Genomic DNA, 72,089 nt, shown 5'->3' on the forward strand with positions numbered 1-72,089 from the left:
ATCTGAACCATCTCAAACTGCTGGAAACTAGAGCTCATTGGTAATTCTCCAGTGAAACTTGCTTGCTGAAAATTCTGGTTCATCAAAATCTATATCATTTCCCCAAAGTCTCTATTTCAGCCAACATCTGACAAAGTCCTGTCTTTCAGGCAGGTCTTGGCATGTCTGGCTTCCTGCCAGCTTGTCTGCTGAGCTGTTGGGAAGCCTGGTTTCCCGGACTGCTGTATATCCTTCTACTGAAGTTCTCAGAAATGGATTCTAATCTGTCCAGAAGCCTTGCCAACCTCAGTCAAACCAGAGCTTTTTGGATCAAGGACCATTGGTACATGCCTTGAGTATGGCTTTCGGGGTCTGTAGCTTGTCGGTGTCTGCAGGATGACATCTGTCATCACACCGAATCCCAAAGCTTTCAGATTCCCAGTTCTGATATCTAGGCAGGCTGAGAGTCAATTAGTCTAGGAATCTTGGGTCCTTGCTCTCATAACAGACCATACAGTCTGTGGACTGTGGGCCCTGGAAACTGGCACCAACAGAATTTCTTCCACTTTGACTCTTCTCTGCAACTCACAGCACTAAAACTGACCAAAATTATGTCAGACGCCATCAGTCAGCTCAGCGTTCCCTGCAGCACAGCACATTTCCAATACACCATGTTTCCTGTGGTTTTGGCTTTTGTCAAAAATGGGGGGTAATTCTTCCCTCTTCCTTCCTCCAGCCTCAAAGAAAATACTAAAATCTATGGCAGAACAGAAACTCTGTTTCCCAGCCAGCTCTACCTACACTGTCAGAAGCGACACGTTTGGCTATTTCATGACAGTATCCAGAGATCTCTGTAATGAAGACATTGGTATTTCAAGGTCTGTTTTCTACAGCTCTTCTCTGTTAGGAAGAGATTTATTTTCCTTTCACCAGGCAGAGGAGAATGCACCTTGCCCTGCAGAAGCATTTTTAAGTTTCGAAATAGGCCCTTCCATTCCCAGCATTTTCTTTGCGATTGCTTCAGTCGGTGCTTGATAAAGTAACCTGCACTCTATCAAAGTGTTGACGCACAAGCCCCAGGAAATCATCATTTTCCAAACCCTTTATGCTAAGTCTCTCAGCTTCTGCTACAGTAGCTAATACAGTATGAACAGCACTCATCCTCTTAAACCTTTGGTCTCCTGTGTCTAAAAATTAATTCCTTCAGGGTTTGTTTGTTTCTAGCTATCAGAGGCTCCATCCAGGATACATAACGCGTTGTCAAGAATATGAAGAAAAAAGCAAAAGTATCTTCAGGAAGTGTAACAGAAAGACTCACAGAACGTCAATGTGGTATGCAACATGCCCAGGCTTGTCTTGCTTTCCAGTTAACTGAATGTTAGGCATCATTTAGAGCCTGATTCAGTACAAAATACATCAACAGTTTCCCTACAGTAAAAGCGTGCACAAGGCTTCTGTAATGCCGATCCTGAATGAGTTCTTTGCTACATCAAGCCCTCAGGATTCCCAGTATGCATATGTAAGCAGGGCTGGAAACAGGGAAAGAAAAGGGGGCATATTCCCTTTTCCTACACTGCAGTGCAGGCCTGATCTGTGTATCAGACCAGAAGGTCACAGTGAAAGGTGGGAGGGAACACTGTTCTGCTCCATCCAGGCAGAAGAATTTTATGTTTGTTCAGAAGCATAAGAAACTTTGAAACACCATATAAGGGCTGAGACTCAGGCCCTGCTGGAAAAACCTGCTGGAGCTGAGCTCTGTGCATAACTCATGTGAACACTAATGAGAGTTAAATGCATGCAATGAAAGAAGAATAGACCCCTTAGTGATTTGTCAAGATAAAATTCAAAATAACTTTGAATGGTCAGGGGTAAATATTAGGTTTAGGAATTAAAAACAGCAGAAGTAGTGGAACAATTGCCTATAATGAGATCCAGGAACAATCTACTCACTGTACCAGGTTTTCATTAGAGTTATGGCCTGCAGCCATACCACCTTGTGCTGTGATCTTAAAAGCTAAGACGAGTTGGGCTGGTTAGTATTTGGAAGAGAGACCTCCAAGTAAGCTTACTGCTACAGGAACAACTTAGTGATGCCATAGATAATGTTCTTCCTACTGCTTCAGTACTGGATCCAGGTGTTAGGAGATCTGAAGGTCTTTTGTCCAAGATCTAATTCTAAGTGTCTGATGATTCGTGATCATTGAAGTGTGCCTGTCATTTCTCACATGTGCACAATGTCACTTCAAAATGGCTACTGCACTTCACTGTTGAGGTGGTTGCATGTCAGTAATAAACAAGTGCTGCCAATACAATGAAATGATCAACTTCACAGGGAGGTCAAAAAACTAAATTTGCCAATGTGAGGTAAGTGGTTCATGGTAAGTAGTTTAAGTCCCAAAAGCTCCAGAGAGGTGCTAAGATATGTTCACTGTGTTTTTTAAGGGTCCATATCTACCCTGGAAACATAGTTCCATTTCACAGCTCTGCAAGGGGTGAAGCATTTTTAACACTGGGGTTACCACATGCATGCTTATGTGCTCTAACCCCTACACATGCAGCTGGGGTGTCTCTGCAGCAGCACCTGAAACATCAGAGTCCACAAAATTGGCTCCAAGCTCTTAACAATGGTGGTGGAAGAGTAACTCCTGAGGAAGTTCAGCTGTCTAGCAGATGGGAGAACATGAGACAGCTTGTCAGCTGTCCCACTCCAGCTCTTAAATCTGCTGGGATTAAAGCCCTGGGGCATTAGCCCTGCAAGGAATTTGGCACATATTCAGGTATAGACACTGAATAGTTCCCTATATCTAAATCAATGGCATGATCTTAAAGATGCATCTGTCTCCAAAGAATGAAGGCATAAATGAGCAGTGCAGCTATAAAATTCTTAATTGATGCTCTTGATTTATTAACCTCCCTGGTTGTCATCCAGGACACTGCACTAACATTGTTTTGTTTGTCCATGTAGGACATGATCCTGAATACTGCTGAGAGCCCTTGAGTCTGCAGTGCTCAGAGGGCTCACTTCATCAGGAATTCACTGAAATACATCAATTGGAGTTCATTGAATTCAATGTGATTTGAGAGCATTTGGCATCCCTTAGGAGGCAATTAGCACCTTCCAGAAAACAGGCCTTAGACAATCAAGTCTAGGAAGTTCAGACAGGTTTTCCTCTGAGGTTTGGGGCAGTTACTATTTGTATATAATAAATAACCGTTTTAATTATTTGCTTTCATTTTAAAGTGTAATTTTGAACAGAGCTTGAGCTGTCTATTTACATTTGATATCATGCTAGGACTGGACAGAGCAACAAGTCTCTGATAGTGGTGAGTAACCTGCTGGTGATTTGCCAGAACTGATTTGCTAAATTGATTTAATATGGAAATACATTATGTCATGATCCAAATAAAAGATATCTCCCCTTTATCACGATGCTTTTATTTGCATCATGTGGCTGAATAAAATGATCTGAGATACCCATACAACTTCCAATGTGACTTCTTGCAGTGACAAGGAGGAAGCCATGAGTACATTGGCTTTAAGTAGCTTCCAGGCTATGACATGATGTGTTTGTACATGGGCCATACTTGTTTAATATCCCAGTTTTACCATTGACTTCATGGGAACAGGCAAGGTCACATAAACCAGCTGGTGATACATATTTGTGAGGAGGAGGGAAACTATCAGCACACACTCTCTGCTGTCTTATATCAAAAACGCATCCAACTTACTGTAAACAAGGTGGAAGCTAGAGCTGTAAGAAAAGCCCTCCCTGAATTTTGATGTTTTTCTTTTCACTAAATAAACTTATCCCTAGGCCCTCACTTCTATTGCCACAGGCATTCACAGGCATTCCTCTTGAATGAGGATGTTTTTTATCTGTGTTTGTTATCGTAATGCTGAGAAAATACTGTGGATGTTCGGAAGACTTCACTACACAAAAGGCTGGATAGGCTCCTCGTGGACTGACAAACTGCATATGAAATCTGTTATTCAGGACATCTCAGTGATCCACTTGAAGGATAAGACCTTGGCAGATTTCCTACAGACAAAATGGTGGTCAGGGAAGAGAAGTTACCAATTGAAAATATCTGTTATAGCTACTGATAACGTTAAGGCAAGCACCTCAAGCCTGTTCAGAGAGACCTTTCAACGCTGCCCTGTGTTTGCAATAGCTCCAACTTTGGATAAATGAGACTTCCTTCCTTGAGGAATGATCCAAAGACCACTGAAGCCCACAGGAGTTTTAAAATCAAATCAAATTGGTTTGAGATTAGTCCCTTAAAAAAGATAGTTTTGATGGAAATTTAAGCATAGTTAATACATTTTGACAACTAAATATTTCATACTCATAAATAACAGAATGCCTTAATGTCTGTACACTGTTCCTTCTTTGGTTTGCTGTTTATAACATTTTCTAATAACAGCAAATTATAATGCAAAGAATCATGTAAATGTCCAGTGCTCAATACAATCAGAAGAACTGAAGGAAGCATCTCTCCATTTAGTTTCCAAATGCTGCTCTAATCCCTCTCAAATCCTAACAGCTTCTCCAGCATTGCATGGGAATCCTTATGCTTTAGAAATACATTCTATTTATCCACGCAGTAGGCAGCTCAAGGCAACAGGAAAAATCCACATTAGAAAGAAGAAGAGTGTAATGCTTTTATAGCATCCTATATCAGCCTTCACACCAGAAAGATGTAAACCACCAAATGTCGAAAGAGTGTATTATCCAGGATAAACTGAGCACTGTTGCCACTTTCAACTGCTTTAATATATACACACTTGAAACACTGACAGCAATAAGTGAAATGCCTGTTTTCATATATATCTATATATATATTTTAAGAAATATAATTTTTTTTTGTTAATCCAGGGAATGCTGTAAAGTTTTACCAAGAGGTTACACAAAACAACTGCAAAGAAAGTGCATGTACATAAATAACTTTGTCTGACTTTTTGTTTAATGTTCACCATCATTGGAACAGATTGTATCATGAACTACTTTCCCTTTGGCTAATTAAATAGCCGCCCCACTTACAATAAAGCATATTCTTATTAAAACAAGTATCTATATTCACTCTGTTGGATAAATTACTTCCAAGTAAGTGCCATAAAGCCCATTACATTCCTGCTTTAGAAGTGGATCAGGTCCAAACAGACAATCAAAGGATTTCAGTGGGATTATTTTAGATTAGAAAAACTACAGAAGACATGAGGCACTGACAAGATCGTAATGACAGAGGATAAATTAGCAGCTACATACCAAACACAGTACTCCAGCAGTTCCTAGCATATTGAAAAAGGAAAAGAGAAAAAAAAAAAGGGGGGAAAAAGAGAAAACAAAAAACCCCTATTGTACTAATCTAAACCCAGATGGAAATCTGTTTATGCAGAAATAAAATGTCATGACTAAACGTTATCTCCTATACAAATCAAATAGCTATTTCAAAGTTTAAAAATCAACAATATGCAAAAATAACCAAGTTCAGCAACTAGCTGAACTAGCAACTAGCTGAGTAGGAACTTATTTCTTTCCACAAGTTCCTTTTCAAATTGAATAGAAAAGACCATGTTATGATTTACCATATTAATGAGCCATTATTGCATAACTGTATTTTTATTGCAGATGTATTACCTGCTAAATGATGCTGTTTTTCCAGAAAAAAAGTTCACAGTACAGATTCTATGGGAATGTTTCCTGTTGACAGCTCCTAAATCTTTCAGAAGCTGTCAGCAACCTCAGAAATCAAGTTTGCAGTACTCTAGCAAGCAGAAGCACATTGCACAGGCTTTCTATTTTTAAATTGCAATCCAAATCATTAAAGAAACGCCTTAAACATAAAAGATTATTGAAAAGATGATGATCCTATCTCACTTGTCAATCTAAAGGACACTGTCAATTACATGCAATCTAAGCTGCAATTTCTATAAATATAACTTGACATTTAAAATCTACTCCCTCCCTCAACTTCTGCCCAAAATGATTATCCTCAGAACCACATTAACAAATCCTTAATACTAAAATAAGTAACATTAAGTAAAATAAACATTTCCACAGAGAACACTGATCCATGGGAAACACCCTGTCTTTTCTGTTTACCTGTACCCAGCCTGCCTGTCACACATTCTCCACCCATGGAGGTCACGAAGGGACTGCAAGCTTACAGAACATTACACAAAAAAAGGCTATAATTGCAATCAGTTACTCAGGATCATCTGCCAGAATTTGGAAATTTCTTCATTCTTTGCTTTGCTGTGATGCTTTTGCTCTGCTTTTTACGTTTTATTTGAGTGAAGACACAGAGGAACCAGACCCGACTGAGTAACTCTTTGCTAGAAGCAGGACTGTACCAAGGCCACAGTGCCCTATTATAGACTGAACATGAACACAAACATTCCTTACCAAAGCTTACTGGAAAAACTGATTACCAGTGCTTCCACTCAATCTGATTCCTCCCTTTTTATTATAGTGGCTATTTTCACTAGAGTTCACAGGCACAGACTCCATTGTTGGTAAATTGGATTTTTATGACTAATTTCCCCACTTGCTGTTTGTTATGAAGATTTCTGCACATAAACCTTGTGCAGAATTTCGTGACTGTATTTTAGCATGTCCCTTTGGTTTGGATCTCAGCTAGAAGATCACTTTCTCAAGAGCATGATGTCCTCTAACATACAACATTCCACTCTGCTTTTCAGCTGGCTTGAGCAACACTGAGTAGCTAGAAAACTGCAATGGTAAGAAAGGGAAATTGCCTCACCACAGCCAAGAGTTTGAAGGTTTTATTATCTATAAACTGACTTCTCTTACATTCTTCAGGGCTGTGAATTAGGGCAAGGGTTGTATTCCAGAAATCACTGGCTGGCAGAACATTTTCTGTAAAGACCATTTTACCAGCTGATTTTAGCTTAGTAAGTGACAATTCAAACAGATGTGAATCAACTTCGAGAGAGGCAAAAAAAAGGCAACTTAGAGCAGTCATTTCCACCTATCTTGCATATGCTGTCTTGAACTAGTTTAGTAGTCCAGCCCATCATCTATACACATGCATGAAAGCTAATGGCTACTCACAAACGAGTAAAATAAGTCATTAGTCCTGGATGGGATCTCATCAGAACAAACTGCAACTGTTCTGAAAGGCAGACAAAATCTGCATTGCTTCTTTTCTTATCACCACAGATGCTGCAAGTTCAACAGTTCCTTACTCATCACACTTAAATAAGAAGTGATAGTAAGAAATATATCTGAAAAGTACTGAAATTCTTTTTCCTAATCTCAATAATTCTTTTCAAATAACCACTTCACTGCAATTGACATCCTAGAAAACGCTGTGAAAGCAAATCCCATGGTCACAAATGTTGCTCTGAAACTGAAGCCTAAGAAAAGAAGGGGAGAATATGGATTATGATTTGCTACAAGGAAAAAGGACAGGATGAATCATAAAATATAAAGTATGTGCATGGAGGCATGTGTGTTTTATGCACACAATTGCATCTCTATATGCATACATATATGCACTTTTGGTCTATATGTGTATAGGCAACATACTGATGTTTCAGCAAGTAAGGAAACTACAGGGCAGGGTTTTCATTTTGCATAAGTTCTACAAAGAGTCTGGAATCTAAAAAAAATATTTGCAATCCGCCTCTCCTCTGCTCTAGACTGATATAAAACATCTTCACATGAAAAACAGGAGTTTGCCTTCCAACTCTAACCAGTTAAAAAACCTCCAACTGAACTTCAACAAAATAATCTCAGTCCAGCTAACATTTCATAGGTCTGTTCCTACATAGATAGGAGCTTTCTGGGGTAAGAGAATAATGTAACAAAGTTTTGGAGAGACCAGAGCACAAACACTCAGAGGATATGGTTTGTCATATGCTGTCAAAAGCTTTTCAGAAAACCACCACTTAGTGTTGAGAGCTACTTTTAGGTCTTCAGCAAATCTACAAAGCCCTCCTTAGTTTCAGTTCCTCACCTGCAAGTAGAGACAATGAACATATTTAAACTCCTTCATAAAAACCTTTGATATCTATTGAATAAAAACACCTTGTAAGAAACTTGCACATATAGAGCTGGTTTCATGTAGAAGTGAATTATACCTATGGGTACAGCTGCATGTATAGAACAGATTGGCAAGTTAATGTTCCTACAAAAACAGAACTATAAAACTATCATAACATTTATGGTCAAACTTTATTTGTTTTGTAAATTGTGTGGAGCCTTAAGCCAAGCTTGAGCATTTTGCTATACACTGTATATTCTGAATGGGCAGAATTTTTACAGAACTACCTACTACAAACCTAAGTTTCTCAACCCAGAGGTTAGTCTTCAGTCTCAAATGAGCACTCTAAAGAAGCCTTCTTATGAAACTCTTCCAGCATTGTTACAGCTAAATTTCTCATATATATCATACATCACTCACATAATTGTACAGACTTATGGTTGGAAATCAGTTAAATAATTTATAGTGTTTTTCAAACTTGAAATCTTCAGAATTGCTTTCATTTGCATATACAGAAATGCAACTGCTTTTCCTCCAAAATTTTGCCAGTTTCCCCTGTGAATATATTAAAGGACTTCCCAAAACCATTACTCAGATACTTTTATAAATATACACTGAGTTGCAACAAAACAGTGTAACATTTTGCTCTAAGTGCATTAAGTCTTCTGAAGGGGATTGATTGTATATGATACACACAAGCTCACTTACTTGAATTGTTCATTTTTCTGAGGTGAATGTTCAGCTCTATGCCTCAGGGCACAATTATTGGGCTGAATCACTTTTTGAGGTAATATATTTTGGTGAGTGTGTGGTGGTTACACATATGCAAACACAGACTAGCAGGAGAGGCAGCAAGATGAATGCTAATATTTATAAAGTTAAAGTTTAGCAGGCTTAGAAACAGAAACATTTTGTTTACCCAGATTCCAGCTCAAATTTGGAGGTTGCCAATGCAAACTTCTAACAACCATGCAAAAAAATGACAAAAACCAGTAAGAACCAGCTCAGTTTAACAGTCTGCCTGTTCACAATCTTAACTGTTACATAGCAGATTTTAAATACGCTTTTAATCTGATTTTCTCCATACTTTTAATCTCAGCAGGCATCTACTATTAGCTAGACTGAATGCCCATGTCCTCTAGCCAGCCCTTGCAGGCATCAGCATGTCCTTCAGACTTTCATCCTCCCAGAGCAACTGGCTCATAGATATCACAGAATCTCTCTTGTTTCTACGTGGTCCTTGTCAACTGAGACCTAGTATCTGTAAAACCCTTTAGATTCTCCTCTCCAAGGATCTCTAATTCCCATCTTCCTCTCACACTTGTTTCTTTCAGCTGGCAACAAGCTGTGCTAGAGGCCAACTATTTTTGTCAAGTTTTAACAAGCCTTGTAAAATGTGTAACCTCAAATCTCCTGATTTTTATCATGAAGTGAACGAACTGCTACTAAACACTTGGGAACTGCTAAAATGGGAAGAAAGGGATTCCCTTCTGCTGTGGCTGCTAGGTCATGTTTAGTGATGTATTTTGGTTATTTCAGCTTTTCCCAGCAGCAAATCCTTCTCCCTCTTTTCTACAACACTCTTTCTTTACAGCCCAGATTACAGCCATTTGCTAGTTTCCTGTGAGCTTGCCTCTCTAATATCTGTCCTTCTCTGGACCTACAAGCATGAGAAGAATCTATAGCTGCAGGTCATTGGAGATATCTTCTGTCTTAAGTGGATGGGGACTCACGTCTCCTTTGGGCCACTTCGTCTAATTTGAGAAGCGCACCTATCTGAGATGGTGCTCTTTTGATTTGTTACCACCACTGTTGTACAACTGTCTTTAGGACACGCTTTGAGCAGCAGAGGATTAACCCATTTCTTCTTTCCCTCTGAGGGGTTTACAGTGGGTGCCTCCTTAGGAAAACATTGTGCCTGGAAGGGATTGAGATGGAGTTAAACCATCAGTTCCTTAGATGTGAACAAATGGCTCTGTCATTAGATAACCACAATGACCACCCTCTGCTTAGTTTTAACAGAAAATGCTATCCGCTGTCTAATAATAGAGCTCTAATAGCTCTCTGGCTTATAGTTGCTATTGAAATAAAGCAATATATCTATTCATAATAGCAAAACCTTCTTTCTTAAGGCCTGAGTACAATTTATCAGTTCCAAAAGTCACATTTCTAATGCAGTCATCAGTTAGATTTTCCAAGAGCCCTGCAGATAGACATAATCTAGCAGATAGGAGAGTCTCTTGTCAGCATTGTGGCATTGAGGACAAGAATAAACATTCATAGAATCATAGAATAATAGGGGTTGGAAGGGACCTTTAGAGGTCCATCTCATCAAGTATCCTGACTCTGACAATGTCCAGCAGACACTGAAAAACACACAAATAGTGGTAGAGGCAAGCAAGTGGTGACCATTCTACAGAATATTTTCCAAGCAGAGACATCAGCACTAGAGTCATACACACTAAATCTCGATGACTTCCTCCCCCCCAACCCATCTCTCATCTTCTCCTATGGTTTTTGAACTTGTGTAAAATTTTACCATCATATAATAAGGATGTCCACAGTGACTGCCTGCCCTGCTCTAAGGAGTCACCTTCAGTCAGGAAGCATCATGCAGAATTCCAGGCCCTTTTGAAAGCACACATCTTTTACACAAGCTTGAGAAAAAATAAGATTTTATTTTCCTTTATCAAACGCTTGCCCTTAAAACACTAAATGTATGTAATAGCATAAAAGTCCCCAAATAAGGCTCAATAAAAGCAAATAAGAAATGGAAAAGCAACTAAGCGATATTTGTTACAAAACCCAAAAAAACCTACCCTAGCCCAAACAACCCAGGTCAGAGAGTTATGGACCTTTTTTTTATCCCTGATTTCATTTTCTGTGATAGAAGCTACACTGTTAGGTGCCATGAAACATGCTCAGCCACAGCATGGGCCACGATGGTGATGCTGAGGCATCCTCATTGCCAGCACTACTGCTCAGGCTCCTTCACAACTGCAGAAAGATATTATCAAGAGCCCTTTGTGCCTGCTGGCTTCAGAGCTACGCCAAGCAAAAGCAAAGACAGCACATCCCATAAACAGATCTGTCTGGCTCAGATAAACTTTCTACCACGTTTCCAGACAGAGCAGAACGCAGCTCCTACCAACACACACTAAGTTATTTTAAAATCTTTACCACACAGGCAGCATAGTAAGGCAGAGTGTTGAACATGAGAGCTTTCAAGAGATACTAGAAGATGTAAAGTACAGGCATTGACAAGTGCCTTCTAAAGGTAAGTACCCCCCTCTACTGACCTTAAGATGATATCTTCCCAACAGAGCAGAGGTATAGCATGTACACACGTGTGCACTGATATATTCACAGAAATGCAGAAGAAGAATGCCAACCATTAACATGGCAATATTTTCTCTCTAGAGATGTATCAATATTGTTTTATTTCTAAGGTCTACAGCTAATTCCAACTCTGGGTCATATAAGCTTCATTTAATAGTTCATTCATTTATCAAATATGTCATACTACATCACCAAGAAAAAGTGTTGAGCTGCTTTCTAAATCAGTTCCTTTTGCCAAGCGTATTTTGGACAATGCCAGCTACTCCAGGAATTATTTCTGCTAAGCTGTGTCTTAAAGCACTGTTGAATGTAGGTTTGCTTCCACTCTTCAGTAAAATCAATGGATACCCTTGACTTCAGTGACAACAGGGTAAAGTTTCATGCTATAAAAATATAATTCCCACAATATTTGTCAAAGCAACTTCATTCTGAGATTCTCTGTCACCAGGAGGAAAACCCAATTACTGTCTCACTTTAAAACAAAACTGTGGTTTAAGACAAAGTACTAAATCAAATTCAGTCATTCACAGCCTAGGATTTAAATGTATATTTTAAAGGGACATTTAAAGAGCAGTTTAGGCACCACATCTACAAGCTAATTCATGGTAAGTCTGATGCAATCTAAAGTATGTAGAACACAGGGAAAAACTTCTTCACTGTGAGGGTGATGGAGCACTGGAACAGGCTCTCCAGGTGGGTGACATTCAAAACCTATCTAGACAAGTTCCTGTGTGACCTACTCCAGGTGGCCCTGGCTCTGGCAGGGGGGTTGGAATAGAGGATTTTTCAAGGTCCTTCCAACCTTATGATTCTGTGATTCTGAATGCAATGTTTGCTGGGGATACATGAGGTTGTTCAGTATCAGAAATACATAGCCCAAGAGTGTCCAGCACTCAGCAGCTCAAATATGCTCAGAGAGGCTTGTTTAAAGCTCAAATAGCTTTTCATAGCCTGGAACTGGGTGCTATGGAAATACACATCATATTAAGGTCAGCTAGTTAAAATACATCTGTTCATATCTGATGGGATGGAGTTGAAAGTCATCTGTCCTAATTCAGACAAAGCCTCAGAATTGATGTATGAAGGACAGTTAGACTAAAATGAATGACACACATGTAAGATAGTCCAGGATGGTGAAGAGATAGAACACACCAAAGAAGAAAAGTGAATTCTCCAGAAGCTGCATTAGTTTGAGCTCACTTTATATGCCCTTAAAGTGCTCCTGTATTAGTGAGCTGTTTCCTGAGATGCCAACTGCTCATTTCAAATTTTAATTGCATAACTTTTTGAACTTCTACAATTATTAAATAATTAGAAAATAAAATTTTGGAGAACACAAGACAAGGCATGAAAATGAGTATAATCACCATAAAGTTGTTTTATAACAAAAACATTATTTTATACACATTTAGATATAAGTAATAATGAGAAGCATTATTTTCATCACTGTTAGATTGCTAAAAAGATATGAAATACATCTTCATCAGCAATAGCATTGTGAAGTCATCATCATCTCTCCTCGTACAGGCCAAATCTAAGTGATTCCCATGGTTTCTGTCACTTCCTTCAGCCATTGACTTTTCTCACACCTTATATTTGTGAAAGCTTTTTTTGTTGAAAAGAAATCCAGGTTCTGAGGTCAGTCCTTCAACACTAAAATGTATGACTAGTAGGTAGGATTAATCTAAAACTATCCTGTAGTTTTCTTAACTCCTAAAGCAATAGCTTCATTCCCACTAGCAGTACCTTTGTACACAAGTATGGCAAGTGTTAAGCCTCACAAGCCATGAAAACTCAAGATAACAGTGGCTGTACATCAAGGTCCATCAGGTGGTGGATATCAAACTGCTGTTCTCAGTGCTGTAGGCTCCATATATTAGCACCTAGAATAGTTGAATCAGCACACAAGTCCATTTCTTGAAAGGTATTAATCTTTTTAAAGGTGAAGAATTAATAACACAGCAAGAGAGAAAAGGAAAGAGAAATGCAATCTGTTACAGGACTGGGAGAGTGCAAATGAAGATTAGAGCTGTAGTTAGCTGTCACAAGAGATTGCAGCCTTTGGTGAACAAACCCTCTCAACTCACTGGCATTTGTCACTCTTCAGCATTCTAGCCTTAATTACATTTAAAATATTTTTGAGACAGTGAAATTGTTCATAACCTGTATATAAGAGAATATAAGTATGGCAGGAGGCTCAAAGTAATAAAAAGATGGGGATAGATTATTTATTGATTAACATGTATTCCTTGCAGAAGAAACAGGGAGAGGGGAGCAAAGCAGTATGGATTTTCTAGCTTGTATTAAACTACAAGATGGAAATAACTGCAAGTACAGAACTATCTGCAAAATTTCAGAGACTCAGCAGGGCTTTTAAAACAATTTGTATTTCTCTAATCCCAGTCTTCTATTTAATGTGTTTCAGGAAAGGCAAACAAGGATCGGGAATACATCTATAGAAGAGATGTAAGCAGGTCAGATATGTCCTAATATGGTCAGCAGCTACACTAGACCCTCCTGGGACTAGAGCTGGAGAGACAGCCATTTCCACTCATTTCCCTGTGCTACTGAAATCAATCCTTAAAGCAGGATGGAGCCATTTTGAGTCTGGGACTGTGCCAGACTCCACTGACTGAGGACTCGAGGCTTGTGCCAGCACCAACGCATTCATTGACAGCAGGATGGTGGAGCTGGATCCAAGGGACAGGTTCTCAACACCCAGTGCCATACAGTGCAGTAGCATTGCTTGAGGTTTCTGCTGCTAGCAGAACTGAGGGAAAAAGATGGATAGAACTTCCTTTTCACAGCAAGGACCCAGCCATAGGGAAATGAGACATGACTTAAAAGAAACTGCCTTCAATCAGGCTAGCCTATGCCAAATCCCATAAGAATCACTTTCCAGAGTGATTTTCCCTGTGCTATGGGGACTCACAGTGACTATACACTTTCATCTTTACTAATACATACTATTGACAGACCTATAGATATGTACACTTTTTTCTGTTGTTTTACCTACTCTGCTTTACAACTTCCAGGATAACACATGGTAAGAGAGCCCATATGTTTATTCTATGATGAGGAAAAACTATTGCTACAGTTGTGTCCTGTCTTTTATCATAATTTTGTATCCTTTTATTTTTGGCATAGATAGGAAGCTTCAATGGTGCACTTGAGAGAGCTGCTCTAAACTCCTCCACTTCCATTTGTCTATATTACCAGTTGCTGAAGTGTCCCATACAGAGGCCTAAATCTTTTCCATCTCCTTCAAGCTCAGTGGGAGAAATCATGTGGAAGAGTTTGCAAGACTGAAGTCTATATATATCATTTTAGTCTTGCAAATTAATTTATGAGCAATGACATAATGGAATATTTTTCTTACTGCTTCAACAAGAAAAAGAGCAAAAATCTGGTTAGAACACAGTACAGTAACTATGTTGTATAGTAGTCTTTATACAAACTGTGACCCAAAACACTGTGCAAAGATACATAAAATAATGGTTTAAATTACATAATGTAGTTACAAAGGCATTGTCTGGTTAGTAAAGTGTTTGATCATAAATCCAATGGGAGAAAAAAAATAACAAGCATAAGTAGGGCTGAAAAATGCATTTTAAAATGAATGTGAGAAGAGATGGAGAATCGGTGAAGCAGACACAAAAGAAGGTTGGTCCATGATGGCAAAGCACAGAAGAGACACCTTGTGAAGAAGAGCTGTAGTTGAGGACAGAAAAGCTCTTGAGAAAGAGGATGGGTGCAGTAACAAAGAAGCTGATGCTCCACTGCCTCATTGCTCATCCTGTCAATGCAGCCCTAGGAAATGGGAAGGTACAGCCTGATTAGACTGACAGTATTTACAGCAGTCGATTTTGCTTAGATTAAAACAAAAAATAGCTGGAAGACAGAGAAAAAGCAGCAGAGTAGGCTGAATGGATCTGAGAGGGCCACGGAGACCAAAGCTGCAGAGTGGTAAAGGCAAATAAAGGTGGGAGGATTTGGTGAGATGGTACAGAGGACATAGTTGTTTAGCACCTGGCATATTTATATTCAGAATTAACAAAACCAGTTAATGGATCATGTGTGCTATAGAGGTGACATTGAGAGGCAACCTGAAAGGGGATACAAACCAGGTCTTTTACATTGAGGTGAACTGTCTGCATTCAATCGCCTGTCTCGAACTCACTGTGCTAATAACCACGGTATGAGGCCTATACCAGGAACTCCAAATTAGCTTTTCAAAGATCCAGGACAAAAATTAAAGTTAACAGCAACAACTGGCTTAAACACACTGTGAACCCAAGTACACTTTTGTACCACTTTTTGCTGTGAGCCAAACCAAGCAAGGTTCTAGAGAATGTCTGAAGCATAAGCAAAGTGATCTCTCATCTAAGTGCTTTACAAAGTCTACAAGCAAGCTCCAGTCTCATCCTCAGGCAAGGATAAGGTACTGGGTAAGACAAACCTGCAGTGAGCTCTGAATATGGAAACACCAGTATTCTTCTAGAAGTCTAGAATAGTCTGGGCAATATCATATTAACACAGGCTCTACTGATGCAGGTGCCACTGCAGCACTCATACCAAGAAGTTTTTAAGAACTCAGATTCATTTCTCCATCATTTTGTGACATGTCTCCTTGGCCTGGGAGCAATGTTGTTTTGGAACATCACTGTCTTCCCATGCCTTCCAAAAAGAGAAATCACTGCTCTAGCAACAAGTGTCCCTTTTAATGGCAAAAGTCCCCTTCCCCTTCCGACTGGTCAGATAGAACATCAGCTCTCACCTCGGTCATCCCTTTTCCATCTGAAACAGATCAAAGCCTGTGCCAGCTGCCACTGATGTGTGTATGATGGGGGACTAATTTACAACATATTTCCATTGGAATGTAGGTTCACCATATATAAAATAATATCTGAATGAGAAATCATGTTAATAGAGGTAGATGAAAAGAGCAGAAATAAAATGTGTAACTTTACAGCCCAGCTCCTCGTGATGAGATACCACCAGTTAACCCTTTGTGGTAAGCTGCAATGACCCTTCACTCGGTAAAATAATGAAAGTCTGCCACAAAGGTCTCAGACCAGACCTTGCCCCACTCTTCCTCATTCAACATCATATGTTGAAGATATTTTCCAGACAGAGCATCTTGTCTTTAAAAGTAGGCTAAGACAAGAAAGAGAAAATGGGAGGCAGAAAGATAGAGCTTCAACTCAGTTCAGTCTAATTTTTAAATGGAGTCAGTGTTTTTTCACTCTAGATGCCTGCTTACTTATTCAACTCAAGTTCATTCTTAGGGGGATCTTGTCAATAAAGTCAAATCAGGCTTTCTGTGAGCAGTGAGGTTTTTGAGGGTCTTTTTTGAGGGCTTCATTAAAAGCAGACAGTTTCTCTAACCTTTTAGCAGAACCTGTTATCTGATGACGTGAATTAAAGTCTCTCAAATGACTAATAATCATATCAAGGCTGCCATGTCAGCTTGTAGATTTGAATAAGAGGGTCTGAAAACATTTGCATGCCTCGATGTGCCAGTGCTAAGAAGCTAATGTGATAGTGCTGTCATAAAGCACTGGAAAGACATGACTTAATGTAATCTGTCATGTCATATGCTAATCTTCAGCCATTACTTGAGTGCTGTAAGTAAGTAGAAAGCATTTGGGAGAAATCCTTTTCAATTTCTCTGAGTACCACTTCTGCTGCTGGTCAGCTCAAATGGGTTTTGTGCATTTAATGCAGAGCTCAAGTCAAGTTGGTTTAGGTCACACTTAATTAACCAGCACATTGATGGGTTGGGCTGGTACAGCACTATGGAAAATGGGCATTCCTGATACTGGCTAACAAGTAAATATTTCATTTGCTGAAGGGAAAAAAAAAGAAAGAAAAGATACTTTCTCAGTCCTTGATAAGAATGTGTCCTTTCACGAAACCACTGAATTCTTAGCAAGACATGGTTTTCTGTGCCTCCTGTTACCTTGCTTCTACATGTGAAGACAATTTAAACGAAGATGATTATAAATAGTTAAAACATTCCCATTTGTAACTGTGAACTTTTAAAGTATCTGATCTGGATTTGTCGTTTAAACAACAGGCAGCTTTAAATGCTGTGTTCTTTTTAATAAGAACAGAGAAAATGATCAAAGGGGAAAAAGTCACTTATTTGTTTTAGAAAAATGGCACCAACATTTTTTTAATATACAGCAGGTAGAAGAGGGAGAAATTCTAACAATGTTAAGTACAGCATGTGGGACGGAAAATGAAACATATTAGTGAGAATGACAGAAATTTCAGGACAATTTTAGCAAAGTGTGAAGGGATTTTGAGTCAACACTTGAAGGTTATTTTAATAATAGCTACAGCCTATTCAAATAAAAGCTTAAGAACCCAGTGCCTTGTGCAGCTATGAGGATGTTTAGCAGGGCTCAGCAGTTTGCAACCTGCCCCAGCTAAACCTGAAGGATTTGTGCTCAAGGATTTCAGATCTTTTAGATTAGGACTGCCATAAGGAAATGTGTGAAAATTACACTCCCACCAAGAATAAGGAAACTTTCCTCATTCTGTTTTCTTGGTGGTCACACTGGAATCAAATCCTACAAAAGGCACACATTTCATAGATCTACAGGAAACAAAGACAATGTTCACAGTATTAGGTCAATACATTCATTCTTTTGTCAATGCTGGATTGTTCCCTCATAGTAAATTCTGAACTTCTTAATTCAGTCTAAATTTAAAATGACCCATATTAATACAGTTTCCATCATCCCCAAAGGGAAAGTATACAGGATTCTTACCCTCCAGCACAGTGTGGCTGTTCTCCCTTCGGATCTAAGCTCCCACCCTGTTTTGCTACAGAATAAGGAAATGTGTGTTATAATTTCAAGCCTCAGTTTCCTTTCTAAGCAAAACACTTTCAGTTTCTGATCAAGAAACAGTTTTCTCCCTCTGGAGAAAGAGAAAGATACAAAATATCAGTCTGTATGTGATCAATAATCCTTCAGTGCTTTAATATTGGGCCATTCAGTTGTGTTCTGAAGCTTTCTTCCCATTTAATGGGCTAATCCTGCAAACACTAGTCTTTTAGAGGAAAAAACCTTTTTCTGAAGTTCCTCATCTGTTGCTGGCATTACTACAAGGAAATTAAGTTCTCTGCTTTTTTTCTGTGTCAGGGAGGCATGACAGCAGGTCCTCCCATTCTCACTAGAGGTATGATTGGAAAGGCAAGGAGGATACAGGGCAGATGCTACCACAGGACTTCAAGTTAGTTTATCAGTGTAGGAAAATGAAGCCTCAGCTCCTAGTATCTGTCCAGCTTTAAGTAACTCAAATACTTTTGCTGGGGAGTAACCCAGGAGCTTCCCCAGATAGTCAGAAAGAATATGTCAGCCAGCCAACCTACTTACAGCCTGCTTCCAACTTCTTAACAATTTATGTGTTCCAAACTGGTGACTACCTTTGGATCCAAAGCTATTTATTAAGGGGCAGATGCTCAGAACTGTGAGAGGGACTGCATATCTAGAAAGCAAGATTGATGCATTTCATTGTCCCGTACTGCATTTAAGGGGAAGCACACTATTTTATTCACTAACAGATAGAAGGGGACTATTTTCACAGATGACAAGCAAGCTGGACTTCAGACTTGGTTGTCTGCTACTGACCACTGCCAGATAGCATGTTTTTCAGAGTATTTGCCTTTTACTAGAGGCAAACATCTATTCAAACTCACATTAGGCTTTCTCTCTGCTGTATTGGCTTGAGCTGTAACTCCAGTTTTTCTTATTATTTTAATTCCATCTGCACACAGTAGTCAAGTTTTGGTGGACGACATAATACATACTGATTGAAGCTAACCCTTGCAGTGAGATGACTTCACAGACATTTTAAAGCATCAATTATACTCTCAGTCTATTTGCAAAGCATCTTTTGTCTTCTGAAGGCCATCCCAAAGACTGTAGGTCAGTATTTGGCTCACCTGCTGAGGATACCATGAAGGGCCCTAGTTATATCTCTGATGGCACTTGCCAAACAGAAGTGTACTAAAACTGATTTCACTTGTGGCAAGATGTAGCCATCCATCAGGAAGCAATGTTTCAATTATTGTCATCTGAGTTGGTGAGCTCTGACTCAGAATGTCTGTGCACACGATTACACGCACGATTACAACTTATCTTACACTCTGAATTACCCAAACAAAGTGAACAAGGTCTAAGCTAGTTAAAAATTACAATTTATTGGTCTGTAGAGAGATAGTTATCAAGTGTCATAAAAGTATGGAACATCAAAAAGAATGTAAAGGCATTCATTATTGTAAAACCCACTTGCAATTGGTTTCCAAAGTTTGCAATAAAGCTTTAAAAGAAGATGAAATGTAACCTAAATTTTTGATTGTTTATGGTCAATAGACTATAGGAAATTAGCTCAAAATGACAATATTAAACTATGAATGTTTGTGTGCAGCACTGCAAATAACTACCTGAAAGATATAAATCAATAATATAGCAGATGGGAAAAGGAGAGATCATTTTTTAAGCAAATGCAATGACTTAAACTAGTACAAGTCAGAAATCAAGACTGTTCAGCAACAGGTTTTCTGAAGGCTATGAAAATTATATTTATTAGCAATTTCTTCTTGTTATTGGAGGGGAACATGAAGACTAGAAAAATACAACAGTGAGATCCTCCATATTGCTTTCTCTCATACCAATATGATCTTATTCTTCAGAAATGTGATGCAGCAGCACCAAAAGGAGATAAAGATTATAGACAGGCCAAGTAAACAAAGATTCAGAAATAATAAACAACAAAAACAGATTATTAACAGACTGGCAGCACAAAGAAGCAATGAAAGGCAGAGAGAAGATTCCAGCTGTTTAAAGCCTCCTCAGCCCATGGTAAACCAATTTCCACAGCCTTGCTCTTTCAAGGTCACTGACTGAATCACAGAATGGTTGGAGTTGGGAGGGACCTCTAGAAATCATGTAGTTCAATCTCCTGGGTAAAGCAGGTCCACCTAGATCAGGTCACACAGGAGCACATCTAGGCAGGTTTTGAAAACCTCCAGAGGAGACTCCACAACCTCCCTGTGCAGCCTGTGCCAGGGATCCCTCACCCTATAGTAAAGTAGTTTTTCCTTATGTTTAAGTGGAACTTTTTGTATTCCAGCTTTTGTCCATTCCCCCTTGACCTGTCACTTGAGACAACAGAAAAAAGTGTTGCTGCATCCTCTTGACGTACATCTTTTAAATACTTGTGTTTATGGCTTGGTCTCTCTGTATGAGAGTGGCCACAGTGGAAGGTACTATACAGGCTAGTTTCATAGGACTCTGACATCCAGATGAGTAAGACTCCGTTGAAGATCCCTTTATATCTATTTGTCAGTCATAAAGTAATTTGCTGACAAGATTTCTTACACTATGTTGATATATATTGATGAAAGTAATATGCACTAATGAAACAAGCGTTTTGCATTTCACTGAAATATGGTCAGATCTTTTGATCTAACACAAGAAAACCACACTCAATATGCTTCAGTTCTCACAACATAAAATTTTCGAATTAGGAGAGAAGAGAGCTGTTTCCTCATTTGAGAAAGCCAACATTTACAATATTAATCAGAAATACTTGTACATGAAGAAAGTCTTTCCAACAGTACCACCATTTTCCACAGTAAACTAGACAGGTTGCATATTTGTAGGAGTCCATAGACGTAGCTTTCTGTTCTCTAGACACATCTGCTAATGCCATTGGACACAGCAGTGGGTCTCTCATTTTCTTTGGCCCAAGTTTTGACCTCCTCTAAAGAGATGTATTAAAAACCAGCGGGCACCAGTTTAGAACCTTGCTGTTCCATAAGCTAAAGGATCAATGGCAAACAGTCAAAATATTCCCTTAGAAGCTTGAAGTGGCATTAATATGAGTTTGGGACTTCACCAGGTCTTTGAGTACAGAATTCAGACTTTTCTACTGTAACACGACACATATGAATGTTCTGAAGCTTCCATTACCTGCAGGCTTTTTTAAAAACAGAAGAATGTTTGATTTGGATAGCTGCAAATTAGGGAATATTAGTGGATTATACCCAGAGCCTCAAAAGTAATAGCCAGTTGTCTAGAGATGACTAAATTATCAAAGCAAACCACAAACTAATTCACAAGCACCGAACATGTGCTCCCTGTTTATCTTTCTAGGTCAGTGCCTCAGTCTAGGCAGAAACTTCGTTACTTCTGAAATACAATAGATAGTAGATAGAATTCAGAAACCCAGCTTCATTTACAAATTACTATCATGTTCTGGGGCAATTGTTGCAGCATGGCCACCTTAGAGACATAATACACTCTACACCCAGGCCAAAAATCAACATATTTGGAAGATAGTAAGGAAAAAGGTATCCTGGAAGTTCTTTAGCAGTCCTATTGTACAGGCAAATAGAGAGCTCCAGATTTTCTTTAGTACAGATTCTTTGACAAGCACATTATCCTCAAATCCAAACTGCGGTATACAGATATAAATATATGTATATATATGTGTATGTACAAACATAAAAGTTGCATGTATTGTTTTCATTGTATAATGCCACAAACACAGACTGCAAAGGGAAAAACAAACAAAACAGTTTTCAAAAATTAACTTAAGGGAAAAGTTCATCTGAACTTCTTTTGGTCTGAAGCATCAAAATGCAAATTGCTGGTTTGCAGTATCAATCCAATAGCCAACAACGTGATGGTTAAACAACAAGAAATGGAAAAAGTATATCTGAGTAGAACATATCAGTTAAGAAGTCTGAAGAAAATTAGAATCATAGAATGGTAGGGGTTGGAAGGGACCTTTAGAGATCATCTAGTCCAATCCCCCTGCAGAAGCAAGTTCACCTAGATCAGGTCACATAGGAACGTGTCCAGGCAGGTCTCAAAGACCTCCACAAGGAAGGAGATTCCACAGTCCCCTCTGGGCAGCCTGTTCCACTGCTCTGTTACCCTCATTGTTCCACTGCTCTGTTATCCTTGCTAGTTAATTGGTTAAATATATGACATTTATATTAACAAAATCTAGAGAGAGCTCTTGTTTATGCAAAGAGATTCACAAAGGATTAATACACCTTAAAACTTGCAAATAGCTAACAGGGAAGATCTGCCCTCACAGGAACATTTGTGTCCAAGTGCTGTAAGTAGTAACAGCCTGCTTGGATGTTCACAACAAAATATTGTAACTGCTCTTAACTGTGACTGGACACTCACATATTTGGATCTGATGCCTAGTGTTAGACATTCATGTTTGTACAAGTTTGCCAAAACACCTACGCCATGTCTTTGCACATAACCTACAGAATGTAAACATGAAGCTGACTTAGAGAAAATAAAGTATATGAACCTGCCATCCCTGACTGGAAGCAGTATCTACAATACTTATACCACACACAATGGCTTCTCATATGCTATGCATATTAGACAAAAAAATATAGAAAATCATTCCAGACACAAATATGCACAAATATGTGCTAATGCACAGCATATTTTCAGAGTAGTTGTAGCTTGAGTACTTCAGGCATCTTCAAACATAAACACAGATACATCTCTAAGATGAAGTCTCACATGATAGGCTAGCTTCATAGTTTAAGCATCTTCCTTATGAGGAAAGGCTGCAGGAACTGGGGCTGTTTAGTCTAGAGGCAAGGAGATTGAGGGGAGATCTCATTAATAAGTACCTAAAGTGTGGATGTCAGGATGCTGAGGTATCCCTTTTTTCTATTGTATCTAGCAACAGGAGAAGGAGTAATGGGATGAAGCTGGAACACAAAAAGTTCCATTTAAACATAAGAAAAAACTCTTTTACTGTAAGGATGACAGAGAATCTCCTTGGAGGTCTTCAAGACACATCTGGATGTGTTCCTGTGCAACCTGATCTAGGTGGACCTGCTTCTATAGGGATGTTGGACTAGATGATCTCTAAAGGTTCCTTCCAACCCAACCATTCTGTGAATCTATTATTCTATTTACCTCAATGTTTTGAAATTTCAATATTGACATTGACAAAGAACCAAGAGACCCAAGGAACAGATGGAACAGTGTAAGAAAGTAGTAATAGATCTGAATGTAAAAGCTCAACTAGTTTGAAAAACCAAACTACAATATCATCAGAGAACGTCTGAGAACAAAGAGATGCTCAAAGTAAGAATCAAGAGATTTAGCTATCTGGAAAGAACTACTTGAAGAGCACAAATTCAATTGAAATATCTCCTTCAAAAAAGAGGGGTACAACAGTCACTCACAAGGAAATTAATGATTTCATAAGACAAGCCTCTTGACAGGATCCTGTTTTTAGATGAGATGATGCAACAGAAATCATGTTCTAAGTATGCTGTGGTATCAAACAGGAAGAAATAACAAATTATGAAGAACAACATAATGACATATGGAACCCATTTCTCTTTTAAAAATACAAGTTAATAGATATTAAATGCAATTTGCTGGAAGTATTCACCCATGAAGGAAACAAAACCTACAAAATGATAAAATTTTGTAGTCTGCTGATCAAGGAGAGATTAATTTGAAAATATATTATCTTGAAAAGATTGCTGGTAGATAGATTTGTTTGTCAGAAGGAAAGTAGACAGGCAGTCTCCAACCACAAGGCAATAGTTAGGGCATAACAATCTAAATCTCATTTTATTTTAGGTATTAAATGGGATCTCTGTGTTTGAGATGTCAAGGTATCCAATAACTGTGCCAAAGTCAACTTCTTGCATGGTGGAACAGTGTTTCTAAAGGATTTTACACTACAAAATAGCTGTTACTAAAAGCCTGTTCAGATTTGAGTCAAATTTTATCTGTACAAAAGACTTAGAAAAGGATTAGTCCATGTGCAAGGACCAGACACTTGGAAGGATCATACAGTCAAGACTTTCTCCATCCCTGAAAGTATCACAGGAATTCACAGCTATTACCATCATTACAGCAGCTTTCCACATTGCTTTTCTGGTTTGAGTGTCATGTCATAACCTGCAGAGCAGGCAGAGTAGGCTTGTTCTAGCCAAAATTCTGTAAGGTCTAATTTTATTAATATGGACCAAAATAATTTAGAAAAAGAAGGACCAGAAGAATCAGAACACAGAACACAAACCTTAGAAAGCTAATACTGAAGGAAGAAAAAGTGAATGTTCTACCAAAATATTAAACAGATTAGGCCAAAATCAGTCACCAGCAATATCTTCAAATGTGTCATAACAGCAGTTAGGCATAACAGAGGGCTCTAAAAGTCTTTCTGAAGCCTTTCACCACGTTTTTTTTTTCTCCAGCTTAGTGTGTCCATGCAGAAGAATTGAAACTGTTCAGATCTAGAAGGACAAATGTCTTTCAATATACTAATGTGTTGCCATTAAAGAAAGCAATGTTTCAAATAGCTGACACTCTTTTCTAAACTATCCTGAAACTTTGTAAAGGTAAACTGAAGAAAAATGAGTGCTACAACTAAGGTTCAAGGTGGTTGAGAACCACCTTGAGAAAGCAAGGGAAAGTGGGAAGAAAGTGAAAGAAAACAAAATGAATGCAAGGGAAAACCCCAACTATTGTAAGTCTCAAATTCTTCTCAGTGCCTGTACTTTGTGGTCCTCTTTTGGCAGAATACATATTGGGTTTTTTTCCTGGAGCTGAGAGACATTTTTCCTTCTTTCTCTCTACAGCTTTGTACTGCCTTTGACACACCAGAGAAAACAAAGTTAACGAAGAAAGGACTCCATTTCTTTAAAATGTTTATTGTCAATCGTAATTCAGCTTTAAATGAACTCTTGTCAGTTAGGGAATTGTTCTCAATTATACTTTTTCTGAATGTGAGAACACAATGTGTGAACAACAAAATATGACTTTATTTATCAGCATTGTATGAGCAGTCCTATGAGGTTTCCCTTTTCTTTTCCATTCCACCCTCTTTGGAGTGCTTTTGTCATTAAAGTACCATACTTCAGGACTGCTGTTTATGTGAAGAGTCTTCTAGAGGCAAGAAATGGGAACAAAATGGGGAAGAAAAGGGAGGAAAGGAAAATCTGAGGTTTGAGGCTTTCTCTGTTTGCTTATGTCCATATGTTTTTGTTTCCCCTTCCTGCTGCCTTTCACCAACAAAACTTTAAAAATATATATTGTGTCTGTTGTTGTATTGAAATGTCTCAGGTAGTTCACCAGTCTATCACAGCTGATACTAGTTCTAGTCTTTAAATAAAAAATGTATATTTTTTCTCTCTTACTATACATAGACATTGCTCCTAAAAAAAAAAAAAAAGCCTCAAAATTCCCTTGCAAGTACTTGGACTAACTCAGTTCCCATAGAATATCTCTCTATATGGGTGCTCCTAGTCTTCTCTTGAAAAGGAAAGGTTTTGTATGTTTAGTGTCATTCATTTACTTTCATCTTCACCCACACTGAGGAAAGTGCCAAGATCTAGCTTTCAAAGGGGTCAGACCATTGACCACTCTGACTCTCTTCACAGGCTCAGGAAGGTTCAAAAGAGAAACAGAGGAAATCTGATCTATCCTTGTTCTGTGAAATAGACTGTAATTGCACACTATTAAGATGCATGGCTTCACTACTCAACATACAAACGACAATATTACAGAGCGCAGTGAAGTGTCTCCCAGACCCTCAGCTCTCACAAAGATGACTCATTGCTTTGATAGAAATTCCAATACTACATCAAGCATAAATATCCACATTAAGTTTCTAAAAAGAAACTGAAATCTTAACTGAAGGTGGAGTAAGACACTGGTGGACTAGATGTGCAGTATAGTCATTATCATAATACTTAAAAAGGTAAAGTACAGGTCTCAGACTAAATAGAGACAGAAAATAGTAATGGAAACAATGGAAAAAATCATGTCTAAGTTTAGGGACAGATTTCCAATAATGAAAAAAATGTGTCCAGCAGGTCAAAAGAGCTTCTCCTCCCACTCTGCTCTGCCCTGGTGAGGTCTCATCTGGAATATCATGTCTAGTTCTGGGCTAGTCAGCTCAACAGGGACAGGATGCTTCTGGAGAGAGTCCAGCACAGGGTCCCCAAGATGATCAGGGGACTGGAACATCTTCCTTATGAGGAAAGGCTGTGGGAACTGGGGCTGTTTAGTCTGGAGGAGACTGAGGGGGGATCTCATTAATATTTATAAGTACCTAAAGCATGGATGTCAGGAGGTTGGGGCATCCCTTTTTTCTGTTGTATCTAGCAACAGTACGAGGGGTGATGGTCGCTCAAAAAGTCCCATTTAAACATAAAGAAAAATTTCTTTTCTGTGGGAGTGACAGAGCCATGGCACAGGCTGCCCAGTGAGCTTATGAATTCTCCTTCTGTTGATGTGTTCCTGTGTGACCCAGTCTACAGATCTGATGTGAACCTGTTTGAGCAAGAGGGTTGGACTAGAGGTCCCTTCCAACCCCTATCATTCTGTTATTCTGTAAAAGTCGGGCTGAGGAGACTTTAAACAGTTGGATTCAGTCTTATTGCTGTCAGTTCTACAGCTAGGTAGTTTTCTTTCAGTCTTAGAACCTGAAATGTTGCCAACAGCCATGATCTAAAGACTTTTTTTAACTTCTAATTAATGATGCTTTAGTTTGGGGTGCAAATACAGAATCACAGAATAGTAGGGGTGGGAAGGTACCTCTAAGGGTCATCTAGCCCAGTCCCTCTGCTAAAGCAGGTCATATACTTCAGATTCAAAGTGTAAAATGCATGAGGCCTTGAATAGCAAACAGAAGAAAACTAATATCATCAGAATGAAGCTGGAAGTGTACAAACTGTGGACATTGGAAGTGAGGTAGTTGAGATTGAGAAAGAGACGATGAGAGAGTAAATGGGGTGTTCAATGATTTAACCACTCATTTCCTTGTTTTTTTTCCTGTGTTGGCGTGCAGGAAGTCTAGGAATTTTAGCCAGATGATAAAATCTGAGCACGTGGCTAGTTAGACAGAATTAGACAAATACAAGTGTAATATACAGTACCAGCGAGCATAAATAACAATCTAAGAAACAGTATAGTTTCGTAATCATAGAGACAGAAGTGCTATGTAGCACAACACAACACAGAGGTGAATGGAAGTAAAAAAAAATTGAAGACTTCTTTGATTTTAGTTCAACAGGGGACAGCAGCATTTGCAGACTTGTTCAAAAGTTGTTCAAGATACCTTATATTGCTATATATACAAACTTAGTAAAAGTTTGAGATGTGGGGACTGGCCCATCTCAGTTGAAAGAGACAAGGAGAGTTTGGAGACATTCATTGCAGAAAGACAATGAAACATGGTTTTGCGATGCCTGACATCACATTTCCTGATCTCTGGAGGAACCCAATAAAAGGTGTCATATTCAAACAGTAAATAAAAACGTGGGAAACAGGTAAACAGGCTGCGTTATATAACACTCCATCTATAACAAACCATCAGAGCACACAGAAATTGTGACAGTGAATAGGACCCACTCAGAAAGGCTCCAAAAGGACCTACTATATCTTGTTTTTAAGTGATAAGATACCTAGTGTTTCCTACATGACAGGTTCTTTGCCACAACATCCCAAGCCAACACAAGGCAAATACTTTGTGATCTTCATTTAAACATGGAAAGTATATTCCAATGTATAATATGTAGCATTCTGCATGGTTAAAGAACTGTTGACAAGAACTACTGTGTAAAGTTTAGGAAACCAGCTTATGTGGAAACTGTTCTACAGTATCGTCTCTCTTGTTTTTCTGATCAGTTCTATTCCTGTCCTTGCTATGCTCCAAATGCTCTAATTTGATACTCTTCTTTGTTGGTCTGAAGTGATCAACATCTCAGTACTCTGTGTTCGACTGTCTAAAAAAATAGGCTTTTCTTCTCTAATAAAAATGAAAGTTCATGACTACTAGCAAAGGCTAGTATGACAATGGATGAGTGTATTGACTGGAGATCAAACTTGTAAAAGCAAGTAGAAAAGTAGAGTGGAGGGTAATCACACCGCCAATACCTAACAAAAGAGGACAGGCACATGTCTTATATCATCAGTAAACAGATGGGCTCCTATTGAGGTCCACTTAGGGGAACAGAATTTTCCTCTGAACAATTTTGAAGCATTTCCTTTGCCTTTCTTGACCCACATTTTTGTGTTTTGCTTTGGGTTTTGGTTAGGTTTGGGATTTTTGGTTTTCCAACAAGACCCAAAGAAAAAAATTACTGCTAGTTCTTTCTTCCTGTGAACTGGATCACAAAACTAGATTCTCTATTTGTTTAAAAGGAAGAGTCCAACTCCTTGAAGATGTTGAGTGATCTCCACTTGATAACTTCATAAATTGGAAAAATCACTTGGCAGTAGCACAAGATTCAACTATTTTTGGATTACGTAGCCTGACATCTGTGTCTCTCAAGCCAGATTTTTCTCCTCCCAGTCTCTTTTACCCATCTCACCATCTCCATATTGCCTCTTGCTTTTCTCTTCCCAACTCCACATCAAGAATTTAACAGCCCCCAGATTCCTTCCTTCCCAAGATAGATAGAAAATAATGGGGGACTTCTGTAGGGATCGTTTTTCTCCACACAGAGTCCACAGTCAATAACCGGTAAGGGTGATGTTACTAAGACAGTGACAACAAGTGTCAAAGAGACCCTTCTAGTCAGAGCAATACTGCCAATTCCTCTCCCCTGCCAGGACATGACCAATATCTGCATACTTCACAGTGTCCCTTTTGTCATTGTTCTGTAACATTATAGCAGGACATCCTCCCAAAACAGCATGCATTTTGGAAATGCCTTTTTTAAAGGCTGAAATCATATTTCCAGTGAAAAGTATAAATGTTCTTACCACATCTTGAACCATAAAATAGTATTATCATTTAAAAACCTGTATTATTCCATCAATATATAACTTACCACTAGAAAAGCTACACATCAAGAGCTTAATGAAAAAGTGTGAGGGTGAGAGTTTGGTTGAAGACAATATTTCAGCAGGTACATTTTAAAGTTATGATGCAGTTCGAATTAAAGCCACCCTTAGACTTGTGTAGCTGAACACATAAAGTTTAAAAAGAACAGTTACTACAGATCTCCCTATCTCTGTGATATAGTGTGTATGAATTATATACACTATGTATGAATTATACCATTAAACAAAATTTAAAGGCATAGTAGGAAAAACCCTTCCACAAACAAGTTCAGAACTGTCTTTCAGGCAGTATGCATGATTGTCTACATAAATTAATTCAATGAACAGAGTACAGAATACCATTAACATTTTTTCTTCATCTATCTTCATTTTCTAAGCAGCTCAGTTAAAAAAAAAAAAAAGTGCTATTTCTTATTCATTGCTGTGAGTTTCATATGTTAAACAAAGACAGACCAACCTTAAGCCTTCTGATAAATACGATACTGCGGTAACTGCAGCATTCACTTTGTATCCCATTTCTCCAAGTTCCTGTCAGCCAGATGTCACTTGCAATGCAAACACTAGAAAAATATGAAATAATAATTTCATACATCATCTATGTGAGCACGAGCCAGTCAAACATTCAATACAAATTCAAACTGCTACTACACATAAAGCAAATATCATCCAAATAATATTTAGAATGATTGAAAGGCTTTTGATTTGGAAGTGTATTCTCTTAAGCTAAGTGGTCCCCAAGACCATCTAGAAAATTCAATTGTTTCATTTTAAAATGTTTTCTGCCCAAAATTATATCAAATCCTAATGTCTCAGTAGAAACACATGGGATTGGATTGCTGACTGGGCGCCTGATGTCAAAGAGGAATCTAATTTTCCAATGGCATTTCCTCATACTGTCTCACCAAAACACAAAATTGATAAAATTTTAATGGATCATTTTCAAAGCAAGACATTAGCCATCGTGCTGGGAAATAGTGCAGGAGAACACCATGTAGCATCAGAAAGGCAATGTATCAGAAGACAGTTTGAATAAATATTAATACACAGCACACGCCTTACATCCTGCATTTTTCTCTTGAAAGCAGAATTCAGAAGGTAAGTTTTGCACTAACAGGCACATCTCTCTTCCCCTCATTTTCCAGGGCCTTTTTTACAAGTGGTCTCTTAAAAATGTAGGTGCAATACGTTACTTAAAAGGGCACAGTGTTCATCTTTTACTGGGGTGACACAGTCACAGTCAACACAGTCCTCTTGTGATTAAAATCAATTGTGAAAGTCATATTGACTTCAATGAGTACACCACTAAACACTTCATCTAACAAAATGGTTTTGTTAAGTAACTTCAATAAATATTGCAGTGATGGAGTAAATGAAACATCACCCTTGTGGATCTCCTGATAAGGCTAGGTACTGTAAGCATCAAACTTACCACTGAAAGCCATGACATAACATAAGATGAAAAGGACTAAATTCTATTCCTGATGACAAAGTTATACTAGAGAGAAAGGTACTCATCAACTGTATCATGTTATCACTCAGTAATGATGCAAAATATGTGTATGGCAATGTGCTATTTAGAATGTGTTCTTCTCCATACAATTTTCCTTTCAATTAGGTTAGGTCATTAATCATGTAAAGTTTGATACTTATTTAAAAAATACAGGCAGACAAGTGAAAAAAAAAAGTAGTTAAATAAGATTTTACTAACATTTGTCATTTACTTTGAATTCATAAAGAAAGTGTAACACAGTGGAATAAATAACAAACAGGATTGACCCAGCTTCCCAGCAGCATTTAATGTCATTAATTACTAGCTGACTTGTGACATTTGTATAGCTATATTCAGTATATTCATGTGATTGTTGATGCCGATATAGAGAGGAAGAGCTACATTTATGGTTAGGAAACCCATAACTGCTTTCATCAAGACTTAAGCACTAAAAAACTTTAATAAATATCTGAGGAAAACTTGTAGAACATTAAAGAGACCACAACAAGGGAAATCACAGACATTAAAGTGAGAGTTTTAATCCTCTGCGGAAAAAAAGACCTGTCCACATCACACGCCAAGTCTGACACAGGTTATGATTTTTCTTTCACAGTGATCTGAAAAACACCTCTGAAGTCCTCCAATTGTTTAAAGACTAGGGCTGGTCATGTAGCCCAAGATATTCCACAGCTACAGCTTGCTTTCAGAAACGCTCGGTTTTATTTCACTGCTCAGGATCCAGAGCCATTCTGAAGAAGAAATTAATGTTTTGTAAGTTCCTTGTAGTTGACCACATGCTTTTTTCCAGTTAGCCTTAGTAGAAGACTTCTCTAGATCTAGCCACAGAATAACAGAGGTTGGAAGGGACCTCTAGAGATCATCCAGTTTATCCTCCGTGCTAAAGCAGATTCAACTTGATCCTAGATAAGTCACGGCTTCCCCAAACCCTAAATATGAGTGGAACATAACCAACCTGTAATTGCCTGAACCACAGAGCAATCAGTTAGTTATACCCTTTCCCAATTCTTTCATCATTTCTGCAACAATAGTCTGCCAGATTGCCACATCTGGTCCACCCTCCATGCCAGTCAGAGTTGTTCCTGACAGATTGTCACATTAGCCCATCCATCACACCAGTTACCTTTGTTCCTCTTAAAACTCAAAGGAGTCCTCCTTTCTAGTATTAAAAACAAAAAGGGGCAAACCAGAAGGCTGAGCTGGACTCTTTTTTCTCTTCAGTGTGTGTGAATAGCAGAAACAAGACCCCACCCTCCCATCCCCCTTCCTCTTTCCAGCTGCATTTTCTACAAGTGGAAGGGAGTTGTCTCTTTTCTTGTTTTCTCTGTTCTTCAAAGGCAACAAAGGAGAGGTCTGCTCACATTGCATAAGGGTTCAACTGGGACAGGTACCCAGTGCAGAGGGGGGAAAAAGTATTTCCAGAGAGGCCTGACATTCTCAGAAGATTGGCAAGATCTGTATTGTCTTGATTTGACTGCTCACAGTAATGAAATCTAAACAGACTTTTATTAACAAGCCTTTTCACACCTCCTCTGCTCTCAGCAGCTGAGCTCAGCACAGAAATACAGACTATAATGCAGTAACTTTGAGAAGCTTTCTGTGCCTCTTCTCTTAAATGGAGCATGCATTGGTTACCTAACTGTGCATGAGTACAATACAGCACAGGCATCAGCTTCTGCCAAAATTCTATTACTGGAGGAAACTGCAAAATTGACAGATTTGCCCTCCTAAAGCCATAATGGCCTAGGAATGAAGAGGAGAGTGAAGCGGCCAGTTCCCCCAGTAGACTTTGCTCTGCATCCTTTCTGATCTGCACTGATAGCCCCTGGTAGTTCAAGGGCTCAGAATCATGGAATTATACAACAGTAGGAGTTGGAAGGGACCTATAGAGATCATCTAGTCCAACTCCCCTGCCAAAGCAGATCCACCTAGGTCAGTAAGAACTCTTTAATTATCAAACTGACTTATGACCTTACTTCCAGCTTTGAAAACATGGGTGACCTTTTAGTTTAACCAGAAAAAAAGACACACAGAAAACATATCACAGCTGCAAATACTCCACATTTCTAGAGAAATGTTGAGACTTTTAATTTCTCCCTTAGTCTTGTCCCTTCTGCTCCTGAAAAGTATTTCACTTCTCTCAGTGCCAGGGGAATCTCTCCTTTCTGGTAAGACATTGAACTTTCTAAGAAAATGAATTACATGGATATCAATCTGTTAAAGACTACAAGACTTTGTGGGCCATGTTCAGAAAGCATAGTACAAGGTGAGTAGCTGTGGAAGCTGATGCAGAGAAGCAGGCACAGCAGAATTGCTGCAGACAGAGGCTGTTGGGAGTTTGAACCACTGATGTCTGTGCAACATAACTATGTATTCTGACTCTACTCAAACAACCCACCCATTGTATAACTTGCCAGTGGGTTCATGTAGTGCAGATAGTTCATCAAACAAAATAAGAAATTATTACAGTAAGTTCTTCACACAACAAAGAAGCTCTGCATACAGAAATACACTAAGATGGTCTCCACAATCTGGAAATATTTACCAACTACATAGATAAACCATACCATAAATGCCACTTCACAATATTTAGCCTTGAAAATGTGCAATTTGGCCTAGGTTGGTCTCACATGTCTGTATTCTCTTTGCTTAAAAGTTGTTTAGATACACACCTGCATCTCCAAGACAAAGTACTTGTTAATTACCTCGTGTTTGCACTGTACTTTCAGGAAAAAAAAAGCTCCATAAGTGCTAAGTGCTATTAACATCACTCCCTTCTATTTTTCTCTTTCAGCTTTTAAGAGAATATAGTGCTTGTGAAAGTTGTTGGATTGACAGCACTGGAGACTGAAGTCTAAAGTGCAGCACACCCGCTGAGCCAAACAGAACTAAAATGTACAAAAGCTTCTCACCAAATTTTAAATACATGCTTCATTTAGTTATTCTTGTATGGCTGGGTGTAATAAAAAAAGTTTTGCTGCTCCTGTTTATTTGCTCTAAGCATCAGTTCAAACTCTTCTTTTTTATTCTACTTTCAAAAATAATTTCTTGCTGACGTGAAACACTCCAGAGACTGCTTCCCTGCCTTCAAAATCCTACCTTACATTGGAAGGCTGTTGAAGCATAACTTCCATGCTGCAGCAGCGAGGTACAAAGCTGCATCCTGGCATTCACTTTGCATATCACAGAAAAGTATATTAGCTCAATTCATATCTTTTTAGTACTGATCACACTAAATGTTTGGCTGCAAAAATGCTACTCTATATTATAGTCTAAATCTGAGGATAGGACACTTCCAATAGAAGATCTTCCCCTTTTTTTAGGAATACCAGAGTTTCTTAGAAGACTAAGGCAATACTTAAACAACAACTCAACATTTCCTGAGAACGGGAATATTTTGTTTTGGTTTAAACACTCTAGATTTCCAGGAATACACTTTTAACTACTGAAATATTGGCAGGGGTTTTTTAATTATTTATTTTTTGAAAAAAATCCTTTTTGGAATACCTAAAGGCAAATATTACCTGCTGAGAAATCTCTCTTTGTACAAATGCATTCAGTTCACCTGTAAAACATCCCCATGATTTCAGCTAGGATCGCCACTCCTTCCAGAAGACTATCATCCTGCTTGCTTGTAAATAGGTTCTCTGAATTACATAAACATTTCCTGGCTGTATGCTTCACATTCACCTTTAATTCAGTTCCCTACCTCCAGATGGGACTGTTTCAGATTTAAAGCAAAGGGACCCATTCCCATTAAGTAGAGTGAACATATGAGATGCAGAACACCTGTGGTGTGTAAAGGTACTACTAACAGCTGCTGCTTCAAATGCTTCCAGAACATTCCTTCACTTGTCTTGACAGGTCCTGAAAAGCAAATTTGGTGCCTGGGTCATCTTTAGTCCCGAGTAACTTCAAATCTGGCATTTAAAGAAAGTAATTCCTTAGCATTTCCAGTTACTTCTCAGCTCAGAAAATTTCTCAGGGTTTCCTGTCAGGGCAGGCCAGTTGGTCTTTTATGATTCTCAGCCTGCAATGCTGCTCCTTTCTATTTCATCTTGACTTAATGTCATTAGTCTTCTTTCACAGAAACCTGAGCATTCTTTTCCTAATTTATCTAGATGGTACCCTGACAGCAGCTCCCTTGATCAAGACTTTGCCATTTATGTCTCTTCTCCCGTTAATCATTCTCTGAAATGAGATTTGTAGTTAAAAAAAAAAAGTAGTAAATGAAGTCTGACTGCCTTCAAATTTCTTAACTTTCTGGGATTCTGGATGCTCACCCAGGCCAAGCCCTTTGGAGACACTGTGCCTTCTCTGGTTTACTCAATAGGCTGTTAGGGATATTTTCCTATACTGGAAGGTCAAAACAATTTTTACTACAGGTAAAAGGAAGTGAAAATTTACAGGATGCAGCTATGACACTGAGACACTCTGCTGTTTGATAATTCTCCCCAAAGTATCCCTCTTTTTCTAGTTATACATTTTAAAACAATCAATCTGGAGGCAAAGCAGCTATATGATAATTTGTTTTGGTCTTCTTGAAAACAAGAATTCTCTGCCACGCAAAACGTCTATACTGAATCTAGGTTCTCAGATGTACTCTTTACTTCAGACATTGATTTTCTATAATTTCCTACGGGGGGGAGAAGATAAAAGACTAATAGTTTGTTGGAAAGTGATATAAAATCCTCCTTCTTATAATAAATCTGGTCTACACCTTATGTTTATCTGCCTCATGTTTCATGAGGTCTGATTCTGAATTTAAATTTCCAGCTTGTACAGTGCTGCAGCAAAATGATTCATTTCATACAGGTGAAACTGCAGCCAGGAGATTTTTGCAAGTTAAGTTCTTAGTTCTTGTGTCTAAGATGACTGTGGCCTGGTCCCTAAAAGTCTAAAAGGCCAATCATACCCAGCATTTCCATTTCTCTGACCAGCAGAATTCTCTATTTTAAGAGACAGGTACAGACCAGAGTAAAACAAAAAAAAACCCCAAAACACAAAAAAAAACCCCTTACATGAGGACTCTTGTGACATCTCATATGACAGACCTGCATTTATGGTTAAGGCAGAAATGATCATCCAGCTTTGTCAAAGACCACTGATTTTTATTAGAAATATATTTACAGTCTGCTAAATTCAAGGCAAATTGTCATCCATTTTTTTGGTAGTACAAAGAGCTGCATTTAAAGCATGTTCCTGCTATTAGGTCTGAGGATTACAAGACCAAAATGTTCTGTATCTCATCTCAAATTTTCAAACAATCCAATATCCAGGCTATATATAGATATATTCTTGCTGTTCAATCTCTTAAAAATCAATCAATATTAATGTGTCTGCCTTAAACTTTTAAGGTCATTGTCTCCCTTCTGACATTTTTAACTACATCAACATCACATTATATCATTATAGACTCATGAAGCAATGTACTTTTACATTTTTGCAAGATAATGTCTCTTTTGTGTTTCGGTTTTTATCATAATATAAATCTTGAAATGCAATTTGCATATCTTTTGTTTAGTGAAGGAGACCCCCATTTAGGACTTTGTCATTTTAATACAGAGTCTTAAAAGTGGATGACTTCTTAAAGGAAATGCACCAAAATATTCCAATTTATTCTTCAACTGAAGCGGCTGCTGCATCAGTAAATTAGTAAATTCCCTTAACAATACGCTTGCTAACAATTATAGTCTGCCTGCCTTGGGCTTGCTTGGCAGTAGGGCTGCCATCTGTTGAGAAGTCCACTCATGGATTTTAAAGGGCTATTTAAAAGTTTTTATTTTAAACATTGCAAAATACCTCTTTGTTCTACACTCTTCCCTCCACTTATTTGGTCTTTAGTGCTCCTTGTTTATCTTTCTTTACACCCTGTTAAAAAGCAACAGTATACTTCCAACCTTGAACTGTCTCTATGTACCAGCAGCCAAATCAGAGCAAAAAGCTCTCAGGAACATGCAATTCTGAGGCAACTCTGGCCCATTTTTAATGGCTGAGGTGCTCATGCAGAGAGGAGGGAGGATGCTTATGGAGAGGAATGGACAGAAATGAACAGGATCAATCAAGAAATTCAAAAGCAGCCATGAAGGAAGCAAAATCAAGACGATGAATGGGAAAGGGATGGTAGGAGCTCCAGCTCTGGATAGATGGATATTTCATGAATTCCTTCAATAAATAGGGAACCTCTAGGGAAATTCAACACCTGGCAGTCTTAGTGGATAGTGGTGCTGCAAAGAAAGCATAATGTTCACCCCTCTGGTAAATTCAAGTAATTAAACCCCCTTTAAAAAAAAAAGCCCTCTCAGGCTTTCTGCCCAGTAAACTCACAGTGAAAAGCAACTTTAATAAACGTTATAAATCTCACCTCAGAGCCAACAGGAAATTCAAATGTTTGCATGTGCAGGAGCAAGGGAGCTGCTGAAACAAAAGGTAAATGTGTATATTAGAATAGGTTATGTCCATACTCCAACGGAACAGCAATTGAAGCATAAGGCCCACAGATACAACAGGTTTTTGAAGTTCTTGTTTCTTTGGGAGTGGACAAATTTGTTTAGTGAGGAGTTTGTTGGCTTGATGAATTCAGGATTACACCTTATCATGCAACATTATCAGAAAACAGTTTCAAGTTTCCATATTCTAGACATAAAACTAAATAAAGACATGGCAACAAATATATGTCGTTTGTAAAATGAAAAACTCAAAGAAAAGAGACTGCAGAGAATTTTTGATGAACACCCTGACAAGGGGTGTTAGTTTTAATAAACAGTAAGAATTTTAGCCACTATGAAGTATGAGATGCAGTCTCAGCTGTGTTTCTAATTTCCTTTCTTGCCTTTACTACTGTTATATGAAGGTCTGCAGTGACGAAAAACATTTATTAAAAATATCTGAGCACACAGTTCAGGATTACATTACTTCATCTGCACAGAGCCTTCCCAGCCAATGAGAAATACTTCTTTCTCCAGCCTCTAGGGTGCCAAGGCAGATTTTGCATATGGGACAAACCAACGGACAGAGGTGCACTTATACAACTGGGTAAGGAATTTGTCATTGGGTCTGAAAACTAAATAATGACGGAATGGTGTTCATTTTGACTATTGTTCTTCTAAAGGCAGATAAACACTGCCAGAGCTTTGTGCATATTTTTAGAATGTGAATTTTAGAATATAAAACCAAGTATATTTGGTAACATATCCTGTAAGAAAGAGGTTTTCTGAAAAAAATCTGGTAACATGTTATCTACCAAGCTATGAATACCATACTTTTTGTCTACCACACTCTACAGGCTTATGAAAACACAAAAGGCCATGAAAATGAATGAAGAAAAAGTGAAGGAGAGACAGAAGTCAGGATCGAAATAAGCCATATTTGCTGCTAGAGTTACTCCTACGAATCAGGGCAGAGGCCTGTTTGTTTTCCACTCTTAATTTTGGAGCCTTTTAAGTGGGCAGAGACGGTCGATATGAAAGAAGTTATTTTATTAGAAGATGGGTGCAAGGAACAGGTTGCTCTTTGTCATAATGACTCAATCTGTAGTTCCACCTACAGTACTTTTCCTTAGAGGGTTATCAAGATTATTAGTAATTATTAGTAATAAGGCATTACTATGAATAATGGCAATTACAGTGTCATTTAAGGACCCTAGTCATAATCACTGTGGAAAACTTATGAACAGAGTGAAGACCAAGGTTTTGCAACAGCTCATAAGAGAAAATGAACAAGCAGAGTTAATACTCCAGAGTGCACTGTACTCTGAGCCTTTCATCCCTAAGCTACCAATGGCCATCAAATCCAATGTTTGACCACATTCAAGTGACTGACAAATTTTAGCAAATATTTTTGTTACAAAAGAAAACAAAAACAAACCAGTGGGTTTTTTCTCTTTAAATTTTAGGATCTGGCAGGATTAGCAGAACCATATAATCCCACGTCTAACCCCCAAAAGTTCTAGTTCTGTGATGTCTCTGTTACAGTGAATGTTGTGTATAAAAAGCAGTGCAGATACAGACACCAAATGAATCATGGATGTATGGAGAAGATTCAGCTGTTATGGATATTCCACAGAAAGGCAACAAGGTTTTTTTTTTCAATCCATTTGGCTTGGTCTGTGTCCTTTATTGAATCGAATTGTAGTTTTTCATTTAACAGATGACAAAATCTGACCTCTTACAAGTTAAAGTCAAAAATATGCTCAGAGTGGATACACCCTAATTTTCCTGCTCTTTATATTTATTTTTTAAGGTTTTCTTTCAGGAAGAGATACCCTCCCTTCTCTCTTTGCCTCTTCACATTAACTCTAAATCCTTGTCTATCTTGCTTTCTATCTTCAGAGTCATAATAGAACTCTTCTAAAAGTACTCTGCTGCCAATTTCCGATCTGGTTTTCCACTAAGATAAGCAGAACTGCATTTATAACCTTTTAACTTCACATATATAACTTCCTAACTTTAGTTTACAACTACATAAAATTTCGTAGGGTTTTATTTTTAAAGGACGGCCTTTCCTTGTCTCAACACGAGAGGTGAAGTCACACATTTGTGTTTTTACAAATATATAATACACAATATGTGTGCATATATACATTTTTATATATATATAAAAATACATATATATAAAGTTACAAATTGAGAGATGCTTCTGGCAAAACATGAAAAGAGGACTTTGCAATGGTATTTGCTACTGCAATCCAGAATATACCACAAAGGGTATGACAGCATGGATAGTTCTATTTCAAAGAAAAACATTTTCCAATAGAACATGTTGCAGTTGTGTTTGTTACAGATCTCGTTCATGGGGGTCACTGTAAGAAACTCAGCACTGCCTTAGCAAAGGTGACCAGAAGCACTCTGCACAAAAGTACCTTTCCCTCTGCATTAGAAGAGGAATTGCAGGTCAGATGCTCACAAGCATGTGCATCAAAACAAACAAACAAAAAGAATTATTTTTGCAAAATTACATTATAAAACCTAAAATCTAAAAAATTAGAGAAGCTGGTTAAACAACCTGTTTATTGTTCTGACATTACATCTGCTCAATTTCTGCTACAGTCCAAACGCAGACCAATTTCCGTATTAAAACCCTGATTCTTGTCTGTCAAGCCTCACATACTAGTTTACATGAATTTAACAACAGTACAGAGGTAAAAAACATAAGGATTCAGGGATGGAAATGTCTGATAAGTACTGTGTCAAAGCTTCCACACTGTACACAGCAATAGCCTGTTAGGCCAGCTCTGTTATTTCAAATACAGAAACTTTTACAAAGCCTTATTCCTAAATATTGGATAGGCCTGATAAGCCTTTCCTATTTGCATAGAAAAGACTACTAAGTCTTTCATGTTGCCTAGGTTAAGGAACTTTTACATTCAAGTTGCCACAAGTAAGATATTTACTAAGGAAGAAAAAATGTTCGTCATGGGAAGTTCTAGTCATTTCAACTACACAATTTTGGAGTTTGATTTATAGCTTTAGGTTTTTTAACTAGATTGCCATGCACCGTTTTTGTTTGGTTTTCACTGCTGTGGAAAGAAAAGCAAAAATTCAATAAAGATCTGCTTTGGATCCGAAATTCTGTATGACAACACTTTGGAATTTTTCAGTTTTGACTCATGAACGTTATCATGCTGTTATACATCTCCACTCCTGTGTGAATCTCACGATACCCCTCAAGACTTTCAAGAAGAAGGGGTGTTCCCCAAAAGTAGAAATGAAATGTAAAAAATACTTGTTGAGGTTTAAGTCACAAAGGCACTTCAAAGTTTGCTTATTTTTCATAACTGATGCATACTGAATGCCTTTGGTCTGCATGAAAATAGACAGAAGACATGTCCTTTGCTTTGTTGCTGTCTAAGACCCTGCCTCCATTAAACATTTTTGCTGGATCCATAAGCATTAAGTTAGGCAGAGAGAGTATGACAGATAGGTTGCTATTTCAGACTTGAAACGGCACCTGGAGGGCCAAGACCTTTTATAGTGTAATAGTGGACAGAGAACCACAGTAGTGATCAGGGTGATGTGGTGGGCGAGACAATCACTGATAGTGAAATATAAGATGCCACGTGACAGCTGTAATAACCAGGGCTTACTTCCTTCAGCTGAAAAATACCCACAGAATACGGTGAATCCACTGCTGCAATATGTACCTCTTCTACTTAGCTTTCATGCTATAAACATTTTAACTCCTCAAGGCTCACAGTGCAAGAACAGAGCAACTAACCCTCACAATACATTTTAGAATTATGGGGGAAGTACGACAGAAGAAGAAGGTGTTATTTTAAATCTTGACAATTCAGCAGAAAAGTTGTTTGCTTGTTATTGACAATTCATTCCTCTGAGATAAAATAACTGTGTTACTAGAGGATCCCAAGGAGACAGCTGGCAGTGATGAACAGAACAACACCCAACTTGCAGCAAGTACACATCATGAAACAGACACCACTGGATTAAAAAGTAACCTTAAACTCTTTAGTGTGCAGGCAGCCTAGTCAAAACACTTCAACAACGATTTAAAATCTCAAGTTAGAGGCCAGTTTCAACCTTCAGGGAAGCCTTCTCTATTCATAAGGAGCTTAACTAATCACAACTTTCCATGACTTATCGGAAGTGGATGCAGTGTGTCACAGCATGATAACTGAGCTCTGGAAATGTAACAAAAGATGCCTTTTAATAAAAATAATGGCAAGACTAAACCCCAAATTTTAATCTTTGAATTGGTGGGAGAAAAACATCCTGTTACTCATTAAGTGTTTCCATTAGGATGCAGGGAATCTTAGCCAGGCAGCTCCTGTTCGTGTCACTGAGTGATGTATAGGGCAGCATGTGTATCAGGAAAGGAGTAGATTTCTGAAATCCAGTCCAAGGATGTTACATAAAGTGCATCACCAGGAAGCAGAACAGCGAGCATCAGACACACTGCATCTCTGCAGATAGCTACCTATGGAAAGAAGTCTACCTGAAACATAATATGACTTTCAGCTGATCAGTGTTAACAACCTGGTGTTTTAGAAAACATGTAGCATTTATTTTTTAACATCTCTAGCTGTAAGAAAGCTTCAGAGTGAGAGTTATATGGAGCCTCAAAAGGATCAGATTTCTATCTTTCTTCAGTGTAGCTCCAGATGCGTTAAGGCCTCAGCAGAGTCCTGCAAGTATTATGTAAGGCTTTCTTTTATCTTGGGGAAAAAAATAGGGGGGAAAAAAACAGTATGAAAGAATGAAGTAGTGCCAAACACTACAAGAAAGGCTTAATAAATAGAGCCCATGGTCACAATGTTGCTCTTATTTGCCCTGAAATATATCATTGAACTTCTGTATATTCATATTTGTTTACATTATAAATGTACTAAATGAGCTAATTATAGTGATCATAATTTACAATTAAAAACAAACAGTTAGAAATTTCAAAGGCTTTCAATATCTTTTCTTTAATCATTCACCCAGGCTCAAAATATGCATTTTTTAGATTAAAGCATTAAAGTTGCTAATTATGTTCTCAGAACTAACAATTATTTCTTTACCCTTTTACTACCTTCTTCTGGCAACAAAAAAATGTCAGCACTGATTTAATTTTTTGTTATTACAGGATTAAAAGAAGTTTCTAAAATGCAATTAAATGTGCCCCATAGCTATAGTAACTTTCCTATCAGAATGCAAAGCCTCTTCACTAAAACAACAGCATAAAAAAATTATTCAGACTTTCTAGACATACTTTTTTCTCCTTTTATAACACATTCCTTTGGTGATTATCTCCAATGACAACTCAACCATCTTAATGAGACTCTGTGCACATCTAGATCTTGGTGAAAGTAGATTAATAGGAGAAAATGAAAGTTAAAGAGGCTGTTAAGAGTGCAAAACCCCACACATGTCAAGCACTGGTTCTTCACCTTTGGGAGCTTGGTTCAAGTTCACCCTGAGGCCCTAAGTGAAAAGTTCAATAGTCTCAACTATGCCCCTACTTGATAGATCACAAAATCAATTATTTTATGGTGGTACATGTGGTAACCTATGCTCAGACAGAGTCAAGTTTTTTCCCATTGGGAATTCATCAATTATCTACTCAGTGAATTATTCTCAGATAAAATAAAAATACCTGCTGTCAGTAGGAGTTTCTTACTATACAGCCTATCAGTTTAGTGTAGTTGATCTGTTTTGGAATAGTGATGTTGCACTCAGATCGTGCACCATTAGCCACTCTGCAATCACAGCAATGCATGGTGACAGGACATCAAAGCATGATTCAGTGTTCAAATTCATACTGTTTTGGAAAGGAAAAATAGCCATTGCAAGCAACCAAAATTACACCAGAGAAAAATTGTAGCAAGGAACACCATTGAAAATTCTACAGTTGTTCAAGGACTTAGCTTCCTCTAGACAATCCTGAATAGTAAGGTCCTGTGTTTAATTTTCACCGTTGTAAACATCATTTTCTCATCACCATCAAAGTCATGCTTGGCCCAGGCTGCAGGAGCACACTGATCCACCTTTATTAGTTGCACTCATGAATCTACATCTCGTGTTACTTAATAGGATATGCCTGGTGCTGGAGTTGATATATTTATGATAATTATTTAAAATTGTTTCCAATCTAAATACATAGACTTTTCACACAAGTGAATGCCAGCCTGAATAACAAATACAAGTCAGAGTGGCTTAGATATGGAATATGCACTTTGTATCCTGGTGCATGACTGTTTAAATCAAGCCTCTTTCGTTGCAAAGGACTGTTTCACATCCTGCTGTATTCTCTCTAAAGCAGAAATGGCTGGATATGAACAGTGAAAATTATGGGGACCTAAAGGGAAATCCCAATGTGCAAAGATTAAAAGGACAGAGACTGCCCAAATAAAGGACAGTATAATAGAGACAGACCACATAACAAATGATAGAAAGACAACAAGTCTTATTTACTCTTGCACATAGCACAGGAACATGTGGACATGCAATATCACCGAGAGAACATAAATTTAAAAACAGTGCCAGGGAGAGTTTTAGTCATGTTGACTTCTTACTACTGCTCAGCTGATTTACACTTGTCCAGCTATAAAATGGGGATAATATTCTTGCCTCCTCCTCTACAGAAAAGCTCAACAGGGAAGTATTTCAGATAATTCTACAATGAAGAATGCCATTGAAAACAGTAAAAAGAAATTAATAATTCCAAATGCAGTGCAGGTTTGGATTACATTGGCTGACACAGCGGACAATAAATAAGGCCTAAGACTACAGACTAGGCAATGAAGTTTAAAATAACTATTCAACATCTTCCTTATTCCTGCGAATCATTGCTCTTGTAAGTGAAATGAGGCAAAACAATTAAATGATTTGTAAATACGGATGCTACCATAACATATACCTGAGGGAAGATGACTTAGGATTCAAGGGCCATGCTCTGAATTGATCTTGCAACCTAAATGACTTGAGATCTGGATTTTAACACACAGTAACAAACAAGTTACTTCTACAAGAAAAAAAAGCTGTTTATTAAGTTGACTGTTTGCAAAATAAACTTGAAAAGCTTTTATTGCTTCTCTAGAGCGATGCAGAGGATCTTTTGATTCTGTAAGCATTTAGTGTAAGCATTTGTCCTGTTGCTAGCTACCATCAAAAAAAGGGATTCCCCAACCTCCTGACATCCACCATTTAGATATTTGTAAATATTAATTAGATCTCCCCTCAGTCTCCTCTTTTCTAGATTAAACACCCCCAGTTCCCACAGCCTTTCCTCATATGAAAGATGTTCCAGTCCCCTGATCATCTTGGTGGCCCTGTGCTGGACTCCCTCCAGCACTTCCCTGTCCCTCTTGAGCTGAGGAGCCCAGAACTGGACACAGGACTCCAGATGAGGCCTCACCAGGGCAGAGTAGAGGGGGAGAAGAACCTCCCTCAACTTGTTTGCCACACTCTTCATGATGCATCTCAGGCTGCCATTGGCCTTCTTGGCCACGAGGGCCCATTGCTGGCTCTTATTTAGTTTATTATCAACCAGGACTCCCAGGTCTCTCTCTGCAGAGCTGCTCTCCAGCAGGTCACCCCCAGCCTGTCCTGGTGCAGGGGGTTGTTCCTCCCCAGATGGAGGACTCTGCACTTGTCCTTGTTGGACCTCATGAGGTTCCTCTCTGCCCAGCTCTCAAGCCAGTCGAGATCCGGCTGAATGGCAGCACAGCCTCTGGGGAATCAGCCAGCCCTCCCAGTTTGGTGCCATCAGCAAACTTGCTGAGGGTACACTCTGTCCCTCATCCAGGTCATTGATAAAGATGTTGAACATGACTGGCCCCAGAACTGATTCCTGTGGAACTCCACTGGCCACAGGCCTCCAACTCAATTCTGTGACACTGATCACCATGATTCTGTGATTCTCTATATGTTGTCATGAGATGTTGTAATTTTAACTTTGGACAACTAAATGTCCTATCATTGTCCCTCCTAAGCTTCAATGAAAGTATTTCTATCCACCATACCAAAAGAGATTAATGATTCTACTAGAAATCACTATGAGATCAGAAACCTTGCTGATGATCAGCTGGCAAGAATACAGACTGTCCATTGCCTATACCAAGTCAGGAAATGTTTGGATGGAAAGACTGGAGGCAATATGCAACTGGCAGATCCTTATGCACTGAGAGTAACAGGGTTGCCATTGGTATTGTAGGCAAGTTGCCCAGACACATCAAAACAAAATCCCACCAAGACTACCTATGGGTTCAGAGCAGCATTCACAAGTATCTTTCTCCATATTCACAGATATTCCTCAATTCAGGTTGAATCTGGACACTCAAACAGTATCATACACATTTGCTCTCTGAATAAAGGATTCATAAACTAAAAAGTTTTCAAACCATACACGCAAAGCATCCCAGCATGATCCACTAACTATTCTATTACTACAGTCTTCAGAAAATAAAATCTACCTTGTCCCTTGACAAAAAGCAATGAAATGGGTCATGTCACAAGGGTATTAAGATATCTAGAGTAGTGACCAGTCAGGAAATTTTATGAAGGAGTTTCCCAGTTCTCCTGTCTACATTAGCATATATCAGTGGCTTTATCTAGACTTAACAAGGCAAGGATCTGTTTCAGAGAAAGTTCACAGCATAATTAGAAAACAATCAACACTTTTTCTAATGCTGATTTTTGTCTTCACTTTAAACGGCTTCATTGACTTTAATTAAACTTGCCCTAGGTTATGAATGAAGCAGGCTGCAGAAACATTTAGAAATTAAATAAAATAAAACCATTTTTCTTATCAGGAGAGTTTTTATGGGCTTGCTTACCTGCATCACACTTCTGATTTAGAGGATTTAAAAATTATTAGAAATGCTGTATATGATACTGCAAGACTCCGTTGCTTTTGATCTTGAATTAAAAAGACCTCTCACTGTCACAGTAAGAATCCCAGAATTAAATTGTTGAGATTCTCTCCACTTCTCTAACTTCACTGCAGAATTCCTTTGCTGGCTTCTGAGAAATTGTACGAAGCTGTCGTTACAGACTTCTATACCAGCCCTACTCTGGGGTTTGCATAAGGCCAAAGAAAATGAATGTTGTATATTTAGGATACTGGCATTTTCTATGCCAATAATTCAGATCAAGGTTAAAAGTACATGACACAGACTTTGGAGGAATAAAGAGACTGCCTGTGTCCTACCCCATCCTGGGCCTGGCTCATGATAATATGATCAAAAGTCGTAAGAATGAGAATGAATAGAATAACTTACAGAACATAATCATGATGAGAAAAGATGATGAGAATAAATCTATTAAATATATTCCAGCCTGAAGTCGTCCAGTTTCATTAGACTTTTACTTTAGACATTTACTTTATTAAAATACTAAATAAAATCAGTTCTGTTTAAAGATGGGTTTGAGTACTCCCAAAATATTGGCAAAGCTCAGAATCACAGAATCTTAAGGGTTGGAAGGGACCTCAAAAGATCACCTAGTCCAACCCCCCTGCCAGAGCAGGACCTCCTAGAGTAGGTCACAGAGGAACTCATTCAGGTGAGTTTTGAATGTGTCTAGAGAGGGAGACTCAACAGCCGAATGGGGTAGCCCATTCACCCTCACAGTGAAGAAGTTTCCCCTTGTGTTTCTTTGGAACCTCTTATGTTTCAGCTTTCCAGTTGTAACTGTTGCCCCTTGTCCTATCATTGGACATCGTTGAGAACAGCCTGGCTCCATCCTCCTGACACCTGCCCTTTACATATTTGTAAACATTAATGAGGTCACCCCTCAGGTCTGAATTAACTTTACAACTTGGTCTGCTTTTGAGTTGTTTATGGAGACGTATTCACTTTGTCTCCAAGGAAGTTCTTACAGACAAGTGAGAAAGGCTCAAAATCTGCACTTTCTAACCCTAGAAATGTTATTAAAGCAAAAATATATTTTGCAAAAATTCCAATGCTTGCTAAGAAAACACAGAGCACCAATTACTTGTAACTGCATTCATTCCCTGATGAAGTTACAGTATTGATTTGGATTTCAAAAGAATTATATTCCATTTTTAACAACTGCACACATCCACAGAAGACAGAGAACAGTTTCCATGCCTCAGAAGGCTACTATGCCCTACTATTCTTATTACTTAGGCATCTTCACTAAAGTAAAAAGATCTTCATAAAGTTCAGTGACAACAGAATCAACCAGATATATCTGTAAAATTAACATATTATGTCTCCAACAAAATATGTATATAATCTGGTAATTGCCATTTGTTATATCATGAATATACACATAATGATGAGATGTAACGACTTTTCCAAGCTAGTAAAGATAAATGGTCTAAGTAATTTATAATAAGATACAGACTGTACTCATGTCCACTCAAGCAGTTTAATACCACAATAGAATTACACCCTAGTTTATGGACATTTTCCTTCACCAAAGCCTTGAGAACTTTCCATTAACTTCCATAGACACCAGAACAGGCCTGAGAGCAGGAAATGAAGAAATATATACTGTAAACAAATGAAACTGCTGTGGGAATTTAGGTAGGCAAAGTGTAATTATTCACACTTAAATCTGGACAGAGTACTAGGTTTATATCCCTGTTCTGGCAAACATGTAACAAGATACATAATAATCAAGAGGAGCAGGCTTACTGGCTTACTCTCGGTCAAAAGATAAGGCTTAAAGAATTATCAGCTTGCTTGATACTCAGCAAAAGGAAGGAGTGACATGTATTACACCCCCTGCAAGATTTGTCAAGAAACCAAATGTAATAAGTAAATACATACAGGTTTTGGGATCTTCATCTACATTGTAGTTATTGCCTGTGAAATACAGGTAGGTTTTGAAAAATTAGAAACGTGATTCTTTGCTGCATGCACTTAGGCAGACATGCAAATGGAAAGGTATGGTTTTCCTTCTTTTGTGGACAGTCCTAAGGGACCACCTCTGGAAATTAGTGCCTTTGAAAAATACTAATACTAACCATTTCTTTATTCATTGATGCAGATAAGGACACCAAGAAGCACTGAAAAAATAATGGATTCTCCTGCAAATGTACTGGATTGTAAAATAAAAAAACCTCCAAATCTTGTAATGGAACTGCATTATATTGGATCCATTTCTGAGGTGGAACATGACAGCTTTTTAACTTTCTACAACAATATGTGACAGAAGAATACTATATTTGGTTGATACCGTAGGGCGATTTATGGAGGCAGAATGTAATAATATAAATTGAGTTTCAGAAAAGACACTGTGACTAATCTTACAAAAATGCTACAGGATGTTTAATAATCCTGGTGGGTCAGAAGTTGTTCTTCAAAAAAATTCTCTTAAGACTGATTGTTATTAAAGTATGTACTGAATTTAGTTCATTTTTCATTTAACTATGTAGTCTAAAACTGCTGTCAAGTGCAAATATTTGAGTTGTAATTGGATACCCATAGAAATGGAATTGAGCCACCAACACTCCACCAAGATTACAAGCATAGAATATTTAAGGTAGTAAATGCTCTTTGAAGACAAGCATCTGTCCACATCTCTTGAGCTATCCCTAACAGTTCTCATTGGTGTTTATTGTTCCATTAATAAAAAACAGAGCAGTAAGAATAAGGTAGTACACTAGAATTCCTTTCTTTCGTTCACTCTGTAATATTCTTCAGTGACTCCCTTCAGCATTTAAGGTTACTGTGCTTATTCATTAAGCTCTGAGTGGTGATTTTGAGGAGATTGAAATGAGCAGAGAGGAGGAGAGAGAACATAATGTATATAGTTAAGGGGCTTGACTCAAATCCCACAGAAATTAGCGGAAGTCTACGTTTTACTTACATTGCCTCTGTATTAGTCCTAGTGAAGAAGCAGAGAAGATTCTACAGTGCTTCTCTCCTCGTCTGCAGGAAGGCTCTAACTACACATATTTGAAATCCCTGTCTGAGCCCATAAGGTTTTACAAGGAGATGAGAAAGAAACAGACACTATTCCATACGCCTGATGTATACATATTGTAACACAACATGGAGCCCTCCTGTTTTATTATTTAAGACCGGGACCCTGTGCAGATTGAGGCCCCCATGGGGTGGGAGTGTGGAGGCCCCACAGGATGGCAGGGCAGGACCTGGCAGCCAGGGATAGTCCCACTCCTGCAGGAGAGGCACAGGTCGAGCCCTGGGGCAGCCGCAGCCTGAGCATCAGGCGTATGTCTATGGACAGGGATGGGTTGAGGCTGGGCCAGGAGGTGGGCCTGTGGTGGTCCAGTTGGAGCGGGGTACACGACTGGTCAGGGCAGGTCTGTGGGGAGCTGGAGATGAGCCCTACCACTCTGTTGCTGGGGCAGGGTTGATGGCCCTGGAGTCCTGTCCATGGGCAGTGTGAAGAAGCCCCAGAGGGGCTGATCTGGGCCAGTGAGGTGGTACCGTCAGGGCCCCGACACTTTAGGACTGAAAATCAAGAAAAAACCCACGATCTTACACTCATTTTGTTTCATGGGATTTCCCTTCTTTTCATTTTGTATTTTCCCTTGCATTTTTCCCTTTTTCTTTATGATTGAAAATTACTTAGCCATGGTTTTCAGTGCTGTATTCAGCTCTTTTTAGTTCACCATTTTAAAAGAGAACAAATTAAAAAAGTAACATTTGTGGTTTTTCAAAAGCTATCCAAATGGGCTGGGATCCATTTATATGGTATCCATTCTTTGGCTTCCCAAAAAAACAATATTTTTGTAACTCCAGAAAATTTGCTCCACCTAAAGGTTTGGCTAGCGTTAGCATTTTCATCGCAGATTTTGGGCCTCTTATAATGCCATAAAGTTTTTGTTAACAAACCCATGAGTTCCTTGAACTTTTCTCAGAAGGTAAATAGTAAGATGTTTAATGTATACAGTGTGTCAGGTTTGGTCCCAATATCTTTCTTACGGCTCTCAGCCTTTTCCACCACATGATACAGTATGTGGCAGAGACCACCCAGCAGTTATTTTTTTCACTGTATTTCACATTACCTCTTTGTTTAGTTGTAGACTTCAACTCCAGAAGGTAAAATATTCCTAGATACTTAAAACCCTGTGGCTTTCAATCTATATTTAAACCCTGCCTTATCCACTGATCGTACAATATGTTCAGGGACATAAACTCCAACTTACTTCAGTTGATTCGCCATTCAGATATGCTTGCAAAACTCTCAGCTAGCTTCCATAGATTTTTTTATGTTCTAAGAGCTGAAATAAAAGTATCATTTCTACTGTATGATGCTTATTAGAGGTGTATAAACAATACATAGCAAATAACTTAGAAAACTATCGTTTAAAAAATATCCATGAGCTAATCGTGATTTCTTTGATTTTATTCAACATTCTCCAGTTGCTTCAGTTTTTACTCACTGCTTTTGAGCTTAGATATTTCAAATGTTGATGGTCATCAGCCAATCTGTGTAGTACAGGTCTGCTGATTGAGACTGAGCAGCAATTTAAAAATTTTCCACCAGCACAATTTTAGTATAAGCTCTGGTGATATTAATATTTCTCTTGGCTTTGACACACCTCTGTGCAATGGTTTCTGAGCTAGCTGAAACCACATTTGGATGTACCAATGCACCAGAACTGGAAGCAGCATAGCATCGTCATTGCAGTGATGTTCCTAACTAATCATCACCATCAAGATGGAGGATGTACTAGCTCAGGTGCAGAATTACTTGACTGTGGCTCTCTTGCTTTCAGAATCCAACCTTTACAATGCTACTCCACTCCCTGTAGATTACCCTTTCTGGAGTTATCTTGGAATTATTTCTGTTGTGCTATAGTATGCAGCACTCTGGTGAGGATACCATGTTTTCTGGCTACCAGCAGAAATTTCAAAGGTAGCTCTTATGCATGTTTTCTCTTTCATAGAGATAAATACAGAGAGCTGATACGAACATGAACGTTCTTATTACAGGATAAAATTTAAATGCATACAACTCAAAAGACAGCCCAGGAATGGAATTATTCAAAAGTTACATACTTGTGTGAAAAAAACTTTCTTTTCTTAGAATTATCCTTTCTGAGTTAGAGGTATCATTAAGCAATATGACCAGAAATAGGTTTGTCACTCAACAACATCCATTTAAACAAGAAGTACATTGTATAGCATAATTCTTCATGCACGGAGCTATCAGTATCAATGCGGATGAAAAAGAGAATCAGAAAAAGATTTTTACTTGATTTGTTAATGCACATAAGTGTCAACAGGTGATCAACTGGAAAGAGGCAGGTATTACCAACATAGTGGTACTGTCATAGAAAAAGGATGTCCTGCAGAAGTCTTAAACATAAAGTTAAAATTCAAAAGCCGTTGAAACCCTCTATCAGCCACCACCTTCCTTCCACCTTACAAGTATTCCATGTCTGATTTAAGGGTAGAAATGTGCCAGGAAAAAACTCTTTCACTTAAATATGTGGATACTAAAATACTTGAACTTAACTCTGACATCTGCACATTTAGATGTTTGTGTTCCGTAAAGATGTCATTTTCAAGGGAGGCATCCAACCCTACTTCCATGCCCAGTAGACACTCATTTGTAGTTTCAGCTAAATACAGCATAAACAGATAGCTGTCCAGCTAACATGTTTTATTTGTCTCTCCATACCATTCTTAGCAATGAAGGGTTAAGATCATCTAAAACATTAAGATTTAAAGTTCTTCATTTTGAGAACATATAACTTAATGAGAAAAAAATTAAGCTCAAAGAGAGAAAACTTAAATAGAGAAAAACACATATTTAAAACTGGCAACCCAAACAGAAAGTCTGTAAAAGAGTGCTATTTTTGTACTAAAATATTTAATCCAATTAGTTTCTAGTTGATGTTACATATAAAATCTAAAAATAATCTTCACTTTTTTTCTTTATGTTTTTCTGAACATACTTCATTGCTTGTGAAAGCACTTGAGATGGGAAAGCACAGTGTAGATTGGCACAGAGCACATTTTTCCTCAGTGCAAGGGTGTTTTACTATACAAGGCTGTTTTACTGTACTTGCTTGAGTCCTGAACTACACAAGTCCTTCTTTGCCAGTCCTCACAGAAGTTAGAGATAGAAAAGATCTGTGAGATTTCTTAATTCCAGAATGCTGGGATCAACATCAGTTTAGTCTATGTAGTTATCATACTTTTTCTAGTATATTATCTATTGTGCACTGAGTTATAAGCCCATCTAATGATGAGGGCTTACAGAAGTTCTCCAAAAAGTTCAACTATCTAATAGATAGCTCCTTGGAAAATAACTTTTCTTCACATTTTCGAAAATGTGCGCACTTCATTACTCCTAACAACACACTCTTCTAACAGTCCCGGGCAGCGATAGTGACGGCCAGTTAAACTGATCTGTCCCAAATGAAGAGGTAGTTTCATAAAACATATCACAGAGATTTACATATCTGACCTTTTCTAAATTCCAAATAAATTCTGCAAGGGAGAAGAGCTATTGCACTAACTCAATTTGTCCATGAGGTAGAGAGACTAATGTGGTAATCTTCAGAGAAAGTAGTATGATAAAGCCAAAATTCAGTGTGTGAAATTCTTTGTGGTGCAGAACACCGTGTAGATTGGTGATGATTAAACCCCACATAACTTCTGCTTTAGGGATAATGTAATTTAACTGGATCCAAGTTTCTTGTTCTTTACATGATATACATTTCACTCAAAACGTCTATTAAAAAAAAAAGGAATGTCCCCTTCTGGAAGATACACAATGTGCCAGCAAAAGAATTTCCTGAGCTATTATCTAGGCTGAAACGTTTTTCCATACAGCAGGACCATCTATGTGAGGTTTTGTTTTGTTTGTCACTATTCCCTAGCTCCTCACAGCTACTGTCTGATCTACTGAGTGGCCAATGATTTTTGAATTACCCTGTTGCCAAAAATACTCTATGAAGGCATCAGCATTTTCTGTGTTGAACTAAATAATTTCATTTTAAACAATAAAATTAGTACAAACAGTTAGTATAAAAGCATACTGGCAAAAACTACTGAGGAAAATACTTCTATGAAGAAGGGTATTTCAGTGTTTGAAGAAAGTAATTAGAGCTGTGCAAAGACTGTTTCATAGGCAGTTTCAAAATTTGGTATTACTTTAAAAATCCCTCAAATATGTTAAAATTCACCACTCATCAAATTCTGAAAAAATAAAAGTACTTCCTATCATCATTTTCCTTTGATAAGTTCTTCATGGTGAGTGAAGAACTCCCAAACTACTCGTGTGCTGGTACAGCCAAGACTTCCAGGTTCCTGACTACCTTTTATTACATATTTTGGACTGAAGTGCAGCTAATTCCCTGCACATCTTGGGAATTCCAAATGATGAAAGCTAGCCTGACTGGCTTCTAGTGACTTGACTCTCTGGTGGTCTTCAGCATAGGTTGGTGAAGAGAAAGGACCCTGAAATTCTGGTGACCCAGCACGTTCCACACAGAAGGGCAGGGAGTTAGGAGGGGAGACAGAGAAGCAAGCAAAGCTTTGGTGGATGCCCATTGAAATTAAATCATCGCTGCTTTTTTTTTTTTTCTCCATGCTTTGCCTTTCTGAATTATCTTTCCAATCCTCTTTTCTTGCCTGAACAAGAGGCAGCATCCAGATGATGGTCACATAAAGAAAAAAGCATCCGAGTGCAAGTGAGATAAGACGTGCTTTAAAGAAACCATTTTATTCTCACAAGTGGAAATATGGAGACTGAAGCTTCTCGGGAACTCAGATCTTGGGTTTTTTATTTGTCTCACATCCTGGTATGAAGCAGTTAAAATAATAATGCTCACAAAAGAATGACTTTGCAGATGTTGCATTTGCAGCAGAAAATTTGGGCCATGCCAGGAAGAATTAGAATAAACTGAACTGTATCCTACAGTCTAATAATGTGCCATGCACGGTACAAAGTCCTGTGCCTCTCGTGAGGGGGGGTTTTTTTGCCAGGGATGTTTCACTACCCACAGAAGATCTATGAACATTATTAAGCATATACCTGACTTAACGTCCAATCCTTCACAACGCAGGCACCAAAAGTAGGATTACAGTACAGGAATGTACTATAATGTATAAGAATACACATCAGGAAATTACTCCCAGTCTGGCTGCCATACTGATATCAATGCAACAAAAAGTGTATGGTAGAACAGAAGGTTTTGTGCTAAAGAACAGATAAGTGACATGGATTGAAATTATGGTAAATTTAAATTGATGGCCTAATTAGTATTATCTCTTTTTTTATTCTCTGTAAGAAATATTATCCAGGAGGAACTCATTTTGCATTAATGTTGATATAAAGTGTAATTCTGTAGCATTTCCATTGTAATCTGGCATTAATTAATGCATCATTATTCCAATGTGTTAATTAAATTATTACAGAAAGGGACATCTACCCCAGTTCATAAAGAAAAAAAAAAAGTATGGTGCAGAAGAATTAGACTTTCAAAGGTCTGAAATGGCATGTGAGTTCCAAAAATGCTGGTAGAAGCACAAAATCAAGCAAAAATACAGGCATGACAAGCTTTGCAGCTCATAAACCACAGAATGACACCAACATTAGGTCACTTGTGACAGAGTCTGATGACAGTATCAGAGTCTCAAAGCCAGGCAGTATTCATAAATTGGAAATGGCAGATTTCTAATATGGTAAATAAGCTGTTCACTGACTATCAGGAATTACTCAAAGGGAATTAAGGGCATTAAACAGGGGTAGAAAAATACTTACAGGTTCTACAGGCCCTACTAAATACTCTAGTTGGCTGTTGAGCAGGAATACAACTATATAGTCACTGCTAGTACCAGCAAAGTATGGGGACTAGTTGCAAACAATGCTGCACTCCTCAACATCAATTGTCTTGACCTTCTGCGTGCTAAACATTTCGGTTGTTCCTGTTCCTAATAGCTGGGTGACAGCTATTTTCAAGTGCAGAGAGGAAAAAACTCAGTCTTTTACCAAAGAATACACAGTCTAGGCCAATGTCCTGTGAAATCTACTGACTTCACACAGAATTGGCATTTAAACCTGCATCTGAGAACTGCACAAGCAGAACTCTGCAGGAATGCCACTGGTAGCAAGTGAGGCTCTCTCCAAAGGGCCACACAAGCTCTGTGGAATTGGGGTCTCTGTGAATTATTAAACTTGGTTAATAATTCAAGAAAACATTACTCCAGAGCCTGAAGCAAATTCTATGCGAAGTGACCTACCTGCCAGCTATACACCAGAGCCAGAGTTGTACAAGATGCTTCCAGGATATGGCTTCCATAACATTCAGTGTCTACACTGTTCAACAGCTCTGACTGTTTCAGTAATTATCACTTTCTTTTGTTACATTTGGGCTTGCATTGAAAGATCTTTAAAATGTAAAAGTTAAATGAGGCTCTTATAAAGAAGTGGTTTGGGCACAGTATATTAAAGGAAAACTTCAAAGGAGCTCAAGGTACCTTTCAAGCTAAGGTACAAAAATTTAAACAAGAACAAAAGCCTCTCTTGTATTTTGAAGCATTAATTGTTCCACTTCTGTTGATGTAAAGTGAAAGGAGAAGCTTTTAGTTAAAAGCACATAGTATCAACCAACATGGAACATTCCAAAGTCTCATGAAATAATTTCAGCTTTGATATAATGGTACAGGTGAATCCCGCATTATAATGCTTTCTGTAGCATATGCATGAATTTTTGGTAGCTGAATCCATTAGATAAACATTAATGCTTGAAGATACTATTGGCATTAATCAGTTTCACCTTTTATATTTATATTTCATATTTATAAGGTCTTTCACAACTTTCTGAGTGGTGTTTGTCACATAGCTTTGTAAGAGTTGTTTTATATATCATTATAGCTTGGTTTTCAAAGGATAAAATACAGAACACTGCACTGTTTGCTCTTTCGTCCGTCTGACAGTTCCCCTCCTTTAAGGAGGGGGCAAAATTGTAGAAACTCTAAGGATACAAAGTCTGCCATAAATTTAATGAAACCTGGCACCTGTGTAGTAAAGAAAGAGCCAAAGTAGTGCTTCCATGGAAGAAAGGTTTCAACTGAGAATTTAACAGTTCTGTTGACTATTGGCTCCTCAGCTGGCCAGTCTGTGGGTAGTTCAGCGCCAACCACAATACATTAGCTTACCCACTTGTAATTAGTCAAGGATGCTATGGAGGGATTTATGAGACATGTGAAGTGATTATAAGTCCCATGTGCAAACACATCATGGAATACACTCAGAGAGGAACAGTGAGTTGTCTTGGTGAAGAGATATAGGTAATTGGGACATAACATGCAAACCTACCACATTTATTGGTGCTGCTGTTCATGAACAACCTGTTGTGATATGATTTGAGCACACTCATAGACCTGCCCAGTTGAAAATACATGCTAGGTATTGACATGCCTGACACTTACTGTGTAAGTCTGTAGCCTGCAGAAAGCACCCATGCTGGAGCAGCTCGTGAGGAGCTGCAACACATGGAAAGTACTCACATCAGAGAAGTTAGTGGAGGACTGTCTTCCATTAGAGAGACTTCATGCTAGAGCAGCAGAAGAATGTGAAGACTCCTTTCCTTGAGGGGGAAGGAGTGGGAAAGACAATTTATGATGAACTGACTGCAATTCCTGTTCCCTACCCCTGTGTGCCATTGGTCGAGGGAGCAGGTGGAAAAATCATGAGCGTAGCTGAGCACAGGAAGAAAGGAATTGGAGGGAAGGTGCTTTTAAGATATAGTTGTATTTCTTTTCATCTTACACTGGTTTTGATTGGTGGGAGACTAAATGCGTTATGGTTTTTTTTCCCCAAGTCAGGTTTGACCAAGACCATCATTGGTGAGTGATCTCTGTCCTTCTCTCAACTCACAAAGACCTCTTCTCCAACACACCACAAGACGGAGGAATGAATGAGCATCTGCATTGTTGCCAGCTGGGCTTAAACCATGACACAGATTCAGGAGAATCATTTATGAAGGGAAGTACTGTAAATCAATAAATACAAGTAAATAAATATAACTAAATTACTGGTCTGTATTCTTTCCAACCAAAAAATAGAGACCTTCTAGTTTCTAGAATGGAGTTGCATGATTTTTTATTTTGAGAGTGAACTGATTATGCTACAGAAATGCAAACATCAAAAGTTTGTTGCTGTGCTCAAGGTCATCAACTTATAACACTATCATGAACCCCACTGCATTGTATGTTGTTTATTTTTACAAAGAACACTGGAAAAAATTCAGGTTTTATATAAGAGTTATTTTACTACTCAGCTTTTCCTGACAGATGTTTGAGGGGCCAGACAGGCATACACAAGCTTGACCTACATGTATGCAAAAAATCATTTTAAAAGTAACCTAATATTCTTCTGTTCATTCTTTAACAAACTGAGAGAGTATTTTCATTATTTGCTGAGTACTTATGGATAATAACAAATTAAGTGTTGATCAATCAATATAATGATCCATTTGACCCAGAAATAATAACAAAAGAAGATATGCAGAATTTCTAATAAAATTACAATCCCAACAGAATTTTAATTCATTACCTTTGAAATACAAGGCAGACAGATCCTTTCACTAACATGGATTTGAACTTGCAGAGGGTAAATTATCAGAGGCCCTTGTTACTTGCCTGCTGCAATACAATGTTATTATGAATTGCAGGGAAAAATTAGTAAGCTCTCCACTGCTCAAAGTCCTGAGGTACATCATGGCTTAGAGCTTGGCACAAATTTGGGAACATGTTCTGCTTGGAGTATGTATTCTTTCAATTTAAACTTTATTAATGTTGTGGGCAAGGTTAAGAGCTCAGCCCATGTCACAATGCCAACCTGCAAAAAACCTCAGAACCCGCCAAATGGTCTGAGTTTGTCAGTGTGCAGTGTTCCTTCTCTGGATGTTCAGTGCTAATGAATGAGTTACTGGAAGTACACATTCCAGTGCTGTGCTCCTAGCATCCTAATACAGCAATTTCCTTTCGAGAGGAGTTGGGAATTGCCACATTTCTCTGTATGATGATCAACCTAATTCAAAATCATCACACAGCAGAGCCCCAGTAAGCACAAGGATAATCTTCATTTCAGGACAAACTTGGTGCATAAGTTCACTTCCCAAGTACTCACAGTTGCAGCTCAGACACAAAGTTCTTTTTCTTTCTTCCTAATCTCCCTTCTTTCCAACTTGAACTCAAAAATTTAGTTCCTACACTGAAACTTTTAGATTGAGATGATAATGTTACAGAAATGACTGATTATCAACCATGTTAATCCCACCAGCATGTGCTAGGTTTATCTTCTGCCATAGAACAGATCCTGGAGCTAAATTTAAATGAGCTCTCTTAAATTCTGGAGGGAATCCAGCCCTATAAGTGTACAGCTCCGTGCTGCTGTAGCTATATTGCTTTCTACAGCACAGTGCAGTGTGGATGAGCCCATTCATTCCCTCTGTGACCATCATGATGTCACGATGTTCAGGAGGAGAAACAGAATTAGCTACACGAATATCACAGTAGAAAAAAAAAAAGGCTAGAAATAATAAAAAAAAAAGAGTAAAGACAAATCTACACTCAGTTTCAAGAGACTAAACAGCTCAAATTAAGTTTCCTTGTTTTGCTCTGTCTCCCACTTTGTTCTACTGTGGAGCAGAGGATTATCTTCTAATTCTTTTCAAATTCTTAATTTGAAAGTATCTCCCTGGAATCCTGGCCAAACTCTCACCTCGTGATCAAGCAGTTCCTGGTTCAGATTAGAAAAAGCAAATATTCAAAAACTGAGTCATTGTCTGCTACTGAGTGTCAAAATCTGTTAACTGATGCTGTTCTTCAGATCTAAGGCCAGAACAGCTGATTTAATTCTGAAATGGCCCTTCAGAAGCCTTGTATCATCTAGAGAGATACACATGCAACGTTTAGAAACATAACACAGGCAACATCCAGACTCCTAAGAACACATCAAAAAGATCAGTCAACAGATCTGGCAAATTCAGGTAGATTTGCTAAACAAGGAAATCAAAGATTGCTCAGGAGGATCTTTCTTTCAAAGGCATTTTTCTACTTCTAAGCAAGAGAATTTGAATACTTCCACACGGCATAACTGGAACACAACTGCAAACAAGTCATTATCTAAACTATGATTGTTTATTCTGCTGTATTGAAAGCCAAGGATGAGTATGCAGGATTTAGGATTCTTCTTCAATGGTAAATCTAGTTTTATTTCCTCCCTCACCATTCGGTATTCTTGCAAATGCTCAGGAGTATAAAACCTGTCTTTTTCTCTGCTCTTTTTTTTGTGTGTCCTAGTTCTGTTAAAAAAAAATGGCAACCATTTCTTTTGGCCTCTGTGAATTAGATGCCCAAGTGAGGTGATGTGAATACAAATGCAAGTTGACGAGTACATGAGTATTATCAGTCTGGATGTGGGTGCAGGAGATGGCAAATGTACTACAGAAGAGCAGCTGCCAGAGGTAAGCATACAAAATGTGGCTCCTACACAAAAGAATGAGATTTTCAGAGAATCTGGTGGAAAGCCCGACAAGTACATTTTGTTGCTGCTAAAAGAATTTATTTCTGCTGAAACCTATAACTCCTGGGTTAATAAAGTGAACTTTGATGGGACTAGAGGGAAATATGGGCTTCCCAGGAAAGTTAGGACAAACTTAGATGCATTTCTAGAACACAGATTTATGGAAGTGATTGAAGCTGGTAAGATCAAAACCAAAGTTAACACTTTCCTTTGCTTTCCTATCACACGCTAAATAGACCTCTGTCACAGTTGGCCAGCTACCTATAAAACTAATGGTGCCTGAAAACAATGCATTTCACAGAATTATCAGGCTCACACGATTAGTGTCCATGCACATTGTTTTGCTTTGAATTTTGAAGGATTTTACACAATCTGTTATTATGTTAGAGCTAGCTGACTGTGGAAATAAGTCAATGGATTGGCTATTTTCAGGATTGACTGCTCGCAAGACTCAAGTTAAAAAAGACGTACAGAATCTGAGTTTATCTGACTAGGTTTGTACAGTAAATACCTTGGTAAGGGTCTACAGAACCAGTAACAGTGAAGGATGTCAAAAAGATTACTAGTTCTAGAAATTACGCATGTATGTACTAAATACATACACTACCGAAGTGCTGAAAGTTCATTCTTTATTCTATTCTCCCCTGCTTATTAGTGCACTATTGAAAAAAATGTAAAATACAAGCCTGTGTCATGCTGGTTAGTCAATACACTGCCCAAAACATGAGCACAGTGAAAACCAAGAGTTTGGCAAAGCTGATGGGCATATTAGAAAAGAGCAATCCTCATCTGCGAGGAAGCAGAAGCTTCCTAGATAGAGCTAATAACACACTCCTTCCTGCAGGCACTGAAGGCCAGCTAAATGGCCTTTCTCTCGACACATACAGAGGAGGCTATTGAAAAAAAAAATCCAACACAAATACTTGCTAAGCAGGGATGTGGCAGATATAACTCAGCTGTGTGATAGGCTACATTTGCATTTTGGGCATGCGATGGGCATATTTCCTTATGTTCCCCAGGGAGGGCAATAACAGCTCTAAGGGAAAGAACAAGGCATGGGCTGAATGAATCATTCTGATGAGATAGATTCAACCTGTGGGCCTGAGGTCAAACTAGAAAAGATAGGTCTAGGGATAACCTGTTCTCTGTTTCCCATAAATGTAGAGCACAAGTCAGTTTACGAAATTTAGGCAGGAAGCCAGGTTTTAACTACCTCTCTGTATCTAATTTTACTATTGAAATGTTAACTCTTTTTTTTCCTTTGATAAACTGGGTTTTTTCTGCTTTAATTTACATAGGAAGTGTTCAAGTACAGAGCTAATTTAAAACTACAAAAGGTAAATAGAATTGCATCACTAGTTGTTTATTATATAGGGATATCCATGTGCATATGTGTGTGTATGCATGTGTACCTGTGTGTGTGTACATACATATATGAATTTCTTGGTGGTATCAGATACATTAACTTCCATATTTTTCATCTTTCTAGTTCACCTATTCAATATAAACCATGTCAGAGACACAATTAGGAAACAATCACTTAAATATATCAAAAATAATTGACTAGGATGTCTGAAAATAGACACTACAACCAAATACTATGCATTGCTATACTTGCTGAGGACTTCCTTTGCAAAGCTCTTGCCAGAAATTGGAGCATTTTGTGAAATTAATACGTTGTTTCTGATATTAGGGAATTACTACATTTGAGATGGCACCTAGAGATAACCTCTCTCGTCATTTGAAGGAAATAGCTGCATATTTTCCTTAACGAGCATTAAGGAAAGAATCTTAGTAGCTTTTCACAGGTAAAAATCTTTGACTAACCAACATGCATTTTTAGTCTTGGAATTACTTTAGTCCATGAAAATGTCACATTTCCACAATAAAGCATTGGAAATTTCTAGAATCAATTCACGACTGTCCTTCTGTGATTCCAGTTTTGCTAGGTGGTGTTAATAAAGAATTCAGATTTATTTTTGGTTTGCAGTATGTATATTAGAACTCTCCGTGGATCTATTTTTATTCTTATTTCTGAACTAAAACAGGCCATGTAACTTTTTTATAAATAAGCATTGTCTTTCACAAAGATCTACCTGCTTTACAAGTTTTACTGGGATAGTCTTTAAAAATCATAAAACCAGGGAGATACAATCTCTTAAAACTAAATCTCCACACCTACATTTTTTCTAAGATACTCACTATGAGCAGTATCAGAAAACACACGTGCTTCTGTCCTGAAGAAAACTTGCCTGGCCTAAAATACTTAATTCCATTTTCAACATGGTGATGTAGCAAATTGCAAGAACCTCTAAGCACAGAGGAGCACACACCAACTACTTTCTATTATTACCAGGAAAACTTTAAGAATCAATACATTTAAGATTACAAGCGTATCTCTTCAAAACACATACTTGGAAAAACCACGACTCATGAACATACATTAATCTATTGTTTGTTTTACTGCTACTACTCATGTGCATGACTATAACGACACACAAGATACACAGAGCAAAGCTCTGCCTTCCTCTATGATTCCTCGGTTCTTAATTTCACAAAAATGGAAAAGTAGCATCTGAATTTCACAGGTATTCACTTAAAACACTTTTTAACAAATGGTACTGAAAATGTCATTGAATCAAGCATACTGTGCCTTAAGTCAACAGCACATATAATTCATTTTGTAATCTGTCTGTATAAGTAAATGCCACCCAAACAATCTGAATTTCAGGTCTGAGTTGGATCTTATATATTTAGAACCACAATATGCGAGTGACACAGTAGGATCTTGTTTATTGAGATACACAGTAGAACCTAAGGAACTGATATTACAGTGGAAAGTAATCTAAATTGCTTCCACAGAATTTCTACTACTTTCAAGTAATAAAAATGTTACACTCTACACTCTAAATAAAATCTTAGTTGCTATCGACAGTTAGTATGAGATTCAGTCAGAACTACCAAGCTGTGAAAATAAGGCCCAACTTCTGTTGTTTTTGTTGATACATTTGGCATCCAATCATGAAAAACAATGTCCATGTCACTAAAATGGCCTCCAGGCATTCAGTATATCTACATCGAGGTTAAACATCTATGTGAAGATGTGACAGCACACCTTATAAAAGATATTATTGAGTAATATAGACTTTCTGTAATAACCAAACAGTAAAGAATATAGCTTTTTAAAGGTCTCCCCATGGCTGATCTCATGACTCAAAGATGAGAGACTGTGCTGCAAGCTAAGTAATAAAATCTGGTGGATACTGTGGGCTAGCTTGTGACAAATCATATCAAAGTATTATTAAAGAAGGAACTTGAGACCCAAGACTATTATTGATTCTTGACAGAATTTCTTATAAATAAATGTTGCAATCTGATCCCGGACTCCCAAGGCCCTGGTAGAATTCTGACTATTATAGGGCAGGTTGCAAAACAGTAACATTATATTAGTGCAAGTTGAAAGAAGCATATTCAGTGTCAAACAGGTAGCAAGGTCTAAAAAGACCAGTAAGAAACCATTTTTCACAGGTCTCATACACCTACAGCTGCGGATTACTGTTAAAAATGGCAAAACAATTTCTGAGCTTATAATAGGGCTGTGAACGTGTTAGTGGAATGAATCTGTGACCCTTTAGAGCACTAAGGACACACCTCCATTAGTGTCCATATTCCTGCACTGAAGAGGCTGATACAGTCAACTGAAATGACAGGGTGATAAATATAAAACCACTATCATCAATAAGACTGGAATGTAAAAGCACTTAGTTTCAGCCTAAGTAACTCACAGAAAGTTTGGTTTCAAGAACCAATGTATCATCCATCACTACTCTACCTTCTGTTGACAAAGTAATTGTAAGATATCTAGAATGGAGGTTCAATATGAACTGACATTTTTGAAAGGAGGAATTGTGTGCTGCACTTACTCATTAAATGTATTTTCCTCCACTAAAGATGTTTCCTTTTTTAGTTTATGTATGAATAACTTTAACTAAAGTTCCCTTGACACACTGACTTTGCTTTGAATAGCACCTATGTTCATTAACATAAAACCTGAAAGAAAATAATTTTAATGCAGCTTTTTTAACACTTCAAAAGCCTTTAACAAATTGATCGAGCACAATTATGTATTCTAAAGGGAATTGTAAAGAGATCACACAAGGTTGAAAAGTTCTGGTTAATAAAAAAGAAAAAAATCCTAAGTAAAAACAGGCACTCTGTGTGGAACTTTGACGCAGAGAGGAAGAAAGTAATAAAATTATATAAAAACCCCTAATATCTCCCTATTTTAACACAGACATACAATTATTGTCTATATTACCTAGTGCATACAAAACACCATAGTAGCTGGATAATGTAAAAAGAAAATGCAGAGGTCAAGACAGTCAGAAGTTAGAAAGAAGATAAATTACCAGCCCACTTACTACTGAGACTAGTGAATCAAGGCAAACCTGAACAACTACTTAGCAAGACGATCACACCGATTTATAAATATGGTTGTCTGCCTTCAGGCATCTCAAAATCATGGCATTCTTCTCTTACCTAATGGTATAGTATTACTGGTATTATTTTAAAAGACTGCATGATAACAGCATTCCTTCCAAAACCTTATAAACTAAAACAACAACCCATTGCAGCCAAATGGATCAGATGATATTGAATGAGTCATTACCAGATGGGAAATAGATTCCGATCGGCAGAAAGCAGTGTTTATTCCCTTATGGGCCTAAATTTATATCTGATTATTTTAAAGGAACATTTTAGATGGTACTTTTGTCATTACAGATTACTGAAATACAGCCACATTGGTTAAATTCAACACAAAGATGCAGAACAAAATCATCAGTAGATGGAAAGTATAGAACCTATGGCTTCAAGCTCTAAAGTCCCACACTTCTCTTGACATCAGAGACAACCAGAGATTTTTTGTTGTTGTTGTATGAAGTATTTTCCCAGAATGGCAGAAAGCTCTCTTTGGGAAAATGCTACAGGAAGACCTCTATTTGCATACCCTTTCTGTTCACCAATGCTGAGTGCTGACAGAAAATTGCAGAGACTCAGAACTGTCTGCACAGGGAAACTGTGAGGGGAAAAAAACCCAAAAAAACAGAAACCAAAAGGCTGTAACTAGATTTTAGAAACTGTAAGTTGCAGGAATCCAAAACCTTTTCCCTCCAGTGAACCTCTGTGTTATTGAGAAGACTTTGCAGATGGATCTACTGTACATTGAGGGAATTGTAGTGGTATGAGACAGAGATGCTTTTTAATGGAGAGCGGAGAATGTCCTTACTGACATCTCAGAGGATTGCAGGAGAGCTCAGCGAACTCCACTGAGGATCTGTTATTCTTAATAGTCCTGAAAGCACAGCAGCAGGAATGGGCAGAGGTCATAGAACAGAAGTAGGGAGGACTGCAGGGAGCTCACAGCCCACTGTGCCTGCACCCTGGGCCAGGCCTGGGCTGTCTGCTAACCAGCACACTCCACAGCAGGCAAAGGAAGGTGCCCGGCAGCATGGCTGCACCAGGGAACTACTCCACCAGCCATGGAATGACACGGAACAGCTACTGGGAAAAAGTTACTGTTAGGAACATATTGGTGGATGTATTGTTACTAATACTGCTTTTGGGGCAATTCTCTATTCTCCCTCAAATTTTCTCTGTTGCACACACAGAATGAGGGTTCCTAAGCAAGAAAATGTCAATTTACCTTCAGGCAATGTTTACTGAACACAGGTTTGCAGTGTCAGGCTTGACCTAATGTCTTAGTTTTAAGAAAGCTGCTTTGACCTGCCTATTCTTTGCATCTGGTGACAGCACTGGGCACAAGGAACACATGACTGATGGTTTGCAACAAAATAGCTATTACTTGGTATGAGATCATTATCATCATTTGAACAAGATTTGCATTTTGCTGCAGATAAGAGGGAGTCTGGGATTAGGCAGGTGATGGTGTCAACAGCAGGAGTGTGGGAACAAGACCAAGCACAAGGAGAGCAATCTTTATAGCCATCTCCAAAAGGCTGAAGACGTAGGAATGTGGAACTTACAACCCTTCAGTCTAAGCACTTATCCCCTCCCCTTTCAAAAGTCAGACAAAAGAGAAACACTCCATGTCCAATGCCTTCTGCTCTATCTAGACTATCAGATTCAGTGAGATAGGACTATAGACTGAATGAAGAAATGCAATTTTTGTTTCAGTATTTCAGAGCTGCTGACTCAACACTAAAAATGTCTTCGTGATAGCTTGCTTAGAAAAAAAAGTTCCATAATACAAGGTTAGATAAAATAAGTAGGATGGGAAGTGTTTCATACCTCAAAAAAAGTCTATAAGGTTATATGGGCTAAATAGGCAATAAAATGAGGAAAAAAACCAAATAGTATTGGCAGCAACAAACCAATAGCACTGTGGATCAAATTATTTTATCCATACACACAGCACAGAAACTCATGTTCTCTCATAGTTCTGTTAGGATGTATAGTGTGACTGGAGGGATAAACTACCATTCGGTAAAATGAGGATGACAAAATCTGGCAGAGGATGGATGTTGGAAGTAAAGCTAAGTTTCAGCAAAGCACGGACTGAGTATATATTTTGCTTATCCATCAAATGACCCTACAAGATGGCAGTTTATTCTGTTAGGTTTCAATGTGTTTTTCTGGATAGGCAGTAGTGGATGTTTATTTTTTTTTTGAAACTCAATGATCTCTGCTGAAGCGTCATTAAAACAAAAACCCAACCCAACCCAAACCCAGATTAGTGCCAAGCAATCTTCAGAGATGATAAAATGAGTATGACTGAAGTTGAGATTTGAAAAAACAAATCTGTGTGTCGATAAATATAGTGATCAAGACGAGCGAGAGGTGTCAGACAGAAAAACCTGCTGCAATGTTTGTTGCTGCCAGCGCACAGAAAATAAAGCCTAGTAGAGCTTGTTGGAAAAATTCTTAGGGAAATTTGAAGAGCACTACAGATTGATGTAGTTGTTGTCTTCAGCAGTGTATCATTTGGGTGGGCAATGAGCAACAACCCAAGGGAATGTTCCTACAGGGAACATTCCTATAACAAGATAAGCTTTTTGTATCATCTCCAGTGATGCAAGATCACAAATACTGAATTCTTCCCTACATATATTATACTTTCATAGTATCAGTTTTGTCAGTGCTGGAGCCAGTTTAGGAGGTTCCTGGCCCTTTCCTAACATACTCTTTCTGCTCCTTCCCATTCCAATATACAGATGGTCTCACGTATAGACTGGTAGTTGATTGGAAGGGAAGAGTATGGTGAATGAAACAGGCACCAAAATGGTTTTGATTAAAACTCTCTCTCCCTCATTCCCTTCTCCTCCTCAGAGCTTACAGCTTCCTTACAGACAGAGGTATGGGCACAACCAAAATGGCAAAAAGAGGCAAATGGCAAAGGCAAGGGACTTCAAATGCAAAGCACTCCTTAGGAAAACAATCTGAAGTTACAGTCTCATCTTGTGAGTAAAGACCTTGGTATTGAATTAGAAAGCATCGTCAGACTTTTAATCACTGTTTACTTTAATTAAACACAAGGTACTAATGTATTCAGAGACTAAATGCCAGGCTAAAAAACACAATGCCAAGTAACATCCAGGCTACCTCTGGGAAAGTCTGCATTGATATTAGAAAGGCATAGCTGCCTTTGTTATACCTTCCTCATTCCTGTGGAAAGGGCTGCAGAAGTGGTATAGACACAACCAAGCTCATACTGAATTCCTTCTCTAGTTAAGGCTACTAAGAGGTAGAAAAACACTTAAAAATACAAAGCACAGATAAGCAGCTGTCATATTGCCAACTTAAGGTGGGAAAAATTACTGGATTAGAAGAATGAGAAACTAAGTAAGATTTTACAACATTCATCAGGAGATGAAATGTAGGAACAGTCACGGCAAAAGAAGGGAAAATCGGACGTGCTGCCAGCAAGAGTGGAGGAAGAGCTAGATATCAAATTTATAGGTCCTTTGAGCTCCTGAATGAAGAATTTGGAGAAGGTAAAATGTCACCTTCATCAGTCTCACCTGACTTCCAGTTCTATTAACAGATGGGACCATTATCATCTGATTGAATTATAATCATGCCAAAACTATACTTGGGTCCAGGAATAAGCTTTCAGGAAAACCCTGAGTCAAGGTAGAGCTTCCTTGCCTTCAAGACCTGTAGAATATATAACCTAAAATAGGATTTAAATGTCTGTCTTTGACTCTTTGAAACATACTTCTATGTACATTTGCTACTCTTGGGAACTCCTGTGTGCCTTATCTCTATATTTTTCTTCTTTTTGCTTTTTTCTATAGATAAGACTGTTATCTAAAGTTAAAATGAGATAATTTTTTTTATTTGACTCTAATTCCAGAAAAAGGGGTATGAAAGGAGATTCATTTTGGAACAACCTGAACACCAAAAAGTCAAATATTTGGTTTAGACCACAAGTAAATTTTAGACTGCACTGAAGAGGTGTTTTGTTTTGTGTCAGCCAACTGATTTTCTTAAAATAGAAAGTTACTTCACATAACAATGAAATTGTTACATTTTGAGAACTTTGAAACATTGTTTTGAAAATATTTGAAGTCCAGTGAAATATTCTAGCTTAAAAAATTGAGTAGTTCTTGACCAAATGCTCTAGAAAAAACAACAAAAAAAAGTAAGCCTGTAGAATTTGTTGTTATTCAATGAAATCAAAACTTTCCAATGGTGAATAAAAAGATTAGGGGAGAAGTATACCTCTGGGCTCATTCACTCATTTGCAGTATTTTGGGAGCTGAGGAGGCTATCACAGAAACTACATTTATTCAAAGGAAAAGCTTTGAAACAATTATTCTGATAGTTATTTCCAACTGGCCAGGAGACATTATATTGCTGCTGGCACGTCTGTCTTTGAAGAAGCAGAAGTCACACTCCTGACTTGCACAGTGAACAGATCACCCAATAACGAATACTTCAGCTTTTTGTTCTAAATTTCAGCAGAATAAGAATATCCTAACAGAATAGTCAAGAAATTGGCATTAGTCTCCGCAATCTTTTAAATCTATTGCAACCAGATTCTGTGCAGTTAGGTTTGCAGCATCAAGAAGCCATGTCTTATGTTGCACATATATTCACTAAAATTGCATAATTATTCCTGTTTTGCTTTTGCTAAGAATTAAAAAGTGCATTTTTGCAAGTCTTGCATCATTCTCATATCCTTTTCCTAGAAGAGATGTCTAGAATTGATGGTGAACTACCCCACAAGGTATCCCACTTCTGCTTCCAGCTGTATTTGCTGTTGACAGCACTGTATCATATTGTTGCAAAAAAAAAGGACTGATAAAGCTTTCTGTCTGAAAAGCACCTCCTTAGCATCTCACAGTTTGCCATTAATCTCAAAGGTATTATCATTTATTTTTAATACAAGTGTTTCTGTATTTTCAAGCTGTATGCATTATATCTTCAGTATATAAATCACAGGCAGCATAGAAAACTGAGCATATTCTCATTAATAGAAAGCTCTGCTACAAATAAGCTATCCCAGAAAAACACCTTTATCTTCTAATGCCATATAATAATAAAGAATAAGGAAATAATTCTCTTCAGATGAGACTTCCAAGATGAGATTTATAAATGGGTGCCTAACTCCCTTAGACATCACAGTCCACAACAACAGATACAGGTTTACATGGGTGTTTCATTTACAGATAAAATCAGAAGAAGTTGGATGTAGTTTTCATTTCCAGAAGAGCTTTGTTGTGGTTACTCCGCTGACTAGAAATTGTGATTCCCTGAAACATTTAGCCCTTGAGAAAGAGAAGCAGGAGACAAATCGTGTGAGGAGTGGTAGGGAATAGCAAAAGATTGAGCATTTCTTCGAGCTTGAACATGTTTTACTAAATTTTCATCTCTGTTTGGCCAGGTGGTAGTTGAAACACATTAAATGAAAAGCTATGTGGGAGTGTAACACTATGCTGCAGTTGCACTTTGTGCATTCACTTCTTATCTTTTTAGGAACTTCTTCCAGATGTTTCAGTAGAGGAAAATAAAACAATTATCTTGGTCATGTTTTATGATAAGCTCTCAGCAGGTCTGGAAAATGTTTTAATCTGGCCTTCCAGCTCCTTCAGCAAATTCCCTATAACATTAATTTTCTAAAACTGTTGATGCCCCATTTTATTTTCTTTGCTATTTGATGTGTGAGGAAAATTCAGCAAACATGATAATAAAATAGGAATAAAACTGCATAAATATTTAGAGGCAAGTACTTCCTAATGGTTTACTTCAGTAAAATGTGGCTGTAGACCATTGGAACCCTTTCGCATAACTAAGGAAAATATGATGACTTTAATTTACCACTGGTCTCCTGATACATAGATTCCAAGTTGAACTTTTACGTAATTTATTTCAAATCCTTATGGAAAAAAAGATAATTTCAGCATCATCAATACAACATCAATATTTGTCAGGGATAAATAAATTCTAATTTGCACTAAATCTGGGCAAATCCTCTAAAAGTGAGGAGAAATTACATCAGCACTTTCCATTTTCTCATGAGAAACAATAGAATTTACAGAACATGGATGAATCCAAACAGATCAGCAGCAAATCTCCAGGACAACACCTACTACCTGTTTATTATAGGGAACTGTTCAAAGAAAAACATGTTCTTTAAAATGAAGGGAAGGGAAGGGAAGGGAAGGGAAGGGAAGGGAAGGGAAGGGAAGGGAAGGGAAGGGAAGGGAAGGGAAGGGAAGGGAAGGGAAGGGAAGGGAAGGGAAGGGAAGGGAAGGGAAGGGAAGGGAAGGGAAGGGAAGGGAAGGGATGTAGTGTGTCACCTCTACCATTTATTACTCATAAGTTTTGCTTGTAATTCTCAGGTCAAGTCCCTTCATAGTTCACTAAATGAATACATTACTTCCCTCCTCTACACTGCTTGCCACAGACAACCTGCCCCTTTCAGCAATAGTCAGTATACACAGCACTAGGACTCCATGTCATTTCTACTTCTTTTCATTTTGATTTTGTTTATTCAGTTAGACTGATAAACACACATTTCCAATGTTACACAGCTGTTATGAGCTCAGTATTGCCCCATGATATATGATGCCACAAATCTTGCTGAATTGCCCTTCTTTTCTCCAGTCTAGGCCCTTTTCAGACGTTTTTTCTAGCTATCCTGATTTCATTACAGCAAATGTCATATCTCCTTTAGCTTACAAATTCCCAGTCACAGAACTCAGGCAGCTACTTTAATGTAATGTTAAATTTTTAAAAATACTTTCACGTTATACATCCATTCGCTTTTTCAGAGTCATTTCAAAATACTGGTATGTCCCGACCAATTTTATTAGTACTTCTCCCCTCCTTTCCTGTGATCAAAATTAACATCTGTACAAAGAATACACCCTCTCTTTTAAAGGATTACTTTTCATCTTGAATCATGCATATAATATGCCTTCTAACTCTATCCAGTGTAAATAATGTGTAAAATAATCAAAGCATCATCATGACCTGACAGGAGAAGCCTTTTGATGAATAGGGTTTTATGTAGGATTATCAAATGACATTTCCAAACTACATTATATTTGAGTCATATATTATTGCATTAAATTCTTCTATCATGCTGGATTTGTACATTTAGCAAGCTATCAGCATTCTTCTTTGTGGTCAGGTTTATACAGCAGTTGCAATCGAAAGCACCACAAGTACAAAAGGGAAGCAGAGGGGGGAAGGATATTCTATTAATGAAGAATCAGATTTTATTCTTGTTACATTGTGTTATTTATTCCAGTGTTTAGCCCTGACAATGTTATTGAGTTTATTTTTATTTGGCACCAGATACCAGTGCAATATCTAAATATGTTATAATTTAGATTATTAGATACCCTGAAAAAACAAGCGGTAGATTGGAAGAAATGCCTTCTCTCCCACACACCACCAACACTACATTCCATTCATGGTAGTCAAATTCTTGTTATGCTACAGCTTCTCTGCAAGTTAGACAGTGACCTACAAATGCACCATTTTCCCCCAAATTCAACAAGTACTATGCGTGGTGCCTTCAGAATATGCATACAGCAGCAAACTGATACTCAGTTGGGGGACAGTCATGTTTTCATTCCAAATGCAATCATGGACCTTAAAAAGTGCATAGTTTAGCAGAAAGTGGCTTCCATGATGGGGCAAACATGAAGACTCATCTGGACTTTGGCACACATAAAACTTTCAGTGCATTAGGTTCCTCAGTTTTCATCAAGGATGATGCAGAATCACCACTACAGAGAATGACACAACAAGGCTTATTTGTAACAAAGAAGCTGTCACAGAACAGACACTAAAACACTTTCAAACTCTCACACACCCTTCAAAGGACTGCTTTAACGCACCTTCCATTAAAGGTGTGTGTAAGGTAAGAAAAGTAGGCCAAGAGTAAGGTAACAAAATGAGAAATCAAAAAGAGAGAAGGAA

The sequence above is a fragment of the Colius striatus genome, chromosome 10 (genome assembly GCF_028858725.1).
Source record: "Colius striatus isolate bColStr4 chromosome 10, bColStr4.1.hap1, whole genome shotgun sequence".
Taxonomy (NCBI): domain Eukaryota; kingdom Metazoa; phylum Chordata; class Aves; order Coliiformes; family Coliidae; genus Colius; species Colius striatus.